This window comes from Dermacentor andersoni, chromosome 10 (assembly GCF_023375885.2).
Source record: "Dermacentor andersoni chromosome 10, qqDerAnde1_hic_scaffold, whole genome shotgun sequence".
Lineage (NCBI taxonomy): Eukaryota > Metazoa > Arthropoda > Arachnida > Ixodida > Ixodidae > Dermacentor > Dermacentor andersoni.
The window spans coordinates 94,912,513-94,984,601 of NC_092823.1; the positions used below are offsets into that span (position 1 = coordinate 94,912,513).

A 72,089-nucleotide genomic window follows, 5' to 3' on the forward strand; every position below is an offset into this window, starting at 1 on the left:
TTGGTGAGGACATTGAGCAGTTCATCTGAATCGCACACTGCTTGTTAAGACCGAACGCAATGAAATCTCAAGACGTTTTAGGGCACTGCACGTCATTCAGACTGATTGGTTTGTTAAAAAACAAGACGCAAGAATGCCGATGATTATGAATAAGTAATGTTTAAAATTCTGGCCGTGCCGGTCTCAAAATGAGTCTCTATGGAAACGCGATCATCATTCAAGCGCAATTATGACGCAGTATTGCTGAATACACGTTCATTTACAATCTGTTCGGGCAATTATGGGACTTTGAATCCCGGAGGCATACATTGTCTCCGTGATTGGTACACACTGGCACGATACATGGTGACAAGGGCCGGCTGTGACCATGATAACGGCCTAAGAACATCAATCAAATCGCAAAGTATGAATGGCGTCAATTGAGAGATCAACAATGCTTGAAGAGAATGAAGTGACGTTTCTGAATATATCAGTGTGGTGTAAAGACGAGTAGTTGGTTCCGAGCAAACTTTGTTTGACATCATATTCAGAAAAGAATGAAGTTTGAGTTATGATCATCATGCGGATTATTGTAGGTGAAGTACGCGCATTGTCTGAGCGTGGCTGTGGCGTGTTTTACCTCATTCGACGCATCCGTGTATATAAAGGTATTACGCTCAGCATGCATCCCGCTCCTGCCAGACCTCCGTGGAAACAGCCGATAAGGTAGCCTAGGCGATTATGACGTAACGGTCACCAACATTTTAGTGCAACAGATTTGGTTTTAGTCCAACCAACAGATTTTGTCCGAAGTCTGTAGCATCTTGCATTAAGTCCCTGCCCTTTGCCAATATTTTGGGTTAACCCCAGGCTTGATTCGGCTTGTTAAAGTCCCAACTGATTACCAGCCTGCTGTTGAGCCCCGCAACGTTGCAAGCTTTGTGTAACAGTGCCTTGAATTTCTACTTTCCGTGTGACGGGCTACTGTACACGCTTATCAGAAAAGTGCTTTGCTTCTGCTTCTTCCCGGTAACCGCCTCTGCCACGGTGTGCTCTATTGGCATTTTGCTCAACAACTCGTGCTCGACGTGCTTGATGTCTTTTCTCACCAAGGTGCAAACTCCCGTGCCGTTACTGCCGGCCGCCGCCCAGAGGCTTGGCGGGCTGGCATGCGACCGGTAACCTGAGAGCTTGACTTCCTCAATGAGGGTCTCTTGCGACATGATGATATCTGGCTTTCTTGTTCTAAGTGTTGTTGAAGTACACCCTTTTTGCGAGCAAAAGCGTTGCAATTCCAATGCCAGACCAAGAGGCCTTTCACTGATGTTGTGGTAGCGGTGGTTGGATGTCCTCTCCATGTTTGCTGAAAGTTAGCCATTTGCGTCGCCAAATTCTGTACTGTCGTAGCAAATCGCTGGTACGTCAGTTGAATTGCTATGAAACGGTCGGTGATTGTCTTGGTGAACGTCGTGCGAATGTACTCTTCAAAGCGGTTGAGCCTATTGTCAAGGTTATCTACCCTATCGCTGAGTCTTCGCTATTTAAGATTTTTAATTGCCCTTCTATTGTATGCCTGAAACGCCGCGGCTGCGTTCTCTGTGCTCGGGTTCACCGCTGCTTCTGGTTCATCTACGGTCATTGCCATCTGCTGTGGCGGTGGCGATAACTGCTGTGCTTGCTGCTGCTGTAGCTGCACCGCCATCATTCTCTTGATCTCTGCCCTTTCCTTATTGATCTTATTGACTGTCACCTCTAGTTCAGTGTTCTTCTTCTACGACGCCTTGTTTGCTTCTCTAAGCGCCTTCATCGCCTCAATTTCGTCTTTCGATTTCTCTCCGCCACATTGCAATGGTGGTGACTGCTGCTGCTTTGTCGATGTTGCTGCTGCAATTGCTGCTGCTCTCTCTTGCGGCTCTCTCCGACTTTACTGCGTCTGCCCAGCCGACTCTCTTGTTGGATTGGCATCACTGCAGGCGGTTCATGCTACTGTTTCGACTTTCGCTGCTGCCCTCGCACGAGCGTGACTTATGGCGACCAGCTGTGGCGCTCGCTTCTGCTGTCGTCAGCAACCGTGGAAACTCTCCGGGTGCCAGTTGTTGCTGTACGCGCTGTTCCGCCATCTTCCGCTCACACTGACTTTTCGTTACTACGTAGGGAGTTTTGTATTTGTTCTTGCATTCTCTGTCGGCCGTTTCGCGTTCTCCCCCACAGAGCTTGCATTTAGGGTTACATTCGTGGCCATCGACAGAGTTATTGGCCCCACAGTCGAAGCACACTTTCATATTCGAGTTACGACAAACGTTTCTTCTGTGGCCTACTTTGCCGCACTGCTTGAAGAGATCGAAATACTTGCGGTACAGACTGCACCTCGTTAACACAGGGCCGTAACATACATAATTTGGAACCTTTCGGCCTTCGAAACATATAAATACGCTAGTTGTATTGTCAATTCTTTGCGCCCCTCTTGCAAATGGATTTCTTGAGTAAACAACGTTCCGGTGAATATTCGCCGGAGTATCTGCGATGGGAATGCCTCGAATAATCACCTTGACCGTACCATATATGGTGTGGTTTGGAACGTGCCTACCTCGTGTATCTTGTGCCCGATGCGGATGGCCTGAATCTTGGCATAGGAAAAAGCAGGCCCCTTATCGGGGGTACTCGCAACCATGATATTCTGGTGTAGGTTGGGGCAGAAGGTACCCGCCGCACCGTTTTCTCTCGAAACCCTTGCCGCCGCTATGATGGTCGACGCAAAGATCCCAGTCTGTGTTCTTGCGATGTAGGCGTCCCGACGGCGTCACGATTACTTGGATGTCCTCTCGCTGCAGCACGCCAGGCATCCTCGCTGCCCTTGTTGTCGATGCTATCACTTTTCTGTTAAAGTGGTCACTTTTTTAGGCCTCGACTGGCGAGTGGCGGAGCCCTCGCTCGCTGGCACTGTTATGCGCTAGACCATTTGCCACCAGCCGATCCCAGTGTGGAACACTGGGATCGGCTGGCCTCCACAGACAAACTATTTGCCTTAATAGCACAGTAGTCGCATTCAATAAACGATTATATCATCGGTAAGCACACTTTACCATTTGACTGTTTTGATGAAGAACCCGCCGTTGTTGCTTAGTGGTTATGGCGTTGGGCTGCTAAGCAGGAGGTCGCGGGATCAAATCCCGGCGCCGGCGGCCGCATTTCGATGGGAGCGATGACACCTGTGTACTTATATTTAGGTGCACGTTAAAGAACCACAGGTGGTGCAAATTTCCTGAGTCCCCTACTATGGCGTACCTCATAATGAGAAAGTGGTTTTGGCACGTTAAACCCCATAGTTTCTTTTGATGAAGACGCCCTAAATATTTATTTAGTATCAACTATCTGCCCTCGTTTACAATATCGGAAAGCCATTCTTCCTATACGTGTACATAGGGTAGGGCTAAGATATTAGTTATATGAGGCATTCATTTGTAGGAAATGCGCATGACACTGATATTCCAATAAATTTTTCGCACATCACTCCCATTGCAAATGTCGAGTGCCATGTGGCTAGTACGTGATAAATGAGAAAAACGTACACGAGCATCAGATCCTGAATGATAGTAAATGTGGAATGTGGACGACTGCAAAGTAACACTTTTCCATATGAATTGAAAACGAGAGAACAGGTTTTCTAAGTTTGATGTCATTGTAATGAACATTTGCGAATAATACGTCGATAAACTCTCTTTAATAGGTCGATAAGCTCTTTTCACTTTGAAGTTTGTAGGAAAGCTGCTACATTTCTGTGTTTTATCATAGGTGATACGACGCAGCAAGTGACTTAAACCAAATTGAAATCACGATGTAAAGTAAACAAATGATTATACTTCAAGCCAACTGATTACCAGAACAGTAAATTTGAAGATATCAGTGGTCAAAGCATTGCCTGGAACTTGTTAATTTTCGTGCAATTTATACAGTAACAAGCTGTTTTCTTCATTCGGAAAGTCGCAATTCTTACATTATTCGTCAAGCAGGACAAGCTAATAATGGCACATAATGCAGACTCCCATAAACCCACTTTTATTTTGTGACAAATAAATCGTACTGGAAACAGCAGCAATGGAAATATATTGTCAGGCAAGGGAGAGAGTGAGTATCGTACTGACAGGGATGACACTTTAGCCTATTTTATGGCATGCAAAACAAAAACGATATTCTATTGCGATAGCACTTACATGCACACTCAAGGGTAATTTTCGCCGCCATCCTAACCATCGGTGTCGCCGAGATTTTCAGAGCAAAGTATAATGGCGATAACACCGTCGCCATGGGCCCCAAGGTGTACGTGCGAGGGAAAGCGTGCGAGGAGAGGCTGCGATCGCGGCTCCATCTCGCTTGCAAGGGAGGAAAGCAGGAAAGAAGTGCGCCGTCTTCCGTCGATCGCGTGGGGCACCGAGGGGGGGGGGGGGGGGGAGAGTTCAAGGAGGCAAGGCGGCGTTGTTCGCTGCCACCAACGGCGGACTGCGCAGCCGCGCGCGCTAGTTCGTGCCGTACCTTGAATGCGATCTGTGCTGGGGACAGTGTCTTGGTGCGAAGATGGTTCATACCGCTCACCGCTCAGTTTGCGTTGAAGTGATGGGTATCACGAAGGTCACTTCGCTCGCTTCTGGAGCCGTGCTTCCTCCACCAGCACTTTGATATCGAGCATCCGTGGTTATAAAGTGCGACGTGTTCATGTTTGCGGGTGCGCGCTGACACCACGCTTGGTAATTTAGTTAATAAGCGAATGTTTAAAAGTATATACGGATCATGTAACTACTATCCTTAATTTGTTTAGCTGTCTACAATTTTCATTCGTAATTTATGATTCACCGTTCGGGCGAAACTGCAATTTTCTTGTTATCTTTCTAATAATATTTATTGCTTTTGCGTTCGGGGAATTCGTTCGTTAAATATTTTGTTTTCAAGATGCCACTCAACTATTTATTTCGTCTGTTGTGATTGACAAGTCAATAAATGTACAATAAGGTTTTGCACATATTATCTTAACAAACAATGTTCCTCCTCTAGAAATATATAGCTTGTGATGTAATGTGAAATAATGCCAAGGAATGACTTATCGGCTATAATGATCCTAACGAGTACTTTGTGATAGTGATTTCACATCCTTATTCCGTATGGCTGCATGTGTCTTTTGCAATTCCAATTTCATTTTTCAAGTTTTAATTGAGTTAGACTTTTTGATAAATTATGCAGTTATGTGTACATCGATTTGAGTACTATACATTGAAAAATATGTAGTTATTTCATATCCCATTTCATTTTTCAAGTTTTCTAACTGTACTCTGACAAATGGTAACGTAATCTTGTATTATATGTACATTTTACTTATTTGATTTTATGTCTTTCAACGAACGAATTTTCGTTTGGGTGTTCCTTTAGTGCTTGCATTGTGCAAATGCTATCTGTTAAAATCGAAGTGTTCAGTATTTCTTTGATTCAATATGTATCTTGATGCTTCTAACAGCTCTTTCTTTTGCTTCAAAGTTCCTTGAGAAATCTGTGAGTGAAGACAATTGTAGTCTCAGACAATAGGTTCTGTAGCGTAATTAATTATTGTTTATTTGTTGGTAGATATGCCTACATGTTTATTTTAGTTGAAATGTTACCTTTAGTATAAGTTCTTTGTTCCGCTTCATGTTTGCCTTTATAGTGAAAAAATATCAGGTATGCCATTGTAATTTTCCACTGCTCAATACAGCGGGGCTGCCTTATAAATGACTTCTATTGATTTGTTTGGGATTCTACTGAAACCTTTACAAGTATTTCTTTAAAATATTCTCAGTAGGGTGATTATCAATGGGGACATTGCTCGTAGCACCATGTAGTGCGCATGTTTCAGCCAACGCGCAAGCAAAAAAGCCATAATGTCGCTGTTTAAAAGCGACAAGCGAATGTGTAGTTGCCCCTCACCCTACTGCAGGAATTATGTCGATGAAAGGATGAAAGCGGTATGACGGGGCCATGAAGACTGCAAGACGAAAGCGGATCAAGTTTCTCTGTTGATGACGACGTTACGACGGCAACGCGATGACGACGGCCTGACAACGATGTGATGATGACGACTGTATCACGATGATGGTTTAAGGACGGTGGCGTACCAGTGGTCTAATGGTGAAGCTCGAATGAAGACTGAAACTAACAAGACGGAATCATGACTACCAGCTAAATGGCCCAATCTCCTGTAACACTTGGTTCAATGGGTTGGCAAAAGAGACAAGATAGACCCAAAATGCCCTAACTAGGCAAATAATGGTAAGTGCACTAAATAACAGAAATAATCGAACCTACACTTATTTACTCGATAAGTTAACCACAAAGATTCCACAGTGGTTCGAAGCTGTATGCCAATTCAGGCTGCATTCTTGGCCCCGGCAGCAACATTTTAATGGAGCCGAAATGAGAAACCTTTCCTGTACGTAGCTTAAGCCGCAAGACACCATAGGAGGTCAAAATTATTCCGTAGCCTTCAACTAGAACGCCCCTAATTTCGGTGTAATTGCTTTGAAAAGCAAAATCTCATGAATCAGTCAGTAAGTCAATGAAAGTTTTGACAAAACATAAATAACTAACTTTATGCAACTGCTCTCCCTTTTTTTAAATATAAGTGAACATTTGGAGGCCAGATATGCAGTGTCCTTTGATTTGTATGGTTCCTACAAAAATGGATGTTTTGCTAAGCTTCCGGACTTTCTCACTGCCTGCAAAACATCCTTAATAATCCAAGCATTACATCTGTGGCGTATTCTAAAATCTCAATTTTACGCTTCGTTTTGGAAGCCTCGTAATTACTTAATCGAGACAACAGACATAGTCGGGCCCGTAGCAACAACCAGTCACATTTTCAGCCGATCATCTGTTTCTTTCTACTGTGAATCTAGACTTTACGAAGTTAGCTTCGCAAAGATTTCGACTAGAGCTACTGCGTGACTTTTGAAGGGAACTCATGAATCTCGCTAAATGCTCAATGAAACCACAGGAATCGACGTTCAATTCTCCCCTGAAATCACGATGTAACATTGAAATATGAAAGCCAGTATTTCATGTAGTGCTGCAGTGAGTTAATTACATGAAATATCCAGGACTTCTAGGCAAGTGAATGATTTTTACATCTATGAGCTTACTTGGACGAACTATTGCTTAGTTAGAATCCGTGAGCTTTTGTAAATTCTGCAATCTTTCTGAAAACTCAAGAGCATGCAAGATCATCAATATCATCATCGGCCTTTATTTTCACTGGATAACGAAAGCCTCTGCCAGCGATCTTTGAATACCCCTGTCTTGTGCTGGCCAACTAGACGTTGTGGCTTCAAATTATCTAATTTTATCACCACACAATATTTTTGCCGTTCTCGACTGGCTTTCCTCAGCTTGTCATGGATTGTGCTCCTGTGAATAAAAAAGTTCGCAGTTTCGCCGGAAAGGCGAAGCATCAATTGCGATAACAAATTAGTAAGCAGCTATAGGAAGTAAGCATAGGAGTTTTATCGGCCGTATAAGCTTGGAAACCTTCGCTTACTAACTGAATTATCAAGTATACTGCCAGCGGACAAAAGGAAACATGAACACATCACACTCGAAGAGCGTGAAGAGCCCCTAAAAGAATGCTGGTAGGAAAATGTGCAGCAGCAACAGTCAGCGAAGTTACCTTCGTGCTGACTTTCACTTCAAAGCAAGAGCGACGAGAACACAGCGAGCACAAAGCTGTGAGCCGTTTGCTGATCCATGTCAAGATACAGTGCGCGCAACCGCACACGGCCGGGCAAGCTATGCACTTGTTGGCGGAGTCGAAGCTCCCCCTTCCTCCCGCGCTACCTCCCCGCTTTGGTCCATATATGGCGCGCAAAATTGAGCCACGATGGTCCGTTCCCTTCGGGATCGGTCCTTCGCGCCGCCTCGAGAAAAGCGCGCCTGCCCCCTCCCCCCTTCCCTACCAACTAAGGACGTTGTCCCCGTGAAAGATGGCTTTCAAGATACAACGGCCCGGGCGGGCAAGCACGGGCACACGGGCTGTCCGGTACCTCACCCCGGAGCCTTGCGTGTGACGGAGACAGCGCTTCCTCTCTTTCGTGCCCGAGATTGAGCAGCGATCGTCAGCTCACCTTCGCGCACTGTCACTCAGACAATCAGCACACGGCGCTCGGCGACGATCTCATCGCGGTGAGATCTTGAGCGGAACTGCACGGCGATGGCAACGCCGACCACAGATGTGCCTTTGGAGTGCCCATATAGTTTCTATCGCAATAAAACCACTCCTCGCCCTTAGCATTGTGTGGTCTGCCCACTTCCACATCCATTACATCACTTGCCCAGCTCCATATTTTCACCTAATGTCAACTAGAAAATCAAGCGTCCAGACTTTATAACTCACTGCGCAACTATTTTCCCAGGTTTCAAAGTTGCGCCTAACGTTTCCCGTAACATCGCTTGTTGCGCGGCACTTGTTGAAGTGCAAGTTTCTGCCCTACATGTAGTACCGGCCGAGGGCACTGGTTGTAGACTTCTCGCTCCAAGGAAACTTATTAGCTGCCGCTCATGAGTTCCTATTTGCTGCCCTATGTGCTGCTACCCATTTTCTTGCTCAAGAAAGCTTCGTTCTACTGATTAGAGCCCCTGGCAAGCAACTGACCTAGATAAACGCGCCCCATGCACAGACTTTATTAGCTAACTGCTGATCACGAATTCTAGTTCTGTAGGCATCCGGCAATGAAATTCTTTTGCTAAAAGGTTAATGCACATCTGAGTAGCCGATACGCGAGACATCTGTACGAAACGACCACGGCACTGACTTTCATGGGCATATTTCGTACTTCAAGCTCATGAAAAGGCTGGCACGTCACTTCTGCTAGCGCACATTTTCTAAGAAACCAGAGCAAGTTTCAAAGAAGGAGTTGCAGGCAACTGTTTGGGCATTTCGATTCAATGACATCAGTCCCCGAAGTAGTGTCCCTCTATACAAAGAATGCAAAAGCACACGTCTGATTTGACGCCACTATGATGTACGTACGTCAAGCTAGATATTCAATAAATAGCCCCAATACACTGTTTAAGGTGACGTTTACAGGATTGCTAACCATGGTGCGCTTCCGTTTCGCAGAACATTGGCCGCAAAAAAATTAAAAGAGAAGATTCCAGTCTGTCTACGTCAAGTGCACTGACTGAAATGAATGTGGTTTTTAATGCCGTCAATTACTATATTCCACGCCCTTTATACAACAGAACTCCTGAACAATAAAAAAAAAAAAAACATTGACATTTTACCAGTGCATTGCCATTTACTCAGGCAGGCTAATGACTGTTAATTTGGCAGGTCAAGCTTTCTTATTCTCGTATTTTTTTAATTTATTATAATCAAGCTATATAAGCATGGCCAGTATGTCCACACAAACCACATCTCACGTTCACCTCGGGACAAACATGCAGAACTTGTACTTCCTAGCGCTCTCGGCTTTCGTGCTGAGCCTACTTCTAGTCGGAATGGGCAACGTTACGACAATAGGTAAATTTACAGCTGCATCACTATTTAGAGTTTTCTTTAAAGCAGTCTGTTTCGTGTTATCATTGTAGGTTGTGCAATGATTATTTTTTGAAATGACAGCGCTTCTATTACCAGTCAACAGCCAGTAATTGGTGGCTCAAATGTGCTTTATTTATGTACAATTCAAGGATGCCCATTGGAAACCATATAACTGTGGTGCAAATAGTTTAGACGAGACATGGACTTGGTCTGAACAGCCTTAGTGCACAATGCTTGTTGGTCTCCATGTTTAACTGCATTCCGCTGAGATATCATGCACCAGAGGAACCTGGAATAACAATTATGAACGCGCTCGGCCTTCCTGTGCATATTATCCGGATGTCGAAATACGCGTAACCTAGAAAGGCTCATTGCTGGTGCGAGTTATTGTTCATAATTTGCCACAAATCTCGCAATATGAATTTCAACAATGCCTAATTAAATAAACTACATTCATCTCATCCATCCCATATGTTCACGTCAAAAATAGAATTGAAATGAATGTGCATAGGAAAGCACGCATCGTTGAAAAATATATACTCGTTTATCACCGTTGTGTCGACACCTACATATGTGACTATATACAAAGTCAACTAGGAAGCCTAAATGAATCCCAACGAGAAATGTCGCATGAAAAGCCCGACCTTCAGCCTGCGTTCTAGATTCAAATGTAAAAGAATTCCATATAGGAAGACAAAAAAGAAGAGATTGATTCTTAAAAATAAATCTGACCCTCGATTTAGTTCTACACCTACAACAGCAAAAAAGAAGATTACGAAGGTAAAAAGATCTAACAAAGCAGTATAGTTACACTATACTGTACCAATAGATTGACTTTTTTAATCAATTTTGCTGTATGAGTCTTAGAAAAATACTCATTAAAGCAGCGCTTGGTTTGTAACTCTGTCTTATTTAAGATTGTACACCGCCAAATGAAGAAGGGTTGTGCCTTTTGCCTGAGAGTAAGTCAACATTTCTGGTGCATGTTTCTTGTTTGACGAGTGTTTTGAAAACTAACTAAAGAAATAACTACTTTTCACGCTATTGGTGCCAGTAAATTTATTGATATCTTTGAGAAATCAGTGCCTGCGAAATCAGCCTAGCAGCAACAGACAGTGAGCACTTCAAAGCAGCCTTTTCACGAGTACGCACGTAAGGTTTCAAAACTAAAAAATAATGTGTCTCATTGCGCGATAATGCCTTCACGTGTGCGTCACTGAAAGATTGTACCAAAAATGATCGCTGACGGAAAGTGTAAAAACGCGGCAAAATATGCTCAGACTGACATCACATCTTTCATGTAGTCACACGAACTGGGTTACATAGCACAAGAAAGACACAGGTACAAGCAGGAGCACCCTGCTTTCATGGAGGTTTCTGAAAACAATGTACATTAATGGCTTTCCAAAGGCAATTAGGTAAATTTAGGTCTGAATGGGATTCGAAAGCTAGAATCGGGGTTGCGTTACAAGCGCACTTCCCCGACTTCACGGCGGCGTCACGGTTCTGGTAGACTAAAACTGTGCCTAGTGCGTGCTTCATTGCACACGTCACGTCGCAGCCCCCTGACTGACTTAAAGTGCTGCCCTATTCCGTGGCTTATTGGGCACATGATTGCACAGCAAGTGAAGTGAAGGTGGCGCCACGTCATGAACCAATAATATTAGCGCGCTCATGGCGTGCCGACGTCTACAAATGGCGTAATGCTTTCGAATTCCCCCGTGTAAGCAGTCTTAAATATCTCTGCCGAAATCTCTATACCGCACAAGCGGTCTGTTAGATTTCTGCCCTTGACTAGAGTAGAAAGAAAACTTATATATGATCAAATATGACGGTGTCACATCAGCCACCTTATGGACATACGCATTGTCATTTCAGGGGATTTATCGCTTCCATAACAAAGAGAATTGTAGTGTAGATATTTTCTATATTTAGTTTTGCCTGCACCACGCGCGGCTCATTTTATCATGAGGGCGGCTCATTTAACACGCGATTGGTTAATCTTATCAATGGCTTGAATCAGAAAGGCTTCATATGTCAGACAATCTTCTTTAGTTAGCAGTAATCAGGGGGATTTCAAACACAGGAAACGCTCATTGAATACAACAAAGAAGACATGAACGCGCTAGAATGACTAATTTTTAATAGAACATAGCTATTTACTAACATACGAAGCTGCCTGAACTTTTGCTAAGCAATGCGTCAAACTTGAAAGCATAAGCAATTATGAGGAAACTGATATATATACTTCTAAAATCCTTCTTTATTTTGAACACTCACTGATGCAATTGAAGTCTCTTGTAATAATTTTAGACAACTTAACGCACACCAGGATGGCTTTATCTTTTAGACCTTAAAACATTTATTGTCAGTTTGAATTCTGTTTTCAATGCCACAAGGGTTTCACCATGTTTACAGGTGAGAAGAAGTTGAACTGAGGGGCTCAGTTTAAGTATTCATGGCCATTTAAAGCCGACAGACATGGAAGCTAAGGAAAACATTGGATAAATTAGCTGTGGTTGAAATGTAAAGTGTAGAAAATGATCAAGAAAGGTATATGAACGCTGACAAGAAGATAACGTGTCGCCAGTGCGAGCCGAACCCACAACCTCAACATTAAGCGTGCGTTGCACTACCAGTCGTACGGACTACGGTGACGTCGGTCAAACCATGCACTGACTTAGGTATTTATGCTCTACTAGTTTCCCTCTCCAGACCAGGATTGGCCACTCTGGTACAGTATTTGGCCATAACTTCCTATAAGAATACAACACTGAAACCCCTGTCGTCAGCCCCCTGCAGCTGCGAAGTAATTGACCACGGCGGCGGTCAGACCTATGAGGCAGCAGAGGGTGCTAAGAATCTCTGAGTCCGGACAGGCTGCCATTGCAATTTGAACTTGCCAACGTTGAACGCTAGAACGTTATCTAGTGAGGCCAGTCTAGCACTGCTATTGGAGGAATCAGCGGGCAGTAAATGGGAAGTAAATAGGGCTCATTGAGGTTAGGAGGACAAAAGAAGCATACAAAGTGCTAAAAACAGGCACGTCCTGAGCTACTGGGGCTTAGCGGAGAAACGAGAATTAGGAGACCGATTCCTGAATTACAAGGACATAGCTGGTAACATACAAGAATTTTATAGCATTATCGAGAGGGTGGCAGGTCCTGTTGTGAAACCTAATAAGAGGTACAAATTAAAGGTCGTATAGGCCTAGGCACCTACATCCAGTCCTGATGATCAGGAAGTCGAAAGCTTCTATGAAAATGTGGAATCGGCAATGGGTAAAGTCAAAACAAAATACACTGTACTGGTGGGCGACTTCAATGCCAGGGTAGGCAAGAAGCAGGCTGGAGACACGTCAGTGGGGGAATATGGAATAGGTTATAGGAAAAGCAGGGGATAGTTATTAGTCGAGTTTGCAGAACGGAATAACTTGCGGATAATGAATACATTCTTCCGCAAGCGGGATAATCGAAAGGGGACGTGGAGGAGCCCGAATGGCAAGATAAGGAAATTAAATAGACTGCATACTCACCGCTAACCATGGCGTCATACCAGATGTGGACGTGATCGGCAAGGTGCGCTGTAGTGACCATAGGATGGTAATATATTGAATTAGCCTACACTTGAGGCGGGAATGGAAGAAACTGGTAAATAAGAATCCGATCAATGAGTTAGCGGTAAGAGGGAAAATAGAGGAATTCGGGATTAAGCTACAGAACAGGTATTCGGCTTTAACTCACGAAGAGGACCTTAGTGTTGCAGCAATAAACGACGATCTTATAGGCATCATTAAGGAGTGTGCAATAGAAGTCGGTGATAACTTCGTTAGACCGGATACCGGTAAACTACCGCAGCCGACGAAGGATCTGATTAAGAAACGCCAATGTATGAAAGCCTCTTACCCTACAGCTAGAATAGAACTGGCAGAACATTCCCAGTTAATCAACAAGCGTATGGTAGCTGACACAGGAAGTATAATATGTATATAATTGAGCATGCTCTTAGGATTGGAGGAAGCCTAAAAGCAGTGAAGAAGGAACTAGCAATAGGCAAGAATGAGATGTGTGCGTTAAGAGAACACCCCCCCCCCCCCCCCCAAAGCTGGCAATATCATTTCTAATATGGATGGCTGAGGAGTTCTATAGACATTCATACAGTAGCAGTGGCACCAACGAAGATAATGAAAGAGAGAATAGTTTAGGGAAATTGGACGTCGCGCAAGTAACGCCGAAGAAGTAAAGAAAGCCTTGGGATCTGCGCAAAGGGGGAAGGCAGCTGGGGAGGATTATGTTACAGCAGATTTGTTCAAGGATGGTGTGCCGATTGTTCTGGAAAAGTTGGCCACCCTGTATACGCAATGCCTCATGACCTCGAGCGTACCGGAACCTTGGAAGAACACCGACATATTCTTAATCCATATTAAAGGGGACGCCAAAGACTTGAAAAATTATAGACCGATCAGCTTACTGTCCGTTGCCTACAAAGTATTTACTAAGGTAATCGCAAATAGAATCAGGAACACCTTAGACTTCTGTCAACCAAAGGACCAGGCAGGATTCCGTAAAGGCTACTCAACAATAGACCATATTCACACTATCAATCAAGTGATAGAGAAATGTGCGGAATATAACCAACCCTTATATATAGCTTTCATTGATTACGAGAAAGCGTTTGATTCAGTCGAAACCTCAGCAGTCATGGAGGCATTACGGAATCAGGCTGTAGATGAGCCATATGTAAAAATACTGGAAGATATCTATAGCGGCTCCACAGCCACCGTAGTCCTCCACAAAGAAAGCAACAAAATCCCTATAAAGAAAGGCGTCAGACAGGGAGATACGATATCTGCAATGCTATTCACAGCATGTTTACAGGAGGTATTCAGAGGCCTGGAGTGGGAAGAATTGGGGATAAAAGTTGATGGAGAATACCTTAGCAACTTGCGATTCGCTGATGATATTGCCTTGCTTAGTAACTCAGGAGACCAATTGCAATGCATGCTCACTGACATGGACAGGCAAAGCAGAAGGGTGGTTCTAAAATTTAATTTGCAGAAAACAAAAGTAATGTTTAAAAGTCTCGGAAGAGAACAGCAGTTTAGGATAGGCAGCGAGGCACTGGAAGTGGTACGGGAATACATCTACTTAGGGCAGGTAGTGACCACGGATCCGGATCATGAGACTGAAGTAATCAGAAGAATAAGAATGGGCTGGGGTGCATTTGGCAGGCATTCTCAAATCATGAACAGCAGGTTGCCACTATCCATAAAGAGAAAAATATATGGCAGTTGTGTCTTACCAGTACTCACGTATGGGGCAGAAACCTGGAGGCTTACGAAAAGGGTTCTGCTTAAATTGAGGACGGCGCAACGAGCTATGGAAAGAAGAATTGTGGATGTAACGTTAAGATATAAGAAAAGAGCAGATTGGGTGAGGGAACAAACGCGAGTTAATGACATCTTAGTTGAGATTAAGAATAAGAAATGGGCATGGACAGGGCATGTTAATGAGAAGGGAACATAAATGGTGGTCTTTAAGGGCTGCGGATTGGATTCGAAGAGAATGGAAGCGTAGCATGGGGGGGGGGGGGCAGAAAGTTAGGTGGAGGGATGAGATTAAGAAGTTTGCAGGGACAACATGGCCGCAATTAGCACATGACCGGGGTTTTTGAAGAAGTATGGGAGAGGTCTTTGCCCTGCAGTGGGCGTAGCCAGGCTGATGTTGATGATGAGATCTAGTTATTGCTGTCTTAGCCAGCGCCTCTCAAAGCGAATGTGGGTGGATTTGGAACATCATTTTTGTGGCCTAAGTTCACGCGTTACGTGACGCCATCGGACTAAAAAGGTTTGTTGCACGTCCGCCTTCCTTGGCTCTGTGTGGCGCCGGCTAAGGCTTTCAGGGCTAGACCTAGTGAAAATCTTGAAGGGGCAGTGCTATGTGACGAAGACAGAAGGAAGGAACATACAGGACAGCGCTGAACTCACAACTAACTTTATTCGAAGGCATACACAAACTTATGTACACAACCTATAGCCACGTGCTCTCCCATCGATAGCGTCATTATCAGTGTGCATGTGAAAACACAAAATTCTGTAATTTAATGCTACAATATGAGGCGGCTTAACAATTTGAATTTACTGTCATAAATATTTAGTGATGGCATACTTACACAACGCCACCCTTTTTTCCTGATATAGTAGGCCTCTATCTAGGGGATAGCACGTGGCTATGGGTTGCGTACATAAGTTTGTTATGCCTTCGAATAAAGTTAGTTGCGAATTCAGTGCTTCCCTTTGTGTTCCTGCCCTCTGTATCCATCAGATTGCGCTGCCCCTTCACAATGCTCAACAAGTATCAACTCTCACAAATGTCGATCCTTCTAGATATAGTGAAACATACATACCCAAGTTGACGGTTTGATAGCCGTCGCAGAGCACAATTGGTAGGGCGACGAATGCGTAGTTAGAAGAGTGTGGGTTCGGCTCTCACCTTCGACACGTTATCCTTTTGGCCATTTAATATACCTTTCTTTACCTTTTCGAACATTTCAATTTCAACCGCAGCTAATTGCCCTATGTTTTCCTTGGTATCATTGTTTGTTGGCAATATATGGTCCTGGTATAGAGCTGTGTCATGACAGGTCCGTTAAAGTGCTCTTTTGCAATTGGTGCGCCATTTCTTCTAGCTCATTCATAACAAAACACCATGGTCTTGCTCTAGGAAATGGTGCATCAATGGCAAAAGAGCATAAATAGCTTAGTTAAGTAATACAACTCTTGGACGAGTCAGGCGATCAGCTTTCTGAGCGAGGAAGTAATGCTATGACCGCGTTAGTCGTGCAAATTGAAATCGCCAACCACGTGCTACTTTCCCACCTCTTGGTTAACAGTTTTGTTGTTACTATAGCGCTCACTAAAGTTAGCTTCTCCCGTCACCTATCTTGGCTAAAAATTCCAGCAGATTCAACGTGCCTTGTTAGAATCTACATATAGCTAAGCTAATGAGGCATTGTTCACGCTCAGCTTCTCACCATGCTCAAGGATGCCCCGAACGAGAAGCTCTGCAATACACTGCACCTTTCAGCGCAACCAGCATCGTAGGTTTTAAAGAAGGCAAGCTGGCTTTCTGCGCCATCTGTTTCGGGTACCCTACCTCCCCTTCGAAGCCCTGATGCCACCGTTGACGCTGTTGCCAGGTGCTTCAACGCACGTGCAACGTGAGGCCATTTCTTCTCGTTCCCTTTCAGCTGTCTCATCGCAGCTCGCCAACTCGCAGCTCTCTCGCCCTTCCCATCAGTGGTCAATGATCCGCATGCGCAGGTTGGGTTTCCCCTTCCTCAGTGTAAAACATTGCTTCTGGATGTCGCTGCCAACCCGCAGCCAATTATGAGTTTTTCGGCGATAACACACAGGCAGCGGACGGCGGGTGCCATGGTCAGGAAAGTTAAGCATGGTTCACATACAAATCTTCCGAATAAAAACCTGTAATTTGTTTACGTCGAGATTCATACCAGTATATACAGAATCATAGGGCCTATGTATTTACCGGTAGGACATTATTTCAAGTAGTATCGATGCAGCAAGTGTATAGGCTTTGTTATAATCAGAGACGCTGTCATGCTTACAAAAAAGCACGCTATTTTAAAACTCAGAATCTGATGACTGTGCTGCATCGGACAAACCCGAACACATTTCGCTATTTCACTCTAAATTTCCGGCTAGCTTACACAGGCGGCCGTTTATGTGTACTTTCGGTAGCATGGAAGTGCGCAATGTCGATCTACTTTAAGTAAGCACACCTTGAAGATTCAAATACTTACGAACTCCTGGATATCTCGGTTTTTATTCCTCAACGCAGAGCAGCATTTTCACCATCGTAGTTTGTACTTCCCGCCAACATGCTATCAAGTGAAGGGGAAGCTCGAGCCAAAGCAATGCAGTGGTGGACTGAAAGTCAAAATGCTTTTCTCAATGAAAACGCAAGTTACTTTCAATAAAGTTTGCGTGGAAAAGGTTGTTTTTCTTCTTAATAGTGTCCGCTTTTCTGCTTGTTTTTTCGTGGACCACCTTAGTTTGTTCCTAACGTCTAAACATAAGCCAAAATGGCGTTTTTGTCAAATTTAGGCCTTCTTTGGATTATGTGAGCAGCACATTGCCGCAATATAATATTTTAGAAGATATCACGTTTTAGGGCAATTTCTACAAAATAATTCGAGGTTTATTCTCCTGACTGTTGTTTGCAAAAATATTCGCAAGAATGCTAGAATTTGCGTATTTTCACCTTGGTGCTAAGGAGTATAATACATGAAGTTATATTGCGAAACTTTTATAATGAAAGAAGTTCACACAGCGCAAAACCCAAACTTTGAAATAATGGGCAACACGATAGATTTTTTTGCGAATTAGTTTCTTGCACCTGGTTTTCCATCATTTCGTGAAATAGAAATGGCACGCACGTGGCCACACTTTTATTGCGTTCAATATACTTTGGGAAAACACTTTGCAAGTAATGCTTATTTTGGACGAGTCCAACAAACAGGCGGTAGCTCGGAACAGTACGCAGGAACAACAAGATTGTGCTGTTCGAGCGCCGATCTCGTGCCCACCGCTGATGATGATCGCTGAGCCCGGGATGTCATTCTCTTCCTTTCGTAATTATAGTTGCCGCCGTAAAGAAAGGTGGACCCATCCTGGCGATCTAAGAGGTGGGGACTAGAGGGTCGAAGTACGGCTTGAGGCGGTGTACGTGAACAACATCACGTCCACGTCGATGACAGTCGCCATGCGGCGTAAGAGGTTCAATGACGTAGTTTACGGGGGAAGTATGCTCGACGACGCGGTAGGCACCGTGATAATTTTAGAGTAGTTTGGACGACAAGCAAGGGGCGCAGGGTGGTACAAGCAGCCACACAAGTCCTCCAGGAGCGAATGTTGAGGCAGGAGAGTGGTCATCATCGCGGGCGTTTTTCTGGCGTTGTCGGTCGTCTGTAGTAAAGCCCTTGGCTAGTTGTCGCAAATCTTCAGCGTAACGGGCGGCTTCAGACACGGGCGTGCACTCTGAGGCATCTGGTGCATATGGCAGCAACGTGTCGATAGTGTGCGTTGGCTGGCGACCGTACAGAAGGAAGAAGGGGGAAAACGCGGTTGTGACTTGCGTAGTGGTGTTATACGCATATGTCGCAAATGGAAGAACCAGGTCCCAGTTTGATTGATCAGATGCAACATGTGTCGCAAGCATGTCGCCCACTGTCCGATTAAACCGCCCAGTGAGACCGTTCGTCTGAGGGTGGTAGGCAGTACACGTCCGATGTACAATGTTGCACTGGTGGAGAAGTGCTTGAATTACATCGCAGAGAAATACACGGCCACGGTCACTGAATGATTCGCGAGGAGGACCATGTCAAAGCACAAAACGCTTGAGGAGAAAGAGGCGACGTCCTGTGCTGTCGCCGTGGGAAGAGCAGCGGTTTCAGCGTATCGTGTAAGGGGGTCGACAGTAATGATAGACCATCGGTTTCCCGCCGTTGTCAAAGGTAAAGGTCTATAAACGTCCATTCCAAGGCAGCCGAACCTGCGGCAGGATGCGGTTGTTTTTTTCGTCGCTGACAATCGTGACAGCCGCGAATGAACTTGCGGACAAAACGAAAAATTCCGCACCAGTAGTACCTTTCCCGTAAGCGTTCATAGGTCTTGAAGACACCACCGTGAGCACACTGCGGGTCGTAGTGAAAGGACGCGAAGATTGTAGAGCGGAGCGTTCTGGTGAAAGCTAGGAGCCACTTCCTACCATCTGGAGAGTAGTTGCACCGCTACAAGAGGCCATCACGGATCCTGAAGCACGAAGCTTGGCGTCGCAGTGTTCCAGTGGTCGAAAGGGTGGGTGCCTCGGATAAAACGTCAGGAAGTGATGCGATCAAGGGATCGTGGTGCTGTGCAGAGGAGACGGTGGCGATGTGAAGAGCGGACAATGGGTGGTCTATAGTGAATATGGACCGCAGTTTCGGTGGCTAGTGGTGACCGCGACAGTGCATCAGGTTCGGCATGCTTGCGTTCGGAACAATATAACGCGCATGTCAAAATCTTGAAGTCGAAGAGCCCAGCGGGCAAGGTGACCTGAGGGATTATTCCGCGAAGACAACCAACATAATGCATGGTGGTACCGTAAGTGCATCAAACGTGTGACCATATAAGTAAGGGCGGAACTTGACAAGCGCCCAGACTATTGCCAAGCATTCTTTCTCACTGACGCTTTAGTCTGATTCAGCCTTGGTGAGCGTTCTGCTGGCGTATGCGACGACATACTCTGTGAACCCAGGCTTTCGTTGTGCGAGAAGAGCACCGAGGCCGACACCGCTGGCGTCTGTGTGCACCTCAGTTGCGGCCGTGGGATCGTAGTGGTGCAGTATAGGTGGTGACTTCAGGAGACGGCGAAGGGTGGGTAAGGCTTGGTCACACTCAGAAGGCCATGACGAGAGATTGAAGGCGCTGCTTAAAAGTTGGGTCAAAGGCGCAGTTATAGAGGTGAATTTGCGGACAATCCGGCGAAAATAGGAGTATAACCCTATGAAGCTGCGGAATTGCTTTAGAGTCGTCGGTTTGGGAAAGTCGGTCACAGCACGTAGTTTAGCCGGGTCCGGAATCACACCGTCCTTTAATGGGATGTGGCCGAGAATTGTTCGTTTTCGCGCAGCAAAGCGGCACTTCTTGAGATTTAGTTGCAGCCGAGTGGTCTTCAAACACGTCAGGACATGGTTGAGGCGTTCGAGATGGGATGCGAAATCTGGCGCAAAGACAACAATGTCATCGAGGTAGCAGAGACATATGTGCCACTTCAAACCCCGCAGAACCAAGTCCATCATGCGCTATAAGGTGGCAGGCGCATTGCAGATGCTGAAGGGCAAAACATTGAATTCATATAGACCGTCAGGCGTGAGGAAGGCTATCTTTGAACGGTCGGCCTCTGACAAAGGCACCTGCCAATACGCGGAACGCAAATCTAACGACAAAAAAATATCGGCACCTTGTACGCAATCCAGGGTATCGTCAATTCTGGGTAAAGGTTACACGTCTTTTCGAGTGACCTTGTTTAGGCACCGGTAAACCACGCAGAAGCGACTTGATCCATCCTTTCTTAACGAGAACCACAGGGAATGCCCACGGACTTTGTGAAAGGCGAATAACGTCGCGTTTAAGCATATCGTGAATCTGGTCGGTACTAACTTGACGTTTCGCGGTGGAGACATGGTAAGGGCATTGTCGTACTGGCGAGTTGGAGCCGGTGTCGATGTAGTGAACAATAGTAGAAGTTCACCCAAGGGCACGTTGGGCAACATCGAAAGAGTCGCGCAACTGGTAGGGCAGCTGGAGAAGAGCAGAACGTTCAAATCGCGACTGTCCGCCTGCGGTCCACGAATCGAATAGGTCGGCAGCTGGTACATCAGATGGATTAAGAGCACTGACAACGTCGAGGTCGCGTTGAACGGAATCTTGCTGCAAGGAAAAAATTTGGCAGATATCAATGGGTTGCACGCATCCTAGGGATTCACCTCTAAGCAGTTGGGTGGGATACAGAAGAGGATTTGTGAGACACAGAGCGCTTGTCCCATTCGAAATAGAGAGGGTCGAATAAGGCAGAAGAAGTGGCTTCCGACTTAGAAGGAGGCGTGGTGGTTCAAAGAATGCAGCTTCATCACATATGCTGCTACAGAACACGGGGAGCAAAACAGCTGCTGCCGGCGGAATTTTGGTATCTTCTGTTACGACTAGATTGTGTGCGGCTTGATGAGCGGGGTGGTAGGACTGGTCAGACAACGGGAAGAGCTCAAGTTCAGATCTGGCACAATCAATAACGGCATGATTATACGATAGAATGTCCCCGCGAATATGATGTCGTGCGAGCAGGATGAAAGGCAGATGAACTCAACAATTTAGTGCTCTTTAGCGATAATAAGTCGAGCAGTGCAGGCAGCTATAGGCCGAACAGGGTGTCCACGCGCGGTACACAAGGGCATCATCTGAAGAGGCGTGGTCACCTTCTGAAGCTTGCGGCAAAGTGGGGCATCTATAACAGAAATGGCAGCACCGGTATCGACAAGAGCATGTGCACGGGTGCCTTCTACAAAAACTTCGACAATATTCGACGGCAAAGTTCGAGGACTGGAGCATTTTGACAGCGCAGTTCTTGCCTCACGAACTGCGGGGGCTAGTTTCCCTCACTTTAAGGGGCTGGTCGACGACGCATGGGCGACAAGGAGCGGCGGTGGGGTGAACGTGAATGACGAGACGTCCGTTGCGGATAGTCGCGTGAAGACGTGCTTGTTTGGGGACCCGGACTTTCATAGCGACAGCGGAGACGATCCATGTAGTTCGGTGAACGGGCGTCGTGAGTATACTGGCGCCGACGGCGGCAGAATAGGGCGATATGTCCAGGGTCACCGCATGCAAAACAGATCGGCCGGTTGTCGCGGGTTCGCCAGGGATTTGCAGTGATTGGAGCAGCCCATGTCACGGACGGCTGAATCGGGGCTGCAGCATACGACACACCATGGGACGGTGAGGGCTGTTGAAGCTGCAGCGGCCTCAGCGTAACTAGGAGGAGCGGCGACACCTTGCTGCTGAATGGGCACCAGCATGGCCTTGGAGATCTGTTCTTGAATGACGTGTCGAAGCACGGGAGCCAATGGGATTGGTCGCTGCAGTTTCTGCTGCTGTGAAAGCTCCTGACGCTGAGCAAACAGCAGGAGAGACAACTGACGGGCCACCTCATGACGCACAAATTCTTTTATTTGTGCGAGAAGGTATGACTGGTCAGGCATGATGTCCACTGCAGCGAGTGGTTGATTGCACTTCTGAGATGAACGTCCGGTGAGAGCCCGCTGCCTTCTCAATTCGCCATAGATGTGGCACTGATTACCACGTCTTTTCGAGTGACCTTGTTTAGGCACCGGTAAACCACGCAGAAGCGCTAAAGAGCACTAAACTGTTGAGTCCATCATCCTTTCATCCTGCTCGCACGACATCATATTCGCGGGGATTACACAGTCCCAGGAGTCTTTGCAATAAGCATTTGAAAGACATCGTCGTCGACATGCTTCATAGTAGGATGCTTTTTGGCACTTTCGCTTATGAAGGCATCGGTACGCCTGCAGAGATCGATTATGTCCTCACTATAGGCGGTAAAAGTTTCCTTTGGTTCCTGTGCCCGTATGCGCAACTGTTGTTCGGCGCGTAACTTATGCACGGCAGGGCAAATAAAACCGGCAGATATTGCCTCCTTGAAAGCGGATCAGTTCTCAAATTCAGATTGATGGTTCGTATACCACAGTTTCGCGACGCCAGCCACGTAAAAGTTCGCGGTAGTCAACTTAGCAGCGTCATCCCACTTGTTGGGTCCACTAACTTTTTCTTATGACGACAGCCAGTCTTTGACGTCCTGGTCTTCCGTACCCGAAAATACCGGGGGGTCTCACTGGCGATCCGGGCCGGGGCAAACGGCGGTCGGGAGAGGCAGCGGCGGTTGGTCAGCGTCAGCTTGCATGGTCGAGTAACGTGCGCGATCGGAGTTCCAGGGTGCCCGCGTACCCAGCATTCCCAGCATCTCCACGATATATAAAGACGTTTATTAGACGAGTTCAACAAACAGACGTTAGCTCGGAACAGTATGCAGGGGGAACAAGATGATGGTGTTCGAGGGCCGACCTCGTGCCCTCCACTCTTGATGATGATCGCTGAGCCCGGGATGTCATTCTCTTCTTTTCTTCATTATTCTTGTAATTTTTGGTTATATTTTGAGAGAATTGAATTTTCTTTAGCGCCACGGTTAGGACAGTTGGCGTGGAATTACCCAGTAACAAGACACGAAGGGACTTGTGAATAGATTTAAATAGGTTGTCCCTTTCATCGTCTCATGTGTTCTTAGTAGTAACTTCCCAAAACTTCAATCACCAACTATCGTACCGGCACATCTTGATAGGATTCTAAACGTTGCGCAGAATGTCTGCGGGAAAGTAATAAAGTTAGCTGATGCAACGTTTGTGTAACGACATGTTACCTGTAGATGCTCAAGGTGGCTTGACAGTATCACTGTTTAAGATGCTTAGAAAATGTTTTACAGTGGCTTTAGTACACTGAAGTCGTTTAATGAGCTCGCACAGGCGGACAAGTACACGAATGAATAGGTTGCGCACTTGGACAGGCGAAGTGCAGCATACTTCCCTGTGGCACTTTAGGTCTTGAGCGTGGTGTCATGCTCTACACTCACGGAACCTAAGTGATTATTGCTTTTCGCTGCTGTAAACAAGGTCGCTTGTTCGGTTCCCGGCTGTGGCTGCCGCATTTCATTTCGGACACACCTTAAGCTTGGTCGATAATTGATAAAGAAATTTGCGCCGACACACTTCTCAACCTTGCAGTAAAAATTTATATCTCACCACCTTCAATGTTAAAAGAGCCTTTCCATAAGCCTTTTAGTAATGAGGAATGTAATGCATGAAGCCTCCACTCCAACATTGCCGATGTGCCTCATTAGGCAGCACAAAGCAATTATTGAACCTTTTCATGCTTATTAAACCTTTCCCCCATATCAACCGTGTACCTTCAGAATGTCACCCGTGCCTTACTCAAGTCATGCATCTCTAATTGCAACACCAGATTTTACTCTGGAAGATCGTTGTGCGAAGACATTTCCGCGTGTTTTCTGCTTGAGCAAGAAGAAACGACACTAGATGACAACTCTTACTTCAGATATATTTCATACTGGTCATCCTATAGGGCAAATGCATATGTTTTCCCGAATCTCAAGACATACCTCATTCACGAGTTACGAATGCATCATTTATTGCGATCTCCTTGTTTGGGTAAGACAGCCTGGCTGATAGACCCTCAGAGTAATTAGGTCTATGCATGGTAAATAATGTATGTTCCGTTAAACACAGTCTGAGTAAACCCTACTGACACTTCATTGGTTCAATCCTATTTCTTAGCAATTCTACGTATTTATAATCGGCTCACAAGGACTGCCGGGGCTTTAGTGTTTTTTTTTTTTTGCATACACCGCAAACCTACCTGTGACACGATGCGACTTCCGTTCTGAATCGGTGTCATTTACATGAATACTTGAATTTTACTCGACGGCCAAAGAGGGCATATCTTAGACGAAACAAGAGCACGCATACAAAGCTCGTTTAAAGTGTCTACCTTGTTTTGGCTCGTGGAAAGTATGCGTTTGTTGAGCCTTTGGGTGTAAGCCATGTAGCCATGCAACTTGTGCTTCTAAGGAGCATTATAAAGCTGTTGTTCGCCACGCCAAGCAATTCCGTTCACACAATATGGCACAGCAGCCATCGTGGTAAAATAATATTTATGACGGGTTCTGAAATTGTGTTTGAAGAAAATTCATTTTCCTGTCTTTCTTGCAGCCTGCAATTGCTCCATGCCGGCGACGGACCCTAACGGAGAAATTCTTTATACCTACAACTTGGCCACGAACTCATGCATTGCAATCAGAACAACTAACAACAGTTGTAATGTTTTTAGTTCACAATCAGAATGTCAGTATTTCTGTGCTGGTGGTGACGATGAGTACTACGATGTGAACATACAGTGAGGAAAGTGAGGCTGATGGCAAATAGAGCTGTACAGAACGCTGGTGAATAAAGGCCTATTGCTTTGGCACTGTCATTAAAAGTTGCAGCCTTGAATAATCTTTTAAGACGTGCTCCACGCACTGAACTACGTTGGTCTTATAATTTGTGTAAGATTATACAAGTGGGGCGACATGAAAGACACAACCCACATGAGTATCGTCGATAAGCTACCACCCAATTGTAATGGCAGTGATTGTGTTAGTATTCCTAAATGGCCATGATTGGGGCTACAGAATTGAAAAGTTTGCACGCATATCACTTACTACATAGACCTGGTGTGAATAATGCTTTGGCCTAAACTCGCAAGTGCCACTTGCAAACTAAAATAAACATGCGTATCTCACTTCTATGTAGTTCCTGAGTACAGCTAAAATGAATAGATCAGAAATGGGCGTCATAGCGATAAAAACATTTTTTACTTCATATTCTTATTTACAATAAATGAAGGCTGAAATTATTGCTGCCTCTGTGAACAGCGTGGAAGCAACAAAGGAAGGTGAGATATATTCTGGGACTGCATGGTAGGAATCAGCGTGTATAGAATGAAGTCCGCCAGTGTCGCATACGGGATAAGGACGGGAGCAGTTTTCGGAGGCAAGGGGCATTGAACTTCATTATATGAACGTAAGCTGAGGCATTAAAACGTAAAAGAAAACATGTGTTAAACAGTCAATGCAATTGTATATGTATGTAATATTAGGAACTGAGAAATTTGAACTAAAGAAAAGCGAAGAACAGAATTCCCTTAAGCTTCGAAAATGGACTATATGAACTGCAATGAGTGTATTGCAATGTTCGTTTCTTTGCCAACATGCTTTCATGCCGTTGAGTGAATTTCACAGGCAGTGATTGAAATCAAAGTTTTAGTTAAGAACAGAAGCATTGAAATTGTATTTCGATAACAAAAAATTAACAAATGACAAAGAAAGCGGCACAGGTCACATAACCTAAATCAGAGGCACCATGTTAAGCTGATGAAAAAGAACGCCAACATGAAAACCAAAGTTCGCTGGAAAAATTTGACAGACGCAGTTCAGGCTGCTGACGTATGGGAATACGTATGGGATGTATGGAAAGCAGTATGCCTATTCCAGACTTTGGGACGTCATGAACACACATTACACAATCATGACGGGGCGCCGCCTCCTCCCCATTGGCTGTGCCGTCCAGTGCCCATCGAAGCACGCAATCAGTCACGCTTTTAGTAAAATAGAAGGCTGTGACGTGATGTATGCAATGAAGCGCGCAATAGGGTACAACTTTAGTTAGCCAGAACTGTGTAGCCGCTATGGCGACGGCGAAGCCTGCTCGTCTCGAACCTGGGTGGCCAGTATTGGTTGCGCACGCAGACTGAAATTTACCAAGGTTTCTTTTTTTTCCGAGCATTCTTAAACGCGTTTTCACTCTTGGCATGGTCGGCAATTTTCGGTAGCACCTCTGCGTCACGCCTACGCAGACGGATTTTCGCGTAATGGGGCATATAATGGTTTCGCACTTAAAGTCCATATTCCAAAATGCAGTGGATGCGGAGTCGACGGAGAAGGAATGGTGACGGCGTCTCTCCAAACGTCGGTTGCCTGTCTCTCCAGTGAGGACTGCAGCGATGGCCACGGCGCGGTTTTTGGGTCGCTGCTGCAGCAAACACCGAAAGATTTTCAGTAACTTAGAAACAATTCGAAGTCAGGAAGAACAACGAAACTGAGTCACAAAGCTGAAGGCCAACGCCCGACAACGGCCTGCCACTTTCGGTAGACGCAGACGACGCGTGGCACTCTGAGGCCTAGGAGCACCACCGCCGTGTTGATATTTTTAAAGCAAACCTGTTTCTCCTTTTTCCTTGGGCTTTCCCACTGCTGCTGCTGCTGCTGCTGCTGCTGCTGTGGGCACACCGCGTCGGGGGGCGGAGGGGGGGGGGGGGGTTCGGCGCGTGTTTATACATGAAAGGAGCGTGCCAGAGAGATGGAAAGAGCCGCGAGGAATTCGTTCGAATGGGTGCAATGCCCTCTGGAGCTCCCGGGTCATTGCCACATTAGCCTCATGACGGCTGTAATTATTCGTGACCCCACCCCCCTCCAGCGTTTATCTTTCTACCAACGCGCAAATCCAAGGGTAAGCTTGATAGAGTTCAAAACAGGAGTGGGGAGAGAAAACACAGAATGGGTAGAACCGACACAGTCGCGAAACGAGTGAATAACGGCCTTGCCACAGTTCTCTCGCAGTTCCCATACAAATGCAAGGGAGAGGGGTTAGGGAAAACGTGACGTGAGAAGGCAAGAAAACGCTGAATAAACTTAAGTTCAAGTTGCGGCGCGTATCTGATATTTCTAAAAATAAAAGCATGCGAATATGCCTAGCGGACAACTTACGCAGGGCGTGCAGAAGCAGAGCCGCATTAATTAAAGCGCACAGCAGGGTCTATCCAACACAACCGAAGCGGTCGTACGTCATATCAGCATTTTTGTGCCCGTCGTGATAGCTTTGCCGTTATGACATTGCCCAGGTCGCGGACTTGACTGAAGCAGCCGCATTTGGACGGTGGCGAAATAAAAAACGCTCGCGCACTTTGATTTCGGGACTGGTTAAAGAACACCACTGTACCGAAATTAACCCAGAGTGCGCACTACGGCCTGCCTCATAATCCGATTGTGGCTTTCGAACGTACAGATCAATAATAAAATTCACGTTTAATACTTCTGCCACGATGCGATGTTCCATGATAAGCAATGACAATTGATAATCCTCTCAGAGGTTAAGAAATATGACGCACAACAACGCCTCAAGCAAACGCTTCTCTCTTTGTGCTTTGTGTACTACGAAAACAGCAGTGGCGCACAGAAGGTAACGTTTAACATTTTTTAAACAGTTTAACATCAATTTGCCAATGTTATGCAGTGCAAAACGTTGAAAAAATTAAACGTTCGCCGTCAAGATCACCAGGAATTACCGTCAATCAAAGGATGCAACACATAAAGCTTCGCTTGTATCGATTGCCACAGAGCATGGGATATGCATATTTTTTTCATTTCTTTTGCTCGCTTCGCTCGGCTAATCCATCATCCATTCAAGGTAGTCTCTTACTGGCAGCGATTTTCTATGTTTCTTTTTTCTTTCTTATTCAAGCGCGCGTGATTTTCATGGCAGCGCATTACAGTTCTGCTCTTCTGCGTCTCTACGGTACTTCCTACTAGGTGTAAGTCTCTCTGTCTTCGCTTTTGTGGCACCCAAATTACTGCACGTACCTGTTCTCCCGTATTGCACTCTTCAGAAAACTACTCAGCTTTGAAGTTGTTACCTGTTGAAGAAAAAAGAACGTCTAGTTGAGTGCGCGTAAACAGGGTCCCTATAACGTAAAACTAATTCAATATGTTTTTATTCCAATCTCCTGACATCAAATTCGCGTAACCGCCGACGCAAGCTTCGCGCGGTGACCAGCAGGGTTGTCGGAACAGACCAATCAATTTAAACGATCTCCTTGTTTATAGACGGTCACTTTTGCTTCATTTAAAAACGAATAACATTGCCTACACTGTGCCGCTGGTCTTATCTAACTGGCTGACAACAGACGAAGAGCACGCTCAAGTGGGGAGGGATTCGATGGGGCCGAGCCAGTGCACTGTAAATCAATAACCGCATGAAGAGGGTGATGCCCGCGTCTGCGAGGGGCCCGCTTTCTTTTAATTGGTTTCAGGTGGCTGGTCGAAAATCGCGGTGGCATGCAACAAAAGGTTAAGAATGCCGCTAAAACGAATCCTCAGCAAAGAAGACTTGGCAGAACGAGGTCGTAAACGCGCTGAAAGTGCTCAATAACGTTACACGGGCACGCAAGAAGCTTTATTGCACGCCAATAAACCCGTGCTCTCCGGCAGGTGCGAGTAGCCAGTGCCCGAGCGATCGGCGGAAGCAATCTTTTTATCCTTTCGGAACGGGGCAGCCTGTGGCCATTCAGAATTCTTTTCGCAATTAGCCCCCGGCTATTGGTCAAAAGGTTTCGGGCTGCACCCACTTCACCTGCCTGTCACGCAACGTCACAAAGCCGCAAGAACTCACCGCGTGAGAGTGAAGTGTACGCATTAAAGATGCAATAATGTGCCGAGCGAAACTGAATTTTCTTCTGAACAGCCGCATGCTGCCCCGTTCCGAAAGGAATAAAAGATGGCTGCCGCCGATCGCTGAGGGGCTGGCTACTCGCACCAGCCGGCGTGCATGGATTCATTTGCGTACAATATAACTTCTTCTGTGGCCGTGTAACGTTTTCGAGCACTTTCGGCACGTTTACGAACTCGTTCTGCCAACTCTTCTTTGCTGAAGATCCGTTTTAGCGTCATTCTTAAGGTTCCGTTGCATGCCGCCGCGATTTTCGAACAGCGATCGCAAGCTAAGTAAGGGAAAGCGGACCAATCGCAGGTGCCGGCGCCACACTCTTCATGCTTCTATCGATTTTCAGTGTACTGGCTCCACCCCATCGAATCCCTCTCCACTTGAGCGTGCTCCTCGCCTCTTGTCAGTCAATTAGATAAGACAAGCCGCTTGTTTTTCAAAGAAACAAAAGTGACCTCCTATGAACCAGGAAAGCGTTTCATTGTTCTGTTCAGACAACCCTGTGGGTAACCGCCCGGTGCTTGCGTCGTTGTTTACGCAAATTTGAAGCCAGGAGATTGGAATAAAAACATATTGGAATATTTTTACGGTATAGGGTCTTAGATGTAGTAAAAGACATGTATGGCATACCTTGTTAATTGAAGGAGGGTAGGTGGATAATTTTAACCTTCTCGTTTGAAAAGGAATGCTATTAAATCAACATCATCAACGTTAGCATTCCATTGTCACGTAGTAGTGACGTGGAAGAAAGCACCGAAACTGGGAATGACGGAACTAGCGTTCTACTGGGCGAACTTCTCCCCTCAAAAATAGGCTACATTAAAAAAATGGCGACTGTTTCGCACACAGTCGGCAATCACCGAAAATCTGATCAGCAGGTCAAGCTCGTCAGCTTTTATACGTGAGCCATCGAACGTTCCAGAGTAATCACTGGTGCCCGCGTGTCTTGCATAAAGCTTTGCACTATTCGCGTCGCGCATAAAAGACATCAGATTGCAGAAGGTTAAACGACAACAGACATCGGATGGAACCATCTATAACATTCCAGAAACTTGTTATACATGCAGGTGCGTCCTGCGCTGAGCGAATACATTTGCTAGAGGATAAAACGCGGTTATTCGATAAACAAGTGGACATGTCAGTGTCGGTCAATCTGACACGCGATGTGGCATGCGCACCGCGTAGCGTGGAAGCGCACAAACTTTGCACCGCAGTTCCGTTATATTACCCCAGGGGTATTGTCATGTACCAGTTGCATATTGCAGTTGCATGCTCCTCGTAGCTGCGCCTGTTTAACTAAAGCAGTCTAGGCGGCTATTTGCTGCAACCCCGTTTTATCGTTTCATCGTCATCATCATCAATCGCAACATACCGTGCCATTGGTCAACGGAGGTGGTATGTGTGCCATGAAGTCTGTATACTTGTGCTCACTCTTCGGTACACATTATAGCGCCTCCTCGCAAGGTACGAGCCACTGCTGAAGAAACGAACCGTAAACGTACGCGCGCGGCTGCAACCACACAACATCGGGCACAGAAGAACGGTGTGCAGAGAGCACGACAAGCCTCAGCGCAAGAGGCATCGCAAGCCGTAGGTTTGCCATCAACACCGGGCGGACAGTTCAGATCCGTCGGCTAAAAACAACACGAAGAGGTTTTGCCGCTAGGACGCTGTACAGCGTGGTGTTGAAAATGAATTTCCTCTGATCCGCAGGGCCTTCAAGGCCACCCTGAGAGTACCCCAGTACACGCCAACCCATAGGCTCCTCGAGATGGGCGTACACAACACGCTCGAGGAGATCGCCGAGGCGCAGAGAATCGCGCAGCTGGAGAGGCTGTCGAGCACCGTAACGGGAAGACGAATCCTAGACTTGCTCGGGATTCGATATCACGAGGTGCGTGGACTGAAGGAATCACTGCTACTGGAAGTCAGGGACGCCATACAGACGGAAAACATGCCGAAGAATATGCACCCGGTGCATGACGTGCAAAGACGTATATGCAGGGCGGTAGCAATCCTCGAGAAGCATGGAAGACGAGAAGGCGTCCTCTTCGTCGATGCAGCCAGGTACCCACGGCCAGTCGGTGACTCTGATGGCGACGAGGGACGTCGACCACCACCGCCGCTACAAGGTAATGTGCGAGACAAACCGCAGTTAGCAGCACCACCATCACTACTACTATTACGACAAAAACGGCAGCAGCAACAGTGGCAACATCGACACGGCCGGCCTACGGCGGCGGCGCCCGCCTGGGTTCTTAATGCAGAAAAGTGATCGATTTTCTAGATGCTGTCCTCAGGGCGACGCCAAACCGCTTTGATCATTTCATCAACGTCATTCCTGCAGTAACGCGAGTGGTAACAGCAAATTTGCTAGTCATTTTCCAACATCAACATTATTTTTCGAGTAGATCTGATTTTTTTTTTACTTGCGCATTCACTGGAGCATGCGCACTACATGGTTCTGAGCAATGTCCGCATTGTAAAGGTCACTACTTAGAATATTTTAAAGAAATATTTCTAAGGTTTCAGCACGATTTCTAAACAAACCAACACAGCTCATTTGTAGGGAATCCCCATTACACCTAACAATAGGGAGATACCATGCCATATATATTCCTTTTCAAATTCTAGTGCAACTTCGTTTTTTTTTAATTCTAGTGCAACGCGTGGAATACCGAAAAAAAACACCCACTCGCTTTTAGTGCACGTAGCTGTTCAAGCACATGGGGGCATTTTTAACGTCGCATATTTGTCACGTTCCGGGCCACAGGTTGATAACCTCAAACGAAGCTGTAAACGTTGATGCAGCCGTAATAATTAGAAAATGAGTGATGTTGCGAAAGAAGTCGGTAGATCCCATCCGCTGTGGCAACCGAAATAAGTGAACTTTCGCCGAGGACCACCCAGACTGGCGCACCCCATTAAGATATCAAAAAGTAAACATCTCCGACAGAGCTATGGCTTGCTGGGTGGTATGGTAAAGAAGTCCGACACGGTTGTGGACGACACGAAGGACGCGGACAAGAAGACGCAACAGCGTAGGCTTAGCCAGTCAAAAACCAGGAACAGCGTCTAGCCCGAGCCCCACTTCAGTAGCGCTGGCGATCCGGCTGCGGAGCTCGGCACGGCGCACTTCTTCTTCCTTACAACTTCCCCCCTCGCTGAAGACGGAGCCGCACAGGAGGCCTAGGGCGTCGTGAGGACGAAGGGCTCGTGATACGGCTTGAGCCGATCTACGTGCACAATTTCCCGGCCTCGGCGGCGCAGGTCCGTAGGGGGCGTCAGAGGTTCGATAACGTAGTTCACCGGAGAAGTTTGGCGTAGAACCCGGTAAGGTCCATGATATCGGGATACAAACTTGGAGGAGACACCTTGTGTCGAAGTAGGAGGCCCCCACAACCAAACAAGAGCGTCAGGCGAAAACTGGTGGTGGGGGCGCCCGTCGTCATGACGAAATTTCTGTAGCGCTTGTTCTTGCGTTGTAAGGGCGCGAGCTAGTTGCCGACATTCCTCTGCATACCGGGCGGCTTCGGCAGCCGGTGTACCCTCTGATAAGTCGGGACGGTAAGGGAGAATAGTGTCAATGGGAAATGATGGTTCGCGGCCATATAGAAGAAAGAAGGGAGAAAAGCCCGTCGTTGACTGGGGTGCCGTGTTGTAGGCGTACGTGACATAGGGAAGGATGAGGTCCCAGTTGGTGTGGTTGGAGGCCACATACATCGAAAGCATGTCGCCAAGAGTTCGGTTAAAGCGCTCTGTCAATCCGTTTGTTTGCGGGTGATATGCGGTGGTACAGTGATGAATGACGCGGCATTCAGTGAGAAGTTCTTGAATCACGTCGGCGAGAAAGACGCGACCTCGGTCGCTCAGGAGTTCGCGGGGAGCGCCGTGACGTAGAACGAAGCGGTGAAGCAGGAAGGAAGCAACGTCACGAGCTGTCGCGGCTGGTAGAGCGGCCGTTTCTGCATACCTCGTGAGGTGGTCTACAGCGACAATGACCCAGCGATTACCAGCAGCTGTGTATGGCAGAGGTCCGTATAAGTCTATGCCAACCCGGTCAAAGGGCCGCGAAGGGCATGGCAGAGGTTGCATTGGTCCAGAAGGGCGGCAAGGATCAGGCTTGCGACGTTGACATTATGTGCAAGAGCGAATATACTTTTGCACAAATGTGTACATACCAGGCCAATAAAACCTGTGGCGTAGTCTGGTGTAGGTCTTGAAGAGACCAGCGTGTGCGCACTGAGGGTCGGCGTGGAAAGCGGCGCATACATCAGTGCGGAGCTGCCGAGGTATTACAAGCAGCCATTTGCGGCCGTCGGAACCGTAGTTACGGCGATAGACAATTCCGTCGCGGATGGCGAAGTGCGGAGCTTGTCGGCGCAACGCTCGGGATGGTGGGCGTGCAGGTGAATTAGAGATGGAATCTATCAAAGATGAAATCCAGGAGTCCTTGCGCTGCTCCAAAGCCATGTCGACAGAAGCGAATGGGAGAAGTGGGTCGTCTAGGACAGACACACTGACAATGTCGGCGTGGACAGGCGAGCGCGAAAGAGCATCGGCATCGGCGTGCTTCTTGCCTGAGCGGTAGACAACCCGGATATCGTACTCTTGGAGCCTCAGTGCCCACCGGGCTAGGCGGCCGCAGGGATCCTTGAGAGACGACAACCAGCAAAGTGCGTGGTGATCGGTAACGACATCGAAGGACCGACCGTACAGGTATGGGCGAAATTTTGTAATGGCCCAGATGATCGCGAGACATTCTTTTTCCGTGACGGAATAGTTCGCTTCAGCTTTCGTCTGAGTACGGCTTGCGTAAGCAACAACATATTCTTGGCAGCTGGGCTTGCGCTGCGCGAGCACAGCGCCAAGACCAACCCCGCTAGCATCCGTATGGATTTCCGTGGGAGCAGTTGGATCGAAATGGCGCAGTATCGGTGGTGTTGTGAGCAGGCGACGTAGCGTCGCGAAGGCATCATCGCAAGTCGGGGACCACGCGGAAAGATTGGGGTCTCCCCGAAGAAGCTCTGTCAGAGGTGCCATAATCGAAGCGAAATTGCGAATAAAGCGGCGGAAGTACGAGCAGAGGCCAATGAAACTGCGCAAGTCTTTTAGAGACGTTGGCTTCGGGAATTCTTTAACAGCACGGAGCTTAGCGGCATCAGGGAGAACGCCGTCCTTCGACACGACATGTCCGAGAATTGTCAGCTTGCGTGCCCCAAAGTGACATTTTTTCAGATTTAGTTGGAGGCCAGCGTCACTGAGGCAGCGTAAAACCTGCTCCAAGCGATGAAGGTGAGTAGGAAAATCTGGCGCGAAGACTACTACATCATCCAAATAACACAAGCACGTGTTCCATTTGAGACCTCGAAGAATAGTGTCCATCATCCGCTCAAAAGTCGCGGGCGCGTTGCAAAGTCCGAATGGCATCACACGAAATTCGTATAAGCCATCTGGTGTTTTGAAAGCAGTTTTAGGCTTATCTTCTGCAGCCATAGGCACCTGCCAATAACCAGAGCGTAGATCGAGGGAGGAAAAGAACTCTGCACCTTGTAAGCTGTCGAGGGCGTCGTCGATCCACGGCAATGGATAAACATCCTTTCTGGTTATTTTGTTTAGGCGACGGTAATCCACGCAAAAGCGGATCGAGCCATCCTTCTTTTTAACTAAAACAACTGGCGATGCCCATGGGCTGTCGGACGGTTCAATGACACCACGCTTTAGCATGTCACCTACTTGCTCATCAATGACGCGTCGTTCTATCGACGAGACGCGGTAGGGTCGCTGCCGTAGCGGTGGGTGAGAACCGGTGTCGATACGGTGACATACAGTCGTCGTTCGGCCCAGAGAAGTGCTATGGCTGTCAAAAGCAGGGCGAAATTTCTCGAGGAGACGGAGAAGGTGATGGCGTTGCGTGGGGCTTAAGGCGTTGTCGATGACGTGGCTGAAAACGTCTTCAGGCGATGTGGCAGGAACGGGACTACAGTAGAGGGTGTTGACCTCTGACGATCCAACAGAAAGTTCCGACGTGGTAATGGTGTCGTAAGGCTCTACAGAGCCGAGAGATTCGCCGCGAAGCAACGCAATCGGGAATGGGAAGTGGTTTTGTATAGGAAGGTGAGTAGCACCAGCTTGAAGGCTAAGCAACGCAGTTGGGAGTGGTGAGAGGTGGCGGTGAACAAAAGCAGTGGAAGGCGTGAAGATTACGGTAGAGTCGGAGGCAACGGAACAGGATACAGGTGCCAGAACAGATGCATGCGGAGGTATATGGATGTCGTCAGTGAGGGACAACTTGGTGCCGGAAAGCGAAACGTCATCAGATATGGCATTGCCAAGCGAAGAGAAGGCGACTTCTGCACGGGAGCAATCAATAATAGCTTGGTGACGGGAGAGAAAGTCCCAACCTAAAATAATATCGTGGGAACAGTGGGGAAGAACGACGAACTCGACTGTGTAGAGCACTCCTTGAATTTCAAGTCTGGCGGTGCACGCAGCCACCGGCTGGACGTGCTGTGCTGTGGCCGTGCGGAGTAAAGGACCGAAGAAAGGCGTCATGACTGTTCGTAATGAGCGGCATAGTTTTTCGGCAATTACAGATATGGCGGCACCTGTGTCAATGAGGGCAAGCACAGAGACTCCTTCAAAAGCGACATCAATAACGTTCGGCGGCGAAAGAAGAGGGCTTGAGCGTTGTGACGATGACGCAGTTCTTGCCTCTGGAACTGCGCCACTTAGTTTTCAGTGTCAGCGGTAGAGGGACGTCGACGCATCGGGGAGAGCGAGCGACGACGAGGAGAAGGAGAACGGCGGTCGGAAACTGGGCGAAGGCTTGGGCGGGGAAGGGGTAAATCGCGGTCTGGAGCGTAAGACGACGGATGGTCGTACGCGGCTGTGCGTGGGTCGTCACGTGGATGAAGTGGACGGCGGCGGCACAGGCGTGCGACGTGTCCGGGAATACCGCACGAATAGCAGATGGGCCGATTGTCCGGTGTGCGCCAGGGATTAATTAGTCGATGGGCTGGAGGTCGTGGTGGCGTGGGGGTAAAAACAGGGCTAGGCATCGGAGGCGAAGCCCGGAAGGTCGGTGGTCGTGGTCGTGCGACGGCGTCGGCGTAAGTCAATGGGGCAGTGAGTTGAGGCGCCCGTTCCAGAGGAAGGACCTCGGACACTTGTTCTTCTATAACGTGTCGTAGGGTCGGACTAAGAGACGAACTGGACTCTGGTGGGTTGGAGATCAGGGAGAGCTGGCGAGCAACTTCTTCCCGAACGAATGCCTTGATTTGCAAGAGGAGGGTGGCATCTGGAAAAGGGGAGGTCAAGCCGGACAACGATTCCTGATGGGGAACAGGACGGCGAGTGAGGAGGCGTTGACGGCGGAGCTCGTCATAGCTTTGGCACAGTTCAATAACTTGGGCAACAGTAGAGGGGCTCTTGGAAATGAGCATCTGAAACGCGTCCTCGTCGATACCCTTCATGATATGCTTGATTTTATTGCCCTCAGTCATGGATGCATCGACGCGTTTACAGAGATCGATGACATCTTCGATGTAGCTGGTAAAGTTCTCACCAGGCTGCTGAGAGCGCGACTGCAGACGCTGCTCGGCACGAAGCTTTTGTACAGCAGGGCGGCCGAAGACCTCGCTGAACTTTGTCTTGAACACCGTCCAGCTTGGGACTTCGCTTTCGTGGTTCCGAAACCACAAGTGGGCAATTCCGGTGAGGTAGAAAGGGACGGTGGTCAATTTCGTGATGTCATCCCATTTGTTGTTCCGACTGACGCGTTCGTATGAGGAGAGCCGGTCATCAACGTCGTGGTCGTCAGTGCCGCTAAAGATAGGAGGGTCCCGCTGGCGGAATGTGCCGGGGCAGACGGTAGACTGGGGAGCAGGTGGTGGGAAGCTCGTGGCGCTTTCGGTGGTCATGATGGCAGGGAGAGTCCGGCTGCGCAATTCCAGGATTGCAGGAGACCCAGCAAACCTCCACCAATTATGGTAAAGAAGTCCGACACGGTTGTGGACGACACGAAGGACGCGGACAAGAAGACGCAACAGCGTAGGCTTAGCCAGTCAAAAACCAGGCACAGCGTCTAGCCCGAGCCCCACTTCAGTAGCGCTGGCGATCCGGCTGCGGAGCTCGGCACGGCGCACTTCTTCTTCCTTACAGTGGGAAATATTGGAAGCGAAAACTGCTCCCGCCAACGTTAAGAAGCTTTCGATGTTTCGGGATTATCTCGGTTGGTCTTTCAGGGAATGACTGAAGCGGCCAGAGGAATAGCGTCCTTCGAACTCCCATCTTCTCGGGGTTGTCATTCTTCTTCTCCGTACACTAAAACATAGCTGCAAGTTTAAACAATATTTCGAGAAATTCTGTGCACCAAAAAATAAATTTTCGGAGAATGCTGTATGATATAAATATATTGTGTAAAAGCGAGACATTTGCAGCTCTGCTAGATCTCCACTCTATCATTGATGTCAAACCTAAAATATTACCGTTCTAGAGTAGTGTAAGTATACAAGAAGCTATGAAATAACACTTAACCAAAAAACTTGAACACAAAAAAAGCACGGCAAGGCACAGACAGAAGTCTCAAGCGTTAAAAAGAGAAAAGCACTGGGAAAACCGCAAGAAAAGCACTCCAAAAGCATGCTCACCACATGAAGCACGCAAAGGGAAATTGAGGTGAAAGAATGGTGAAACAAAGAGTTTACAATATAGGCTGCAAGAGAAGTTTGACTTGCATGGTGTAATAGTCGGTGTACCTAATGCACTTTCGCTTTTCGACCATATTCACGAACAAGAAGGGGCGATAATTTTTGTTTACATACATTTTGTTAGACGCACCATCTCCTGCATTGATTTTGTGCCCCGCGACATGTTTGAGACGGCTTCCCGTCGTGTCAACGCACGGCTCCAATGCTGCGTTTCTTTTTCTTTCGCCCATCATGAAGAGGTGAGTGGTTCTTTTACAGTAGTGTAATAAATAGAAGAGTGTACTACAGATTATTTGACTGTAAACAGCCGGTATGCCCTCTTTTAATGCGACCCAAATACAGGCGAACATTAGGAATTACGAACAGAAAGGTCCTAAGCAAACGTCCATTCAGTGATGACATCCCATGCCAATGGGTCACACAGACATTACAGCCTAGTCGTTACGCCCGGAGCACACAAACATGTGCGCCTTCTGCACTGCCTTTAAAGTGTTTCCGAATACCTAAAAGCAATGAATTTGGCATTTGCCCGTTCATTGCTACTGCGCATCTCACCGACACCTCGTCATTCACCTTCAGTAGTACGAGGCCTTAATTGTTGATTTTTTTTTGTCTACGTATGTACTCGTGTAGATTCAGTTCTCCTTGTCGGTGCCCCATTTTCGGGCGGTACAAATTCCTGGCAGTGCCTTGGTGAACAACTGTTGAGGCTTTACTGGGCACAGCTGGACTTCAGTCGGAATATACTATTGAACAACAATCGCTTTATTATCATCCTGCGTAGCTCACATATTTGGAACTGTAGATAGAAAAGTGAAGAACAATAAGAAATCATCACACGTAACAGGCACATGGCTAAGGCATAGATTTACGGAACATCAGTTCTTACATATATCCTACATTAAAAAGTCCGCATGCGTGACAGCCGTTAGCCCTTTCTGTCCTGGAGGTAATAATTGACGCCTATTATAAAATTCCCACACAATTCATAATGCAATCTAAAAAGAAAACAGATCAACTTTTGTCGCGACGCCAGCATAGCCTTCAGGCAAGTGCCACAAGTTAAGGGCGAATAGTGCAAGGCAAGTACTGTTCTGCGAAAAAGAAGTCAAAGAAAATCAGAAGTGACAATACCCTTCATTTGACGTCAAGAAGTTGTCAGCGCCAAACAACGGGGGCATCTGACTTCATAATTGCATTGCAGAATATAAATGCGATATGTTGAATTATAAGCACGGTTATTTTCGCGACTTGCATAATAGCGCATTTTTCGGTACGCGAATTTGTCGGCACCAGGACCTAGTGATTGTAAAATTGAGATTGGGTGTAGTCATTATTATTTCTTTCATACGTTTCCCAAGCGCGTTCTCTGTAAGCATATTTGGCATATTTGTTGGCATATTTGTTCCTTTCCGGCATACAAACTCGTTCGGGACTGTGATTTAGCTGAAATTGTGATAAACCCCATGGGATAATGAGGTGCATGTAGAAAATTCACCATTGAAAACAAAGCTGACCCATTGAACTAAAGGTGTACGTTTTTTTTAAAAAATACATCATGCGTTGCTTCACCACGTTTTAGCTCTGGTGGAGCCATTTGACACCGTATTCGTAACATTGGCAACAATCTCTAAATTAAAACAGAATCTTCTTTTACCAAACTTCTTAGACCTCTTTCACACTGAGTTTGCCAAGAAAAAAAGATATCTGCCTTAGTGAAGAAACTCAGTGCCGAGAGAGTTAACATGAATGACGCAAACGGAAATTCCTGCATCATGCGTGCTGTAATACTGTTGTGAATTGTGGCAACAATATACCATCACTTCAACAAAATAAAATGATGGGTATAGAATGGGAACACAAAAGTTAAATTCAAAATCTTTTATTGAGCAACATCTTCAACAGGATAGCCAAAACCAATTTGAATGACTTCCACATGCTAGCTCCGGTGTGATATCCAGAATATTTTCATACAGGAACCTGCAATCAATATTGAATAAGCACATTAGAGTAACGAAATGTAATTGCACATAGTTAATCTAATTTCACTGACCCCACAGTGGTACTCAGATAGATTTTTAGTAATCTGTTATGTACATATCGTAATTTCGTTTAGCTCTCGTTTCATCGAGTATACTTGTTTACACGTTAGATATAAAATACAGTGTTAGCGTGCACGTCATGCAAGCGTGCGCAAATGTGTCTAGTATTCTTTGCCACAACACACTAGTATAGGTGTTATTATAGTACAAGTGTCGTAACGAGCCTAGTCGTATTATGTTCACTAGAGCAGGAGGGGCTCTCCCAGGGTTTTTCAATTAGCTCTGTTTAGCGCTGGCTGATTCGAACTTGCGCTTGCACATTTGCGAATTTCGTCACCACGCTTAGATTTATGCCGTGAGAAGCATTGTCACCCCACCTTCTAACTCGGCTCCCTTTCGTCGACACCCATTCTGAAACTCTGATAGCCGACCGGTTATCGGGCCAACGCCGGACATAGCCTGCCATGCTTCATTTTCTTCTCCTAATATGCACTAGATTATCGGATAACCCTTTTGCTTCCAGATGCACACCACTTTCTTATTCTCTATTAACGTTAGACCCAACATCTTTAGTTCGATTGCTCCTTGCGCAGTCCTTAACTTCTCGAGCCTCTTTGTTGACCTCCAAGCTCCTGCTCTATGTCTTAGCACCCTCGCAATGCAATCATTATACACTTTTCGTGCCATTGAAAGTGGCAAGCGTCCAGTCACGATTTGGCAACGCCAGTCGTATCTACTTTCATCTTTTTTTATTCTTCTATAAATTTCCTACTCAGGATAAATGTACCTTTGAGTAATTGGCCTAGATAAACGTACTCCTGCACCAACTCTAGCGCCTGACCGGCGATAATGAATTCTTCTTAATTTACTAGGCTAATTAACATTTTAATCTGTCAATCCTACTCTTACAGTTATTTCGGTTAAGTCACTCAATCATTTGTTGCACTTCATCCATACAGTGGCTGAACAGGTTAAAGTGATTTGCGAACCAGAGGTTCTTGCAGATATTAGCTGTCCATCCTCACTCCTAACCTTTCCTGTCTCATTTCTTGAGTATTTGTTCTAAGCGTGCAGTGAAAAGCATTGCACAGATTGGGCCTTCTTCTCCGACTCAAATTTCAGTAGCTAATTTTCTACTTTTCTTGAGTAGTATAAGGTGGCGGCGGGATCTTTGAAGATATTTCGCATGATATACGCGTATGCACCCTGTACTCCTTGCTTGCGCAGTGCATCCATGACTGCTGGTATCTCTAGAGAAATAATTGCCTTTTTTATAATACAGGAATGCGATATTGAGACGTAGATTGTAGGCAGAAGTTTTCTCAATTAACTGATTCATGACATGGGGGTGATTAATTGCGGAATATTTATTCCTGAAGCAAGCCTTTTCTCTTGGTAAACGTAGGTCAATTGCTGCCCTGATTCTAATGGACATTATCTTGGTGAATAGTTTATACAATACTGAAAGCAATCTAATGGACCTATAATTCTTCAATTCTTAAACTTCTCCCTTTTCCATTTCCATCCATTTTTGATTAATTTTTTGGTTCTTCATCCACTTTTACCTGGAACATGCCTTGCAGGGCACTTCTAATTTCTTCTCTACTTGTAGAAGGAGCCTCTCTATCGTGTTCATCTTAATTCCAATGAAGGTTGCGTGGCTTTGCTGGGTTTTGTACAGGGCAGTATGTTTATCACCATGCTGTGTTCGTGCCTGAGGGTTGTCTTTGTCATTCATACATCAGAAAGATCCTTGATGTTTTTTTCTACTATCACCATTCGGGCGCACAGAGCGCGCTGTCACATGGTATTTTAAACTCCGCGGGATTTCATTTTTCCAGAATAAAAACGGCCACGCTAAGTCTATGTCGTTGCAAGTGCCTGGGTTGGGCAATAATTGTGGACCTCCACAAATTTCCTGTTGAGACCTGAACGTTTCAATCTATATTTAAAAAGTTAATTAATTTATCTCGGCTAATTACTCAAGAAAAGACGAGCAAAAAGTGGTACTGTAGGTTTAGATAAATGCTAACAACATCCACGTGATTTCTGTTCTGAAGAGCACATAGATTTTTTTCAAAATCTTGGTCCAAGTTAACTGGGACACTAATATATATATATGTTTGAACGAAAATAAAGGAAACCTATCTACAGGTACGAGTTTTAATAATCACATCCTAAGAAGCCAAAAAAAAACAGACACCAAGGACAACATAGGGAGAATCACTTGTACATAGTAATTGAATTAAAGGAGTGATAAATTAATGTACATTAAAGTGGATCAAAAAAACAACTGTTCGCAAGTGGTATACGAACCCACGTTTTTTCATTATGTGTGCGATGCTCTTTCCAGTTCAGCTACCGCGGCCACGTCTTGCCATCCACTATCTCGGGTATTTATGTCATGTATTTACCGAATGAAGAAGGGAAGTAGAGGGGCTTCATTTTCGTTAATAGCGACCATGTAAAGTCAACAGATAAAGAAGACAAGGGAAACATAAGAGAAATTAGCTGTGTTTGAAATTGTAATGTAGAAACTAATAAAGAAGACGTATATGAAAGTTAACGAAAAGATCATTTGCCGCCGTTTGGAGTCTAACCCACAACTTCCGCATTACGAGAGCGTCATGGCAACAGTCTCGAATCAGGCAGCCTTGATGTCATTAGGCAGCAGACGACTGTTGTTTAGCCACATGCCTGCTGTCCTAAGTTTACGTGTTACGTGGTCGGATCCGGCAACAAAGCGTGCTCCACATCGGCCCACCATGGCTCTGAGGGGCAATAGTTAACATTCCCTGGACTAGATCAACTGAACATAAATAACCTAAAATAGAAAATGGGTTGATAGCCGTCGCCGTAGCACAATTTGTAGTGAAGCGAATGCGTAATGTGGAGGTTGTGCCTGCGGCTCCTACCGGCGGCAAGTTATCTTTTCGTCCACTTCAATTTCCGTTTTCTTCATTAATTTCTACCACAGATAATCTTCCCGATGCTTTCTTTAACTTCATTGTCTGTTGGCTTTATAAGGTCATATATATATATATATATATATATATATATATATATATATATATATATATATATATATATATATATATATATATATGGTCTACAGAGGTCTAATGTCCTACTATGAGTGGACTGGAGCCTAAACCTGTTTACTGACAACAATGTACCGGCTGAGGCGTCCGGCTATTCGCGTGCCTTATACTTTGGTGGGGGAAACTGTCGTTTTTGTAAACTCTAGAATAGGGCGTGGCGTTCTATGCCGTCCATCTTGCCTCATGGAGCTAGCCAGACAGCAACGCTGACTTTGCCAGTCCTTGATTATGATGGTGCCGTTCGTCAGAGAAGTCGGGCCGTGTTCAGCGGCACCAGCGACATTAACGTCTAAGATGCGGTGCCATCAAATTAAGGAGAGAGCACCTAGATTAGATAGGATGATGCCACGAAGGTCAGCAGTGATTTCTTTTGCTTACAGGCTGTCGCGCATCCGTGGTATAGAAAACCATAAGCTGATCCCCGCACGCGGGCTGGTATCATGTGACGCTTCACGGAACAGTTTGGCTGACATGCAGTGCCATATTTCGCGAAGAAAAATGCCTACGACGTCGTTCCCAGCTAATCGGTGAGACGTTCACCAACTATACAAGCATAGCAGACAGCGTGGACCTGTATAAACGCATGAGCACAACGGTAATAAAAGCGGGCAAGGTATACCGACGGATATTTCCGAAGATGCGTTTCGTGTGCTTCTATCCGAGAACAAAAAAAAATATAGCCTAGTTCTGACACGGTTATTGACATCATCCAGCCTTCCTGAAGGATCGACCAGCTCCACAGGCAGTGTCTTCTCACGGAGCCCGCATCTGTGTCCGACAAAGCCTTCTCGAGCATCGCCACCACGGTCGTCTTCGACCCCTGCTCTCTCAGATCAAATAGAACATGCAGAGGTGGCTCACAAAACTTTTTCTATTGTCTCCTGGAAGGCCGCCGCCCTTTTGTTTGGCTCCACACTGTCGGCATGTTATAGAGAAAAAAGTTAGTGAAGCAACACGTGCTTCCCGTGAACTTTAGATAGTGCCGACCCCCCCCCCCCGCCCATTAACCACGGCGACAGAAATGCACCTCCCACCTACATTGGGAGAGCCACAAGACCACCACTTCAGACTTCCTCGCCACTGTGGACAATTGTAACACTATGCCTACCACTGCGCGACTACACTAGGTTTCTTTTCAATGGGAATATGTCATGAATGATCCTCAGGCCACATAGAGGTCCTTCTTATTGTTGTGGCCAACAAGAGCTTGGTTATATTTGGCTACATTGGCATTGAGGTGACGTACTCGTGTAACGACCACAATTTCGGCTGTCTTTTACGGCAATAATGTTCACGCAATTAACGCTTCATGCACACAAAGCCAATTTTTTTTGTGTAAAAGCTGCCTGTTTTTACCTAGGCTAAGGCTATGTGACAAAAGTAGTTACTCACCGGTGCGCTTTGCTCTTCAATATTAATCTGCTTCAGACAACCCGCAGAGGAACGTGCACTCGTTGTAAGTGTCGAAACTGTTGCAGCTGTTGCTGGTACCAACAGCCGGCATGCAGTCGTTTTTTTTATTGTCGAAGTAATATATATGTGCCCTTATATAACCCTGCACAATGTCTTTTGGACAGGTTTTGCACACTGCAATCAGAACACAGCCGAAACTCCCGGTCAGAATACCATCGTCCACATTGCTCTTTCAATCTCCACGCTATTGTTCATATGAAGAAAAAAAAACTTGTGAGCCAGAAGCGCACATTATTTTTTTCGCACGCTCGGAAATGTAGCAGAAGAAGCGCTTTAGTGAGATTGAATTACGATGCCATGGCTAATCTTCATCACAGCTAGTAATAAATAGTACCGTCGATCCACAAAATTAATATACTTTGCTTTCTGTTTGTTTTAGTCTAGGTCTTCCATGAGACCACTGAAAATGGACCCCACAGCAAGACTTTAAACACAGGTGGTAAACACCTATCGTAAAATTACTTTAGTCTGTCTTCCACTTTCCCCAAATAAATTTCAAGTTGTATCGAAATACATAAGGGGTATGAATATAAATCCTTAAATTCCTGATATGATTATGGGGAACACTGTAGTGGGGAGCTCCGGAGTGTTGTTCACAACCTTCGATTCTTTAGCGCCTACGAAAGTATTCGTGTTTAGTATGTATTTAAGTACACAAGCGTTTGCATTTTGTCAGCGTGGAAATGTAGGCGCCGCGGCTGCAATCAAACCCGCGATCACACCCACATTCACAAGTTCTCAGCGCAATGCCATAGTCAAAGTGCTATACCGCGGCGGGTAACTGCACTAGCTTGAAACCATACAATAAATCACAGGGTGTAACCCATCGAAGACGGTAACAGCAAGCACAGAAATTGAAGACTCATCTAAATTTATGCGGTACGAATTTGGTTCGACTTACAAGTGTAAAGAACTACGGTCAAGTACTTTATTTTGTTGAATCTCTTGTGCTGATGAAAACAGAATACAAGGGTGTGCAGAAATAGTTTCCATGAGTGTGCTAACAAGTTTCCCTATGATTTTGCCTTTTGAAGGTCAGGTTACAGATGCTGCTATGTGGAATGCAAGTAAAAAAGATATAAATGCGGCTGACACTGAAGCGTGACTATTGGAGTCCTCGAGCGAAGGACAGGCACTTATGTGGGCTGTCATTTCTAAAGAAATTCAGAAAAGCCTGGTGTTCGTGCTTTGTTTAAGTCTTTGTAGCAGATCACGAAGAGGAACGATTTACTGCTGCTGGAAGACACTCGCCGCCTAAACTACGTAGTTAAAAATAACTTTTCACAAATGGTAACCGCATAGCGATTCGCCTCGTAACAGAAGGTATGCGATGACATTACAAAGTGCGATAATATATGGCGTGAAAGATAGACGAGAACTTACCCCACTTATTTCAGTGTAGAGCATTCGGTTATCACGAGAATAGGTAGGTATACTAGCGCAAGGATGTGACTAACGTGATGAAGATTTCCGGTTACTGAGTCTCTTATAGTAACGTTATCCAAATAATGGTATTTCAATGCCTTAAGGAAAGTTGAAGAACATGACAGATGACGTAGTTCGGGGTCCATTTTATTTTATAATAATTCCTTTTACGTGGACGCAAAGCACGGTACTCAAACACTTATGCATTCCGCCTGAATTGAAACACATAATCGGAAAGTCATTACCGTAAGCCCATCTCTTTTTCTCCATTCCTTGTACTTAGCATCGAACGACGTTCGTATTTCAAGCATTCACTTTGCTACTTTTCGGATATATGTATGTTGTCCCGAGAAATAATCGCCAAGTATAAGGCAGCTGGCCTGAAAAGTAGACTCCCAAATTTGCACGCTGACCACGCACACGCCCAACAGCGTTACGATATGCCCGCCAGCAGTACGAATTGGCCTTCCAGACAAAGGCAGGGTAACTTTTCTAAGTTCTGTCGTTAGTTCCGCGTTTTCCAGCAAGATTTTTCTCACCCCGCTCCTTCATCACCATTTCCACTAAATTGCACTTGAAGATGTGCACAGCGTCGGCAAGACAGATATTTGGACAAGATGTCGCACATTGTCTGAAGCCTGCATCCTCAGTTTCCACTTTATCTTCCTGAGCGCCCGCATCTTTCAGAGTTGGCGTCCCCGTCATGACTGCTTTCTCTGTCTCGTGACACCTAGTGGCAATACCTACTCGAGCGGCGTTAGTTTTTGTGCCTTTGTTACGTCGCGTTTTTTTTTTTTCGTATAGCAATGTGGTAATTGCAAAACACGCCTAGAAATTAAACTGAATTTTTTTTTTAATGTTCGGCCTAGTATTTTCTGTTTATTTTCTACACATAGGTCATAAAGTTGTGACGTTGTATAAAAAGACAGGCGAAATAGCAGTGGCCACTAAATGCTTCACCATTTGGGGAAGGCAGACGGCTGATGGCAGAAATGTAATAGAAATAATGGACTATTAACTACATAGTGGGACACGTAGTTAGATGTTGGTACTCAATTGAGACTATGGCGATGGGAAACCAGGGACAACAGACTCTTTGAAGAAGGTTGATCCGCACTGGCTGCTGCCACAAAGGAAGTGAAAAAAGTCAGTGTGGCACTGCTGTGCCCCGGTATATTTCAGACACATGTGGGCCATGCTATATCGAAGCAGATGAATGAGAATTAAAATAGGTTCTTAGCTTCGTAAGTGCCGTTTTTTCTTGCACTGTAAGAGCTATCGCTCATGTTTTTTTCTCCCAGCTACTAGAACATCGTGATTACGCTAGATCTCCTTCCAGATTACTCAATGTGGTGGGAATCCTTAGCTGTGCTTACTGAGCAAGGCCTCACATGGACGAAAGAAGAGACTGGAACACATACAACTGAATTACATCTGTCCGGTAGGCGATCATTGACCCTGCTGTTCGCGCAAGTTGCTTTATCCTTTTATAAGGGTAATCAGTGTCCAAATCTCTATTGGAAACATTGTCTCGAGCTCATTATTAGTGGAGTGAGATTTACTTTCACATACGGTAGGCATGAAGTGAGCTGGGTGGTAGGCTATTTCCAAACGTAAGTATGACGGTTTTTTTTTTGGGGGGGGGGGCGAGGGGCACTTGCTTATTTTAGTGGAATAAATATTTTGTACTTTGGCGATATAGTGCTTTTCGAACACAGTGATGAGTTCATCTCTCGCGCTTAGGAAATGATGAAAAATAGCGCCTTTGACTTTGTTTAGTAAGCGGTGCATAAAAAGTATCACTTTGGCATCACTAATACTGTTTAGAACAGCAAGGTTTATTCTTGTTGCTTGTCCTTGAGCTCTACTACAAATATTCACTCGACATTTTTGAGGCTTTGTACGCTAGTACTATTTATTGCGTAAGACACTTCGACACCATGAGCGGGAGAATTTGTGTGACTGTTTGTTTGATTTGCTATGTATTGCGTGATTGTAGGGGGGAAATGTGCTCATTTCGCTCGAATACCTAGACGAAAAAAAAAGGTATGCCATATCACAATAATTGGAGAAATGGAGATAAGACAATTTTTCTTACAGTCTTATACATTCCTTTATGGTGTTTTAATTTTTGGATTACAGTTAATGTTCACATAAAAGCACAGCGTCTAAACCGCTCGATGTAAATTTTATTTTGTATATTGATGTATTTCCAATGCAGGTGAACTTAAAGCTCAAATGTTCCAGGGAAGAGCTTACAATATCCCTAACTAGTTTCTTCGAGATATAAAGTTACCTGCGCAAAGTTTATTTTTGTACTATATCATCTTTCGTTATTGCTGTCAGAATTACCAAGCGACTGCTGAAAGCCCAAATTCTGCAAATTTATAATGAATCCCTCTATTCGCAGAAAGATACCATCCCATTTTCTTAACGTACTTCTGCTCTAAGTTCACTGAATGTATTTATAAACCAGCATTGCCACATGTTTAGAACATCAGTCTATTATAACAAGTTCTTAGCGAATATTATAATGGGGATACTCGAGCTTCTTCCAATATGTTGCCCTTAATCATTTTGGTCGCCACAATCGTTAATGAGAATGGGCAAATCCCCATAATTTTTCTTAACTTTTGTAAAGCGCTTGATACGGTCGCGCATGATAAACGAATATCTAAGCTTAGAAATATGGGAACCGAATACATTTTTGTCTGGCTTCCTGCGTATTGTCCAACCCAAAGAGTTTGTTGAAATAGGCGTAAAAATCGAGCTGCCTTCCGTCACATCGGGTGTTCCGCAGGACTGTGTTCTCGGCTTTCTTTTTGATAATTTATAGAATAACGAAAATGTTAACACAGGTAAAGTTGGTATAAAGATGCGCTTATTTGTCGATGATTATACGCTTTCAGGAATACGGCTTCTCTAGATGACAAAACTAGATTGTGTTGAAGTTTGAATAGTATTTTTGTATAATGCAGGCGCTGGACAGGGCTACGGAACGCAGATAAAAGCGTATTGCTTCAAATCAACCACAAAGAATCCCCTCTACTTCCGCGTATAATGTGGATAGCTGACCTCTTCATGAAGTAAGTAGGTACTAATATCTAGGAACCACCCCAAACAACACTCCATCTGGCAACATTTACAACCGTAACTTTTCTTCTTCATACTAAAACAGGTACAGCGCAAAATTAAAAGTAAAAAATTATGGGGTTTAACGTGCCAACACCACTTTCTGATTATGAGGCACGCCGTAGTGGAGGACTACGAAAATTTCGACCACCTGTGGTTCTTTAACGTGCACCTACATCTAAGTATACCACCCATTTCACCCCCATAGAGATGCGGCCGCCGCGGCCAGGATTCAATCCCGCGACCTCGTGCTCAGCTGCCCAACACCGTAGCCACTGAGCAACCAAGGCGAGTCGAAAAAACAAATTTAAAGTAAGAAGCAAGCCGAACAGGCCAGAAGAAAGAACGGTTCATTCTTCTGGGCACCTCGGCTTCTATCTTTGTTTCCATGTTGCGCTACACCAGTTTTAGAACACAAGACCTACTCGCCCAATCCTCAACCCTAGTGAATTTTTTTCTTCAGCCTTCCGAAATATACCTCTTCTGAGGTAGAAGCTTAAAAAAACCCCAGCAAAATAAAAAAAAACCTTCATGACATGTCACTGATTAGACTTAAACTGGAATATGCATGCCTAAGCTACTAGTCACCATAGGCGAGATGCGTTAACATCATACTCTGCCCGAACAAGCACATACAGGAATTTCTTTTTCTCCGGTACTACATCAGGGGCGCTATAACGTAACGCTGTTCCAAACTTTTCTATTGCAATTATGCAATCAGCCCTCCGCGATTGGTCAAAAATTTTTTTCTACCATCCCCCCTTCAACTGTTTATCAGCCGACGTCATGAAAACCGCGATAGCTCCCCATCTGATATGACGTGTACACAAGATTATGCATGATCTGACCGAACAAACTATTAGCTATTTCTGATTCGACGCCTTTTTGCCATTGACCCTCGGCTATTGGTCAAAAAGGTTTCGGGCTGCTTCCACTTCACCTGCCTGTCACGCGACGTCACAAAACCACTAAAACTCACGCGTCAAAGCGACCTGTACGCGTTAAAGATGAATTATTAGACCGAACCAAACTGAATTTTCTTCTGAATAGCCGCAGGGTGCACCGTTCCGAAAGGAGTAAAAGATGGCTGCGGCCGATCGCTCAGGCACCGACTACTCGCACACGCCAGAGAGCATGGGTTTATTTGCGTATTACAAAAATTTTTGCGTGGCCATTTAACGTTTTAGGGAACTTTCGGCACGTTTACGACCTCGTTCTGCCAATTCTTCTTTGCTGAGGATCCGTGTTAGCGCATTATTAGGCTTCCATTGCATGCTGCCGCGATTGTCCACCAGCCACTGTAACTAAGGTAAAGCGGACTAATCACAGACGCCGGCACCAATCTCTTCATCCGGTTATCAATTTTCAGTGCAGTGGCTCGGCCCCATTGAATCCCTCTCCACTTGAGCGAGCTCCTCGCTTCTTGTCAACCAATTAGATAAGACAAGCTGCTCAATGTAGGCAATGTTATTCGTTTTTCAAGCAAACAAAGGCGATCTCTTATGAACGAGGATGGCGTTTGATTGGTCTGTTGAGACAACCCTGCAGGTCAACGCCCGATGCTTGCGTTGGCGGTTACGCAAATTTGACATGAGAAGATTGGAATATAATCATATTGAAATAGTTTTACGTTATAGGGCCCCAGCGCGAAGTTCTATAATTGAATCCAGATCCTGATTTTGAAACAATAGTTTTCTGCTTTTCAATACTGTAATATGCTTTATTGTATAGCTCATTGCCTTTGCATGTACCAATTGTATCCCTTGCTGCTTGGCCCACGTGTTTGCAGTATCCAATGCATAAATTAAATAAATGAATAAAAATGCAGCACGAACTTTGAACTGCTAGGAACTCTTTTTAATGGCCGGCCTAGCCGACGTGGAAGTATGCGAAGCCATACTTGGGTAAATATTTTATCCGAGCCCATTTTTTATAGGCCCCCAAAAGATATTTAGAGATGTTCATCAGCAGCACTGATAATCAACAATGGAGCTGAACGTGACGACACAGGAAAGCTTATGTGCAACGAGTACAGCCGACGTCAGCTGGAAGTCACCGCTATAACCAAAGATGGTTTACCAAGATTGGCAAAATAAAAAGATAAAAAAACGCGACCACCATATTGCCCTGGGGCTGATCATTCAGACTACTGCTATGCTCAAGTTTCGTGTTTAAAGGTAGTACTTAACAAGAGACATGAGGAAGGTGGCTCGATAGCTGCATGAAACAGAAAGAAATGCCAATTAGTGCGTGAGAGTTATTTTTGTGCCTGCAGACCTTGATAAAAAATTATTCTCGCACAACAGCAACAACACACACCTGAAACGCGGGCCCATTCCCCTCTTGAGTACGTGCAAAATTCATTCAACAAGTTGAACAACAATTACGAGAAAAGGACATAATTCATGGTACTAAGCTTCTCCTTTGTACATTGAATAGTATCCTAGGATACAGACAAAGTTCAAAACCTTCTCCTAGGCTGCTTCTTCGTGAGACGTAGGTACAACGTGCGCATGTTGTTTCGTTCTTAAATTCAGACCCCTTTTTTTAAAGTATAGTAAGCCTTTGTAATAATTCGGTAGTAATTATACACTCGAAGCACACTAGGCTAATCACCACGTTCCTCCATGTGCGACGGCGCATGCGCAGTGTTCGCTCTGGCTGTTTTAGGTGGTACGTTCTGGTGTGGGTACGAGGCAGAGCTTATGATGGAATCTATAAGCGCGACTGAACAAGGGTGTAGAAAAAAGCAGACACAGAGAAACACACTTTTTACGTCCTAGTTCACGCTTACACATTCTACCCTGAATTCTAACCAACTAGCCCGCCAACTTGTTTTACTCGAGGGAGAGAAGGTGAGCGCGTCAGAAAAGGCGAGCAGGTAAACAGGAAAGTCCAGGCTTCGTTGCCTGCTCCCTTCTCGAGTTCCCAGTGTTGAAGATCGTGTGGTTCGCACACTTTCGGAGCGAGCAGAGGCACGGAAACGTTCGTTTTGGCAAATTCCCGCGTGCTTCCTGCTGCAGGCGTCCCTCATCACGTTCGCGTTGTTACCAGAAGTGCTCCCATTCATCTACAGCACAGCGTTCACGTGTATTTGGTATCGTGGCGCGAGGAGTATTTAATTCGTAAGTGCATATTTAATGAAATGTAAATTTGCCATTACCTGGAAGTCTATCTTCGTGTTGTGTTCAATTATGTTGCTTTTTGGTGGTGTTCTTAATTTTAACGGTATCCTGTGGAGCTAATCTGTCTGCATTTATCATTGCATTATAAGCCTAATATTTATATGATTTAAGTGGTTAAATAAAGGCCTTAGTGAATAGTATGTAAAAGCTCGACGTAGGTAAATTACATTAGATATGTTTGTTTGTGTATGAATGTATGAATGAAAGCAGTGAAGAAACAATATCAGAAATTATTAAAGGAGTGAGTGCCTCCTGTTACAGCAGAAATTGTGCGCCGGTGATACATTAGTATTGATTATACCAAAGTCAAAATTTAGGCGTAGATTGCTATCTCTCGCATCTTCTGATTGCAATGATGGTGTTCCACAAGTTAGCATTTTAGCCTTTGCCATCCATTTCATCATCATCATCATCAGCCTGGTTACGCCCACTGCAGGGCAAAGGCCTCTCCCATACTTCTCCAACAACCCCGGTCATGTACTAATTGTGGCCATGCTGTCCCTGCAAACTTCTTAATCTCATCCGCCCACCTAACTTTCTGCCGCCCCCTGCTACGCTTCCCTTCCCTTGGAATCCAGTCCGTAACCCTTAATGACCATCGGTTATCTTCCCTCCTCATTACATGTCCTGCCCATGCCCATTTCGTTTTCTTGATTTCAACTAAGATGTCGTTAACTCGAGTTTGTTCCCTCACCCAATCTGCTCTTTTCATCATCAGTCATCTATTTATGTATGTTTAAATTACTCCACTAACTTGCGTACCCCTACAAAACATTTAAGGCATGTTGAAAAAAGAAACATTCTATATTGAAAAATATTGAAGCATTTAAAAAATGCGGTATTTTATCACACTAGTGCTACAGAAAAGGACGAATACAAATAGTCCAAATTTGAAGCAAAGAAAATTATGGCATTAATATTATATGCCATAATTATTATGGCATTTATTATTCTAGTCATAAATATGGATCTCTTGCACATGACGTCAAAAACACCACTCATCGTGCTGCTGGGTCAAAGACATGGCGTCTACGATAACGTCAGTGCAAGCTTTCTATACGATAAAAGGCTTATTTACATTCCTGCATTGTGAAATTTTGATTAATTTTAAGGCCTAAATGCAACTGAAAAGAACTTTATAAAGCCATATTCATCTAGATGCGCTATTCTGAATGTTATCCCGTGTCTTTAGGCTTACATTCTGGAACCGCACACTTCTACTGGCACATATGCGGTTATTGCCATGTCATACTTTCCTGAAAATTTCACTTAGGCTTTGATATTTAAGGTTCCCCAAAAAAGAACCCTAAATGTACTGTACTGCAAAAGCACATTTCTCAGTGCCCAGAGAGCCTTATCAACTAACTTGTTCCTTAAATCAGCACTAGTGTAAAACTTTCTTGCTCTTCGGATAGTGGATATCTACGAGTACAGAAGTGTTACTATTGAAATAGAACCTAAAAATGAATGAGCATTTCCGCGCTCTTTAGCAGGTCTAGAGCAGACATAATGTTCTTTCTAATAGAATTCAGTCTCGCAATTTCCGCAAGTATGACTACCTCTGCCTTAAGGACTCTAGAAAGATTGACATCCTAACTCGCAAAGGGAGATCACATAGATCTAGACCCAAAACGTTCCAGCAAAAGCGACATTATTTTATAAAATACGACAACATTGGTTTCGCTTCAAGCATTGATCTGGCAGTACAACGTTAATTTTCTATTCATTTATTTTTTATGCTAAACATTTTCTGCTTGACAATGCGCAGAGTATGGTTGTTTATATTCTACAATTCATAAAGCAGTCATTGCAGCAAGCATGTGGCGAACAAATCACACATTATTTAATTGCTTTATGTGCTGTTCTCTAACATCTTGAGGTACACATGGTGATGTGAATGAACTCACTAGAGTTATTATGAATATTAGTATTTTTACTATTTTTGTTTCCAAAAGGTCATAGCTTTCAATAGGTGAAGCACCAATAGTGTGCCATCACTATTGGCGCTTCACCTATTGAAAGCCATGCACCAACTAGCCCCACAACGTGTTTTACTCCAAAATGTCAAAAAGCCATAAACGCAGCCTTGAATTTGGGCATTTCCTTTGGAGTTATCATGTTCCACAAATAAGGCAATATGATGTTAGAAAAGCAAGGATATCGTGAGCATGAATCAAAAAGCCAAAAGTTCTGCGTTGATGCAAAAAGTCTGAAGAGTTTCACTGGTATATGGCAGGCTCTCGAAATTGATAACTTTAAAGCAATGAGCAGTGCCTGAGATTCAGATCAGAGTGAATGCAGAGATGTGCTTGGGATTCATTGGGTCACGTGAAAATATATTTTTATAGCCACCAATAGTAAATATAATTTTAACTTACTATCTGGGTACCAACATGTATGGTTTCTTCTGTCACACGCTGAAATGAAACAAATAATTAGGAAATTACAATTATATTGTATTGCTATTCAGACTACACTTTTCTTTCCTTTTAATAGATGAAAGACGTAACTCATGATTCTTTTTTTGTCGGGCACTTCTAAATAATGGTGACACACATCTATGTTTCCATGCAAGTGCATTCTATTGCCTTATGGGCGACTGAAGGAGTTGATTAACGTTTTTGTCCACAATTACTTACAAATATTCTTTTCTTCAAAATAACCATTTACTTGAACGTCTATCTCAGTTCTTGCAGACAGCAACCTTTCTAATAAACAATTGGTTTCAAGAATGTTTTTCTTCAAGATAACTTTCAATACGCTTGAATGTCATTTTTATGTAGCAGTCTTTCTACTAAGTTTACATTTCCTATCTGTACCTAGCGAACAAAATCCATCAGTTCAAACCCTTTCACGTAACCAGGTGCATAGTTTTAGTATCCCACTTTTCTTCACATTACATCTAATAAATAAACCTACTTTATTAATGATATGGGGTGACATCCAAAAAGGGCTTTCTTGCATGATGTTTACATGATTTTTGCCGATGGCAGTGGTTCCTTAAACAAACCTGAAGTGTTTGTATATGGCCTCCTAATGAAGAGCATGTGCATGTGGGTTCGCAGAACACAATATAATGTCCTAACTACTTTCTGCTCTAACTCACAATATAATTTAACTATTGAAATTTAAAGGAGGGCAGACGACATGGGAGCTTTTTCACCGTTGCTTACCTGGCGAAGCGATGTCTAGGATAAGGTTAAATTCACCTGCTTCATAGAAACAGTGCTACCGTATGACGTTATTACACTATTTGGTAGCATTCTGAGGCGTGTATGGACAATCTTTGCGCCACTTGTCTAGAGTTTTACGCTCATAGAAGCGAGAACAACACGAACTGAGTTAAATGAGTTGGCAGACAAGATATAGGCTTCATGTTCTGCTCAATCATTTGCGTTTCCCGCGTTAAATATAGTCTGTGGTTGCCGTCATAGTGGAAACACATGTTTCGCGAATTCGAAAAAAATAATGCAACAAATACTTTTCACCTGTGTGTCAAACTCTGCAAAAATATGAAGCATATCCGTGCATGTGTGCTTGTGCTGTCTATCAACTTCCATGTCTTTGTCGCTTTTCGCTACCTTTACATTATTATAGTACATAACAGTGTCTGTACGCACAAAAACGCATATTAGCAGCGACATCCAACAACATTATAAGCCTACTTTAACTATTGCTGAACAAAGGCTCTCCCGCAGATCTCGAATTACCTGTGTCATAGATCGGATGATTTCGTTCTACACTTTCAATTTTTTTCATCATACCACGCTTCCTCATTCTAAACGGTTCTCAATCGGGTTTCCTTCATTAGCAGACATTATATACACCTGGGAGACCACGGGTTACATTCCGTACATCTTACACATGATAAGCCGTTAGTTTTCTATTGTTATTCTTAGCGGTATGATAACCTTATTGTCCAGGGGCGTGCGAGTTGCTTACGAAAAGATGACATTGTACAAGGGAAAGGACAAGTGGGGATGTAGCATTACCTGGAGGAACGGAGGTGCTCCTACATTCAGTGTATCCTCAGTTGGATACGTGGATCTATTCCAGAATGCTTTCTTTCTTTAAGTGATTTCTCATACTGGGCGCCGTCGCGCATATTACCTAACCATTAGGATGGTCGAAGGGCTATCTTAAGGTCAGTTGCACAGGAACATCGGTAAATGAAGCACTGTTTTTACTCAAATCACAGTTTCTATACAAGCAGAAAAGCAGCGACAATGCCTTTATAAAACACATGCAGACATATGTCAACAGAGTATGGAAGAAAAATACTCGCAGTTTCAGCGCAGTTGAGTCACCGTAGTGGAGGTGATCTACCGTAAAACAAGTCGCATAAACCACAAAAGATCTCTTCATAGCATAAGCGGTCAACAAACAAAGATACCAAGGACAACGAAGGGAAATTACTTGTACATACGTATTGAACTAAACAAACGATAAATTAGTGGAAATGAAAGTGGATTAAAAAAACAACTTGCCGCAGGTGAGGAACGATCCTACGTCTTCGCATTATGCGTGCGATGCTCTACCAATTGAGTTATCGCGTCGCCTTCTACGATCCACTCTCTGGAGTATGTATGTGTTACCTGTAGACCTAACGCTTGGAGTGTTAGAACAGCGCCACCGCTCACAAACCTTGGGGGCGGATCCCTTTTTGCCGCAGGTGTTACCAGTACGTGATATTTTTTTTTTTTCGGGGGGGGGGGGGGGGGTGAAGGCAACTGGTCCATAAACCCACACATGCTACCTGAAGGCATGAATGTTGCCGGATTGGAGAACTTTGTTATGTAATGAACGAGAAAAAAGGGAGTTAGCCAAGAGACCCGACATTTAGTAATCATAGCATAAGAGGCCAACAAACAAGGACACCAACGGAAATTACTTGTACTTACCTAATTGAAAAGAAATGATAAATTAGTGAACGTGAACGTGGACGAAAAAACAACTTGCCGCAGGTGGCGAACAATGCCCTGTCTTACTCAAGCATCACACGCCTAATGCGAAGATGTGGTATCATTACCCACCTGCAGCAAGTTGTTTTTCATCCACTTTCATTTGTACTAATTTATCATTTCATTAATGAGTGTGAGCTACCAGCTATTCACCACGTACACTGTTCAGTTGAAAGGCCTTGTGCTCTGTCTGTTTTATAGGGTGAATCCACCCGACGGCAACCGCGGCATGGAGCTTTACAAGGAAATACTCAGAATTTTGTAAAGCTTCCCAAAGGGTAAGCATATCTACGAAAGTAACCTCTGTTGCCAAAATAATTTTACGAAAGAAAGAGTGCAGATAAAATTCCACGCAAGGAAAGCAATATTGTGGTTACCTAATTTCATTCGTTTTTGGAAAGTGTACACAATATAAACACGGTAGTCTGATGCACATAAATATCCGCCAACGTCATTGGCGTTTCTTTCTATTGGCTTAATTATTGCCAAAATAAAGCCAAATTTATTGGCTTTCTTCTCTCAATGAGTAGAATAAAACACCAAAAAAGATTTCATGAGCTCGTGCACTAATATAATAAACAAAAGTATGCAAATAAAAAGAGACTTACGATCATCTGTCTTATTTGTCCACGTAGCGCCAATCACGACTGGCAGTACGGTGAGCGTGAAAGTAATAATTGCAAACAGCTTTGATTTGTGCATAATTGTGAAGCACCAAACCTGACAGGAAATCTAGACTGGGATGTGTGTGTTGGGGGGGGGGGGGTCTTTATATATAATCGAGCAGTGATACACAAAACATTTTTTTACGTTTCACTCGCAGCAAACATACTGAAAGGCAGGACACGAGAAAAAAGAAGGTCATGAGAACCGGTATTCCTGAAATTTAGTAGGCCTGTTATAATTCTTATTAAATTATTCTAGACGCTTCAGCTAATGCGTTGAAGTAATGATACTGACTTTCAAGAAAGAGTTCTCAATATTGTCAATTATATTACCGAGCCAAACACGCAAAGGGCACTCTTTGACCGTTGGCGTGCCCCTTTTCTAAACAGTGCGTCTGACGTACGAGCGCACATTTAGTAAAGGCACATCCGACGGATCGATTCATTTTTTTTTCCTGGTGCGTCCAACACTTCTACTTGATGTTTTAAATCACACAGCGGAGAACCAATGTAAACCTTCTTCCGCAGAGCTACATACCTTGAAACTTCGCATTACCATTAGGTGATCAGAATACTTGCAGAACTGTGGATTACAAAGCATATCTTGCCGTCATTGCTGGTCCTAGATTGTATGCTGCAAAACACGAGGCACAATATGAATGTCATAGCTAACTTGTATAAAGCACAGGTCCAAAACAATTGAAGGCCAGTTTTTCTAACGAAATAATGCGGCTATATGAGATAAATACGTGATCGAAAAGTTAGAGCGGAATGTGCGTAAATAGGTTCCCTTGGTCAACGCCGAAATCATCACATATCCTTGGTGTTGAAAAATCGTTAGTGATCGTTGCTAGTGCAGTTTGTGGCTTCAAACCGATGGCGCAGCTTTTTCTTTTTTCTTCATTCTTTTTCTCTGCGCATTTCTTCGCCACTTACATCTGTCAATGCGAAGAAGACAGTGAGCATTGCGTCCTCAGTGGAAGCGTTGGACCGACAGGTCATGTGTTCACCTTCTTTATTGCGCTCTTTTTGCAGAAAGTTTTTTGCGCTGTTTTGCTGCGTCAGCAACGAAGCTCTACAAATCTGGTCTGCCTAACCCATTCTGCTGTTCCGCCATTTAATTATACGGACACTGAACGCTGTCATCGTCGACAGCACACAACGACAATTTTGACCATTGTTACCCTATCAAGAAGCCCATAGCTTTAACCCTTAGACGGGATGCGCTTGCTCCCCGACTGCTGTACGGACACACAGCTTTCCGCTATGATGTCATGCATACTGATATCCCTTGTCGCTTGCCCATTCCTTAGTTAAGCGAAGCAACACCCTGCTTAGATTGGTCAGGTTTTCTCTAACACTTTGAAATGAGCGCTTCGGAGTACCTTACATTGACGTAGCCAATCGTCTCTAAGCTACTGTTTGTTGAATTGGACAATAATTCCGGAGGATCATCCCCGATTCTACAGGAAGTCTATACACTGCCTTCACATTGCTTGGGCGCAGGTCGGGAAGTTTCGACGCTCGTGCAACTTCGTTAACGTTACTCAAGAATTGTTCGTTCTCCGTTGGCAATACATCGTCAGTTACTAGATTATGTCACGTGCTTCCCCATTCCAGGTCATCTACACCTAGTGTTATTTGTTTGGATTCTTTTTTGTCATTACGTACCTCGACAGCGTTAACACGTTTCCGGATTTATTTTATCTCTGTCTCCTGGCGACCCGTTGTGCGCAGCACTACATCGCACTTTTTTGACCTGAGGCCAATCGCCTTCTGATTGCCATGAACCTTGGTCGGCAGGTATTGAGGCTTTTCCAGTTTCGTTAGTAATCCTGGCAAAATTAAAGGAATATCGACGTCTTCGTTGTTACAACCACCACGCAGACGTAACCAGTATCGTGCCGCACACAGCCCAGATTTTAAAAAAACCTTCACATTTACCGCCAAGAGCATTCTTTGTAACCCCAGAGAACTTGCCCAAATGGCACAATTTTTCGCATATTCAACCACTCATGGCGCGACTCTATGCAGCCAGTCGCTTCGAGCATGCATTACACGACATGCCATCGTTAGCTATTTTTTGGTATGAGAAGACGGAACAGTGTTACACATATGATGGTTACGCTCACAACTCGACAGGTATCGGTTCGTGAATACAGTGGACACCTAAATTAACCGGATGCTGCAGGAATGGTCCCGGCTGAAGGCTGCGTGGCGAGCGCAAGAGCAGCGTAGTCCGGCTGGCTTCCTCGTATCCCTCAGGGAAACAAAAAGCACGCATTCCTGTCTAAGCACCGTGATGGGGACGTAAGTCGGCCAGGGTAACACCGCTGCAAATGCATGCGGGGGATGCATACTGGGACTAGAGGTAAACACGTTCGCTGTAAAACCTGGCACTTATTCGTTGTTATCAATAGACAACATGAAACCAGCTGATAGTGAAGTACAGAATGAATTCGACTGCTTAGTTTATCTATAAATACAAATCATAAACAACATGCAATAAAACAGGAAGAAAAGGCAACTCAGCCCTGGCGAGGGCCGTACCCGGAAGCTCCACATCGCGCCAACGATGCTCTACGATTCCGCGAAGCGGTGGTTCTCCTCCATGTACTTCTTGCTATTTCAGTAGATGTGCCTAATGTGCACGCAGGAGAATTCGCCACCCTTACCACTATTACTGCAGATGAAGAACCATCTTTCAACAAGAGGTATTACGTCACGCTACTAAGTGAGCCTGCTTGCAGGCAACTGGCTAAGTAACCCAAGCGAATATGGCTGATCCCGGAACTTGTTGTGAAACCTGCTGTCATCATAAAACACTGATTCGAGTGAATGATGCATGTCCTCGGAAATGTTTTAGTGCTATTTTTATTGTGCATCAATCGCAGACACAGTGCACTATTATCGTGCGTGGGAAGATCCTGATATTGCTATCGCAGTAGAGGTGCCACTGCGATATAATTATCAGAAGTGCCTAGAGCGGCCAGTCGCACGGTAATTTTGCGTGTATTGGCAGGCTTCTTTCGAAGAAACAAAGGGAAACAGAAATTATTCAATGACAAGCACAATACGCCGGGAGTAGGGACATTAGAGAAGCGTTTACAGTTCGGAATTGTAGCGTTGGCCCTCTTCTAAGGCGTCAATGTCAGTAGCTGCCAAGGTGGAGCGAATTGGTGCAATATCGAAGAAGTCAGCTCCGGTTGGTGCCCACAGCTTCGGTCTCAGCTTCCCTGACATGCCGTATGTGACTGCTGCACTGATAATCGAGACAAGACGCTGAAATTCCCCAGTGAAACATACGACAAGTTGATCCTGAACACAAAGATAAAACATTTAGGATTGATCACCACGTAGAAAAAGATACAACTGAGGAAGTTGGAAAAGGGCTGAATGGTCGCATAGATACCTAGGAGCTTACGAAGAAACGCACTGCAGCTTACACCAGTATATTGCAGGTTTAGAGTGGAATAACTCAGAGTACTGCAGAGACCTGATTATGCCGGCACACTAATGGGAGTGCTGAAGACATCGTTCGTCACTCAGATGGTGCATCTAACCTGGATTGCACTAAATATGCCGCACCAACGGCCGCTTCTTTAGCAGTATTGAGGAAAGACTACCTCATGCAGACGAAAGTGTTATACAAGAATGTTAAGGTCAACTCCGTGGCGTCTTCAACAAATTGTTGATGGATTGTGATTGGCTGTGCAGTGGTGAATAAAACGATGTGAGGTCTTTACGGGGTCCAGAAAGTCACTGTACTCCTGAAGGGTGCTGCATTCTAGGATGGTTTGAAAACATAATTCGGAGGAACTACAATAAGAACGCGTTCTTCGAGCTGCTCAAAATTTTTACCGATTTAACGTGCGTGCTGCCTTGCAAGAGAGCTAGCGGTCACGATGCATTCGATGTATGTGAATGTCAAGTGCCTACCAGTGGTGATTGAGGTGACAGGCTAACGATACCTAAGCTATGACAAGTCGGTAAGGGTGAGCAGTACTGTACCATGCGCGATACGTGAAACTGAAACTGAAAGGCGTCGCGACAGCAGCCTTTGTGATGTATTTGCATTATTCTTTAGAAATGAAGCTGTCATCATTCAATTACTAGTCTAACGATGATGTCATGTAACCGCATTCATTGCAGCGTTGCCATCCAATCAGTGCCATGCCAATCGTTGTATACCGTCGTGGTGGTGCCGTAATAGTCATGAGATTCTTCATCCGATTCTCGCCATATTGTCCTCTTTGCGTCCTTGTTGTCATGTAGTCCTTGTCGCACAGTCGTTGTGACGCCCATGTCGTCCTAGACACGTGGTCATCCCATTCTCCTCGTGCCTGCATGGTCATGTTGCCGTTGTTGCACTGTCTTCATTATGTCAAAAATGTGTTCCCATTACCATGCCATCATCGCCACAGCACCTTCACCTGTGCGAATTTATGCGTGGGAACCACGCGAGCACTAGACCATGAGATAGGAACGTTATAGTTTGATCGAGAAGTTAGGAAACATTCTTTACGAATAAATGTTGATGCCGCCGTTGCTGCTTAGTGGCTATGGTGCTAGGCTGCTTAACAAAGGGTCGTGGGATCGCATCCCGGCCTCGGCGGTCATATTTTGATAATGCGGAAACACCGGTGTACTTAGATTTACCTGCACTTTTAAAAATCCCAGCAGGTCCAATTTTCCGCAGGCCTGGCAACGGCGTGCCCCACTTTATATTAGGGTAAATGACAAAAAAACGGGTCCTTTGAAGCCCAAAATATTGGGAGAAATTTAGATTGCTTTAAAACCGTTACACATTGGCCTCGCGCACTGTTAACCATTTGGTGAGTTAGTTTCGCTATTCAAAATGTTGCGGCCCTTACACTGTAAACTAACAATCGTATCGACAACTTGACTGGTTTGGCCTGCACAAGGTTGTGCAGGGACAGCAGGAAAGAGGAAACCCTTTGGAACATTTCAATTTTAATAAAGGGACCCTGTAGCATATCTAGCGACGCAGAAAAAATGAAGGGAACAGCAAAATAAATTCTTGTAGCGTATTTACATAATTCCGATAGCCGATGCTTCTGCACGCGGGCGAAAAATATTTTATTTCTTCTTCTAATACGGTGACTGACGGCATGGCGCGAAAGAGCTGCCTTTTGTGTGAACGTCCACAGACGATGATGACAGAAACTTTTCCTGCTGATATTCAAACATAAATAGGGCAACAGAAGGATGAATACTTGAAAGCATTCACTGTGGTAGAGAAAGATTAGGCTCTAAAACTGGTATTTTGGCAAAATGACCATTTATTCATCGGGAAACAACTGCTTTTCATGACAGTGGCTTCCACAGCTCAATATTTGCCCGTTCTTGTAGGGCCGGCGAATATGCAAACACAGAAACTTCGGCTAAAGAATAAACATCTTTATTAGGGAAGCCAGGGTACTGGGATTTATAGCCAGGGTACTGGGACGAAAAGACTGCTTGTTTTTCTAAAAAGCAGAATTGAAAACGAGAAGCATGTTCTTGCTGGGATTACATTCCGTCACAAAAATGACTTGCCAATGAAGCAGAGGCGATTAAGCCTATATTCAAATGAAACCGTACAGACGCAGCCAGGACACTTCTCTTAAGCAGTACTTCAACAAATTCACTTACAAGGGCACAATTTTGAAGAAATACTTACTATAAGGAAGTCAAAGCAAAAAGGCCAGAGCGATGGCAAATACAGTAATGTCTTGTCCACAGTTTGAACACACTGCAAAAATCAATATTCTTTAATGTTTCAAAGAGAAGTCCAGCTTTATTTCAATATACTAAAGGGGATATTATAAAGATCATGACATAATTTTGCGGTAACGCACTTAATAAGCAAATGCCAAAAGAGGATGATAGCTTTGGTATGTCTTCAGGAGACAATTTCTTAATAATTGGTTTCTCATAAATAATTAGGCAGAAACCTAGCTTTAGTAAATGGTTGCTGCTTGGAATTGTTTGCACAGTAGATATTTTCTTCATTTCTACAGGAATTTGGTCATTGTGCTGTACATAACAAACTGTTCTTTCGCTTTAGTATTGCGTCCTGTGCCGTCCGTTGTAGATAAAACACGTCCCCACCTTGAGAGCCTGTGAGTAGGACACAAAACGCCGAAATAACGAAGACGTGTAAATGTATCGCAGAAATGTAGTGGTAAGCCCGTCCGGTTGCGAAATGCCCCTCTCGTGCAGTGCACACATTTCGTCAGTACTAGCACGGTAAATTTGGTTCTGCTTTTTTAATTAGGGCATGGTGAGTGTGAGGATGAAGGAGTCGCCTGATGCGAACAGATAATGTTGATGATCACGGCTGCAAGAATAACGAAACACACAACCCAACTTTAGGCATCCACCACGTGACACAGCAAAATTAACAGAATATGAATATTGGTAGGTAATGAACAAACACCGTGTCACACACGCACTATACGTCCTTTTCCTTTTTTTTAATACGGGAACAGAAGATTGGGATAAGGATGATCAACAAATTAGAAACCTCAAAGAAAACTCATCGTCTAGCCCACGTCACCAATGACTTCTCGGTGTATATGACAAACACCGACTTTTTAGAGCACGACAATGGAGTATCTTGAGGTTCTTTCGATTTAAGTCTAACAATAATTGCTTTAAAATGATAGTGCACTGGCTCAAACCATTTATTTAACAAGAACCACGTGCGATATCAGAAGGCCGTCAGTGAGTTAAGGGCGTTCTCGTTACCAGTAAGGCTGTGAAAACAAGCATTCGTCTCTCCATCCACTTAAAAGATCACTTGGTGCGCAAAAAAAGCCATTTGAAAGAACAGGCTCGTGTGCTACCCTTTCGCAGCCTAGAGAGTCCTATGCTTGACATTCTCCGAGCAGCGCTCATGTGTGCGGGAATTTTGCTCTTCGTCTTCGTCTCGTGAGCATTGCTTCCTATCCCCGCAGGCGCGTCTGCATCAGCAGGCGTTTGGTGTGTTGCGACACCACGTACCCGAGCACACGAGGGTTGGACCCTCCCGCGTGTAGCCGTGCGCGGCTTAGCCGTGTCCGGGGAAAGTGGGATCCTGGGGGTTAAGCCAATGCGGGGTGTTTGGACCTTTACGGCCCCTCGGCGGCGGCAACACACCCCTTTGGCCTCGGCTTCACGTAGACGGCACCCCCGGACTGACCCACCCGGGGGAAATCGGTAGTTGCCTTTTCCTGTCTCTCTCTTCCTCTAATCTTCGTCTTTCTCTTACTTTTCATCTTTCCTGTCTTCTCCTAGCTTCCGCTTACTTCCACTTTTTCCAGGCAGCAAGGGTTAACCTTGTGTGAATAACCAACCTAGGTTATCTCATATTTGGTTATAGCGATAACCTAAAGCTGGCGTTTGCAGGACCAGTTTTTACAGTCCCTGTAACGTCCCGTTGTAGGGCTCCATGGCGGTGGCTGGCGTTGTTGCCGAAAATTCAATTCCTTTATGGCTAGCTCCTTCCCTCCGCTTCCTGATCGCCCTCAGAAAAGAGGGCGCACCGATGAAGTCTTCCAGTTCCTTGGACGACAAAGACCAAACTTCCCACGTTACCATAAGATCCACTCAGAAAAATCTGATCAACAAGTACGAAACATTTTCCCTTTTCTAGTTTCCAAGTCCTTAACTGATGTCCTTGGTCCAGGCTACAAGGTATCAAGGCTGGCAAGTGGTGATCTCCTGTTAGAGCTCCATGATCAGAAACAGTACGATAAGTTGCCCAGTCTAGTATCATTTGGAGATGTTCCATTAACAGTGACTCCACACCGCACTCTCAACACCACCCGCGGCGTTGTCTCGGATGACGATTTGCTCCAGCTGACAGAGGCTGAGCTCCTGGAGGGCTTAAGTGATCAGAATGTTGTCAATGTGAGAAGAATTAAGATAAGAAGGGATGGAAAAGAAATTCAAACAAAGCACCTGATACTCACATTCGGTTCAAGTATTCTGCCCGAGTCTGTAGAGGCCAGGTACATCAAGCTCCGTGTCAGACCATATGTGCCAAATCCCCTAAGATGCTTCAAATGCCAGCGTTTTGCCCACAGCTCGCAGAGCTGCCGAGGCCGCCAAACATGCGCCAAATGCAGTGCCCTTGAACACGCCACTGAAGCTTGTGCGAACACTCTCCACTGTGTAAACTGGGATGGGGAGCACGCCGCGTACTCGCGGTCGTGCCCATTGTGGAAAAAAAAAGGAAATTGTAACAATAAAAGTAAAGGAAAATATAAGTTTCAAGGAGGCACGTAGGCCGGTATCGTACCTGCCCAGGAAAACCTTTGCCGATGTGGCGCGTCAGGGGGCAGCGTCACAACGGCCTCCGGCGGCTGTCCGACCCACAGTCAGTGAGCCGGCAGTCACGCCATCTGCCCCCACGGTGGTTGCAGCTAGCGCTGCTCCGCCAACCGAGCAGACGGAGCCATCGACCCCGAAGGTGGGCGCAGCCGAGGCTGCCCCAGCCTCCGAGGCCCCCTCCAGCGCTGGCAAGGGCCAGCGCAGCCAAATCCCTCAGGGAGCCCCATCGACCTCCGGGCTGGTGGGCGTAGGGGTCTTGCCCTCCAAGGCGGGACTCCCTCTGAAAACCTCTCGCTTGCAAGAGCACTTGTCCGGCGTCTCACAGGAGGCAATGGACACTACACCTGTCCCCAAGGCGCACCAGACGCCTAAGGAGCGTCGAGATTCGCTCGAACGCTTCAGAAAGAACAAAACCCCTATTACAGGGCCTCGAAAAGGCTCAGTAATCTAAGGCATCCCTTCCGTCTCCGTAAACACAGCACCAATCTACTTTAAATATGGATACACAAATCATTCAGTGGAACATCAGAGGTCTCCTTAGAAACCTTGATGATTTGCAAGAACTCATCCACAAACATAATCCAAAAGTGCTGTGTTTACAGGAAACACTCTTAAAATCCAATCACACAAGCTTTCTCCGTACGTATGTTACGTTTCGCAAAGATCGCGATGATGCCGTCGCATCATCGGGTGGTGTTGCGATTCTCACTCATAAAAGCATAGCATGTCAACTTTTACAGCTACGAACGCCCAATGAAGCAGTGGCGGTTCGAGTTGTCCTACTAAACAAACTCATCACCATTTGCTCCCTTTACATACCCGCACATTACCAACTGAACAAACATCAATTTCACTCCTTGATCGATCAATTGCCAGAACCTTATGCTGTTCTTGGCGATTTCAATGCGCACAGCTCCCTGTGGGGGGACTCTCGTATAGATGCGCGAGGTCGGTTTGTTGAACAGTTCCTTTTTTCTTCTGGAGCGTGCCTTCTCAATAAGAAAGAACCCACATATTACTCTCTTGCAAACAGAACCTTTTCTTCAATAGATCTGAGCATAGTTTCGCCGTCTATACTGCCCGAACTCGAATGGGAAGTTACGAATAATCCCTACGGAAGCGACCACTTCCCCATACTATTAAGAACACTTAAAGAAAATGAATATCCACCACAGGCATCTAGGTGGAAGATTGACACAGCAGACTGAGAGGAATTCCGATCTCTTACCAGTATCTCATGGGCTGACCTGTCTTCCTTAGGAATTGATGCTGCAGTCGAGTTCTTTACAGCATTCATATTAGATGTCGCATCTAAATGCATATCAGAAGTAAATGGCTTGGCGTGCAAACGGTGTGTCCCGTGGTGGAACGACGATTGTAGGATCGCTCGTAAAAAATCAGAACAGGGCGTGGGGCTTGCTACGCGCTTCCCCCACTGCGGAGAATCTTAGCAATCTTAAAAAAGTAAAATCCCAAGGTAGGCGAACCCACCGACAGGCCAGACGAGAAAGTTGGCAGAAGTTTCTATCGCGTATCAACTCGTTTACTGATGAGGCCAAAGCCTGGGACAGGGTTAATAGAATAAGAGGGCGGCAAACATGTTCACTGCCTTTGGTAAACACAGAAGGCGATACCCTGCAAGCTCAGGCAAACTCCCTTGGGGAGCACTTTGAGCACGTGTCGAGCTCAATTCACTATTCCCAATCCTGTTTGAAACTTAAAGAAATAGAAGAACGTAAGCCAATGTTACGAAAATCCAGAGAGAATGAACCGTATAACCAGCCCTTCAGTGTTGCCGAGTTGAGAGCTGCATTGAACACATGCAAAAGCACTGCACCGGGACCTGACCGAGTCATGTATGACATGATCAGAAACTTACATACTGACACACAACTTACACTTCTCACACTTTTCAACACTATGTGGGCTGCGGGATACCTCCCATCCTCATGGAAAGAAGCGATCGTGGTCCCTGTTCTTAAGCAGGGTAAAGACCCTTCCTTGGCGGCAAGTTACCGACCGATAGCTCTTACAAATTGTCTCTGTAAGCTTTTCGAAAAAATGATTAATAGCAGACTTATACACTTCCTTGAACTCGCCAATATGCTCGATCCCAATCAGTGTGGATTCAGAGAAGGACGATCGACTGCCGATCACCTTGTGCGCATTGAAGGAAATGTCCGCGATGCATTTGTTCATAAACAGTTTTTCCTATCAATATTCCTCGACATGGAGAAGGCGTATGACACAGCATGACGTTACGGGATCTTGCGAGACTTGTCGGGAATGGGCATCCGTGCAAATATGCTGAACACTATTGAAAGCTATTTGTCAAATCGTACCTTCCGAGTTGGTAATGTACTCTCACCTCCTTTTACGCAGGAAACTGGTGTACCCCAGGGAGGCGTGCTGAGTTGCACTCTCTTTATCGTTAAGATGAACACACTACGTGCTTCACTGCCACCGGCCATCTTTTATTCCGTATACGTAGACGATATACAAATAGGCTTCAAATCCTGCAACCTCACAGTATGCGAGAGACAGGTACAGCAGGGCTTGAACAAGGTTTCCAAGTGGGCAGACGAAAACGGATTCAAAGTCAACCCCCACAAAAGTTCCTGTGTTCTTTTTACTAGAAAGAGAGGCCAGGTTCCAGATCCTTGTGTTCAAGTCTGTGGACATCAAATACCTATCAACAAAGAACACAAATTTCTAGGTATTATACTAGACTCCAAGCTTACTTTTATACAGCACATTAAATATCTTAAAGAAAAATGTCTAAGGACAATGAACCTACTTAAAATTCTATCCCACTCAACATGGGGTAGCGACAGGAAGTGTTTGATGAATGTTTATAAGAGCCTAATTCGATCACGATTGGACTATGGCGCCGTCGTATATAACTCAGCCGCTCCGAGCGCACTAAAGATCCTAGATCCTGTCCACCATCTAGGTATCCGCTTAGCCACTGGCGCTTTCAGAACTAGCCCGATTGAAAGCTTATACGCGGAATCAAATGCATGGTCCCTCCATCTAAAAAGAACTTACATCAGCCTTACATATTTCCTGAAAATACATTCCAATCATCAACATCCATGTTTTCACACTGTTAATGATATGACATGTACTACACTTTTCCACAACCGTCCCTCTGTAAGACGGCCTTTCTCGCTTCGTGTGAGGGAGCTTAGTGATCAAATGCGTGTCCCACTCCTCGAGCTTCGCCTAATGCATCCAACCAAGGTGTTACCACCTTGGGAGTGGCAGCTGGTTGAATGTGACATATCCTTTTTAGAAGTCACAAAACACGCACCAGAGATAGAAATCCGAATGCATTTTCTTGAACTCCAGCACAAGCACTCCTGCGCAGAGTTCTACACAGACGCTTCGAAGTCAAATGCCGGGGTGTCTTATGCTGCCTTCGGCCCATCCTTCTCAGAATCTGGTGCACTGCATCCGGAAACAAGTATCTTTACGGCCGAGGCCTACGCAGTACTGTCTTCTGTAAATCACATAGGAAAATTGAAACTTCAAAAATCAGCGATATATACAGACTCCCTAAGCGTCGTGAAGGCCTTGATGTCACCCTATAGACACAAAAATCCAGTACTTAATGAACTATATTCCGTCTTGTGTAAAGCGTACATATCTAACCAGCATATCATTATATGCTGGGTGCCTGGCCATAGGAGCATCGAGGGCAACGTTCTGGCGGACGAGATGGCCACGTCTATAGCATCGCAAGCCGTTAACCCTACCGCTGAGGTGCCTGTCACAGATCTGAGGCCTTTCTTGCGAAGGCGGCTGCGGGCCCACTGGCAACGCATGTGGGACGCGGAAAAAGATAATAAGCTCCACCTAATAAAACCACAGTTAGGACTCTGGCCCTCTACAACAAAATCGCGCCGAACAGATGTCCTATTCTGTCGTTTAAGAATAGGACACACATATGGCACCCATAACTTTCTACTGACCGGAAGTGAGCCTCCAACCTGTGGTAGATGCGGGGAGAGGCTGACCGTACTCCACGTCCTCCTGGAGTGTCGGGAAGCCGAATCTGAGAGAAAGAGACATTTTTCATTAGCATACCGACAGCACATTCCTCTTCATCCTGCAATGCTTCTTGGTCCAGAACCTCTTTTTAATACAGACTCAGTGCTAGGTTTTCTGAGAGATGTGGTCTTAAATGTTATTAATCCCATGAATTCGTAGCGCCTCCTCTCTTGAGAGGATGCCACTGGGATAATTGTTTTGCATAGCCCATGCCTCCAGGCCCTTCTGTTTCAAGGGCTCTAAGGAAGCAGTAGTGCTCTGGCATTTCTCATAATCTGATATATTTTACCTATCGTATCATTCTTTTTATATGCATCTAAATGTTCATAGTACAAGTCAGACGTCATCGCCATAATTTTATTACACAGATTTTACGCGCTTTAGAGCGTATATTTTAAGGCCCCCTTACAGCCACGACACACCAATTTCATAGTAATCATAGTTACACCGCACACCCACTACCACAGGCATGGCGCTCTTTGGCCATTCCTGGCCCTTGCGCCATGAAACCCCACACATCATCATTGCTTCCTATGAACCGATTGTTCCTCGAGTCGGCTTAAATTTCAGTGAAATATTTAAGGTGCACTCAAGTGTAAATGATACTGAATAGATATACCGGCATGCTTCCAACAGAATTTATTTCTATAACGACTGAACACTCCAAAACAATGGAAGAATGTCCTATTAAAGTGCACATATAATTTAGGCAGTGATTCGCCTTCACATTCACCTTCCTCCTGGGAGACTGCGCTTACCAGCTCAGACCCGCAAGAGCAGCGACGGCTGATCCGATGGGCACGCGGAGTGGCGCGAACCAATGGGGCCCTGAACTAGGGGCTCCACCCTACGAGGAAGTCACTCAGTCTCATTACAAATAAACGTTTTCTTTCTTTCTTTCTCTTTCCCTCTCTCGCTGCACCGGTCCACCAAGAAATCGAAAGAGATGGTGGAATTAATAAATGTAACTAGTGCACAATCAGCAGTACAAAAATGCCTTCGTGCTATTAGAGAATACGTGCGCGAGAACAACAGAGTCTCCTTCCTCACGTCACATTTGCAGAAGGCGCCAGCACGTTGATAAAAATTCTCTGCATGCAAACTCGTTTTTAAGACTAGAAAGCGGCAAGAGTGATGCGTAACTTTAACATTAAAGAAGATGGCGTGCCTGACCTCCCATGTTACAAAGAGTAAGACAATCATAAAGTGCGGCAAATGTTCAGTAAATGTTTCTTGCCTGCCGAATACTGACGTAACAACAACCCTCGTACATGTCATCAGCAATAAAGTATGCATATACGACTCCAATTTTAAATGCGTAAGCATTTCTGTGCCTAGGCAACCAGGAAACATGTGTCATTCGTCCGTCCGTAAGATGAATCGTTGCAAAGAAATTCGCGCATAATACAAAATAATTTCGAAAGGAAAAATGTTGGCCGTGGTGAGTTTTCAACATCAGACGTTGAGAAACCAGGTGTTTTACCCACTATAGAAAACAACGACGCCTTCAGAAGACGAAGATATATGAATGAAATGAATGTGTTGTAGCGGCAGTATAAAACAAATGTGAAAGGAGAACAGTTTCTCTGATGTCTTTGCTGAAAGATTTAGTGATAGTGAAATAAAAGCCATCTCTAGGACCAAATGTAGACTTGTCTTAGAGCCTTGCAGACATCAGGAAGATTTTGAACTTGTGAAAAAGTAACACCAAGCACGCAACAACGGCGATGCGTTTCGGTGGTCGCGG

The 72,089-nt window shown here is 45.3% G+C and overlaps 1 long non-coding RNA gene across 1 annotated transcript; it reads right to left on the bottom strand.

Annotated features, from left to right (window-relative positions):
- Nucleotides 1-39,851: 39,851 nt before the first annotated feature.
- Nucleotides 39,852-58,031, bottom strand: LOC126527520 (uncharacterized). The gene is made up of 4 exons (XR_007598790.3): nucleotides 57,914-58,031; nucleotides 54,723-54,761; nucleotides 44,522-44,716; nucleotides 39,852-39,966 (listed from the first exon to the last, which is right to left on the bottom strand). It is a non-coding gene; the product is annotated as an uncharacterized lncRNA (long non-coding RNA).
- Nucleotides 58,032-72,089: the final 14,058 nt, after the last annotated feature.